At 48.7% G+C, this 71,751-nt stretch overlaps 2 protein-coding genes across 3 annotated transcripts; one reads left to right on the top strand and one right to left on the bottom strand.

Annotated features, from left to right (window-relative positions):
• The first annotated feature begins 33,704 nt into the window (after nucleotides 1-33,704).
• On the top strand, nucleotides 33,705-35,629 carry LOC131208427 (insulin-like growth factor-binding protein complex acid labile subunit). The gene has a single exon (XM_058201178.1). The coding sequence runs from the start codon at nucleotides 33,734-33,736 to the stop codon at nucleotides 35,483-35,485; it is 1,752 nt and encodes a 583-aa protein (XP_058057161.1). The 5' UTR covers nucleotides 33,705-33,733; the 3' UTR covers nucleotides 35,486-35,629.
• Nucleotides 35,630-50,293: 14,664 nt separating this feature from the next.
• LOC131210820 (potassium voltage-gated channel protein Shal) lies at nucleotides 50,294-62,996 on the bottom strand. 2 transcript variants are annotated; one of them, XM_058204123.1, is made up of 5 exons: nucleotides 61,365-62,996; nucleotides 53,695-53,857; nucleotides 53,379-53,567; nucleotides 51,262-51,423; nucleotides 50,294-51,201 (listed from the first exon to the last, which is right to left on the bottom strand). In XM_058204123.1, the coding sequence occupies exons 1-5, from the start codon at nucleotides 62,477-62,479 to the stop codon at nucleotides 51,181-51,183; spliced, it is 1,650 nt and encodes a 549-aa protein (XP_058060106.1). In that variant the 5' UTR covers nucleotides 62,480-62,996; the 3' UTR covers nucleotides 50,294-51,180. The 2 variants fall into 2 exon arrangements, with proteins under 2 accessions (XP_058060106.1, XP_058060098.1); XM_058204115.1 differs by having other exon boundaries at nucleotides 50,294-51,423.
• Nucleotides 62,997-71,751: the final 8,755 nt, after the last annotated feature.

Here is a 71,751-nt window from a genome sequence, read left to right as displayed (position 1 = left end):
CACGCGGAAAGGGAAAAAAGGAAGAAAACACGCGAAAAGCGCAACCCGCGTCCCGGGCGCGGTCCGATGGATGGTGTGGGTGCGCAAAGCCCGGGATACGGAATTTAAATGGATATTTTCGGTACGTGTGGCCGCTTTTTCTGGCCACGTGGAGCCCGATTTTCGATTTGCGATGCCTTCGCAAACCCGCCAAAAGCCCGGCCACCCGTGCACCGACGCGGCTCCGGCACGAACCACTATCGCCGACACTCGTGCCCCCCCTCCGCTGTGTGTGTTTGTTGGTGGTGGTGGCCAGGACTCGCTCATGCACACCAATAAATAGTGCATGATAAATTTGTACATTTTAGATTATTTATTCAAAATATATTACCTCCGGGGGCGGAATCGAATGGTGAATTATGGCTGAAAAATATTTGCGCCGCTTCAAAGGGTGGCCAAGGGGGGAGGGGCGGGGGCACGGGGAGAGGAGGTGGGTTTCGCGTAACATCTCGCCCGCTACTAACACCCCGTCCGAGGTTCGGTTCTGGGGCTTTGGCCCGGGCTCAGTCGGGCGAACAGCGTCGGCTGTAACTCCATCGCAGCGCACCGAGTCCTGGCGACATTCGGACCCGCACCGCGCGAACCGTTGGACCTTTCGGGATTGAATTTCCGGTGCATTCCACCGAGAGAGAGAGAGAGAGAGAGAGAGAGGACGCGCGAGCACGGGGCCAGCCAGTCAGCCGGGGCGCGGAATAATAAATCCTAGCGCAAAACTCACACGTGACCGGAGCGACTTAATTTTTAACGTGTAACTTAATTTATTTTGTACTTTCGATCTGGCCACGGTACCTAACGGGCCAGGCCAAGGTACCAGGATGGCCGTGCGTTGCGAGATTGTCGAGTCGAGGGTTTGCAAACCCGTAAAAAATGCGATATGTGGCAAGAAATTGCGTTACGTGATGCTCCGGTGAGCTTTGGTGCCGTTGTTTTATTTGTGGTTTGGACATATATTTTTTCGGGTAAATTCTGCGGCCGATAGGAGGCCGTGTCTGGTCCAATGGTTGATGGTTTTTTTTACGGAATACCATCTGTGCCTTGGCCCCAGCAGAGTAGCTCTGAGTAAAGCCGAGGAACAGCATACGCAATGGAAGGCACCGGAGAGAACTTTAAACTTGTAAAATGATCGTTTCAATTCGACTCTGTACATTGCGGTGTTTAAACATTTTGACAATGTTGTTAATATGTTTACAAAAATTGATAAGCGAGTGTCACTTGTGGAAGACAGGGAAAACGGGTGCTTTGGAGTTCAAAAGGATGTTTTCCAATAAATGAACCATCGGCAGCCACATTCGTCAAAAAATAATGTACCACGATTTTCGTTACTTTCCATCCATCTAATTGAATTTTGTATTTTCTTAAAGCGCGACAATCGCTTGAACCACCCTGGGTCAGTTTCGGTCAATCAATACGCCTCCTTTATTGGATGTATTGATGATCATCTCTCATTCGAAGCGTGATATGTTGATATTTGATCCACATAACAATCCTTTTATTCGCCATAAAAGTTGCTTTCCTTGTTGCTCCTTACAAGACAAGGGAATTCTATTTATGATGCATTGGTCATCCACGGTTGTCGAGCCAAGTGTCCGTGATGTGTTAGTCATCATAAACCTAAGCAATGTTTAAAGTGTAATGTCCGTGGCAATACTCATCGAATTAATTACAGTTCCATTAGCGCCTGTAGTTTTGACCAGACTAACCAGATGCTTATAATGACCATGTATTTGACGAATCGGTTATTTACTTTGTATTGCTTTGAACGTAGACTTACGTAATTAATTGAAATTTATAATCGGAATGCTCTCTGATTTATTGGACAGTCTATCGGTTAGCCGCCTTGAAGGAAACAACAATATCAAATCTGATGGTCTATTACGTTATGGCTATTGGAAGACGTTCATCATTTATTACAATCTATAGTAGCATTCATGCAACTACCGAACAAACCTAGGATTTAAAAGTGAGAAGTTTTACTAAAATGTCAAGACTCCAGCAAACTTAAAAGGAAGCAACGTTGTACAAGCTCTTCAGTTTCGAAATAAAAATCTTCAGAGCTAAGCTTTGCTGGACGCTGTGCCAGCTACAAGCCTGCCGCCGCAGAAACAATATGTTATCCATGTTAAGCAAATGGTTGACCATTCACTTTTGTCCGTTTTATGCCCACCTTTTCAGCGAGTGCTCACTTTCTACCAAAGGGGCATTCCGACGGAAAGCGATGGGCTTGTTGCGATTGCTCGCCTGACTGCGGCGGACAAACCTCTAAGGACTCATTGAGGCCAGCGAGTCAGTGGCAGGTCAGGTGTGGTCAGGTCAGGGGTTGTAAATCCCTGTTACCTCTGGTTGGTATTGTTTTTTGCACGGGACAACAAAGAAAATATGACCTACCGTTCACATCACGTCAGAAAAGCATCCGAAGGAAACGTTCATACGCGGCAATTGTAGCAGAGCTCCGGACCAGGGTCGTGTGTAAATACGCTGTAAGTGGAACTCGAAAAGGATAGGGCTGAAAGGGCAATCTAAACCCGCGATTTAGGCCGCACGAGGCCTCGCCGGGCTTAAGGCGCTTGAGGCGCTCATCCGCGTGAACCGCGAGGCGGGTGAAATGTTTGCCTTTCCGACCCTAATGGACCGACCGCCAGCCGGGCCAGTGTGTGGTCAAAGGACACCCCGGTCCGGAGCGAGTGCCAAACACGGGGCAGTCATAAAAAGTCGCGGAACACCAAACTGTTGCGCACATCCTGGAAAAAATCCCGCAGTTTTCGTGTGATGATTTAGGCAACGCGGAGCAGAAGCAAAAAATGGCCCCCATTTAGGCAGGATACACGGGACACGCGGGCAAGGTCCTTTGAGCTCGCCGCGTACGCGTTTATTTGAAGTTGGACCGGACCGTCAGAGAAGATCGTCGAAATTTAACCAAAAGTCCGAAGCAAAGGGTCTTCATCCTTTTTCTTCCGTGCCGGAGTGTCCGGCGTAACGGAGCGGCCGGGGAGTTTTGGAATCATTTTCTTCAAACGCCACGGTCCGGCACAGGCCGCGAATTCAGTCCCTCGGTCCCTCGGCCAAAAACAAACATCAAATGCTGCAGAGAGCATCCGGGACGGGTTCGGTCTTTTTTCGGGGTCGCCCGGACGACACCGCGAAAAAGGGACTCAAGGCCGCCGGGAGTGTGGTGCAGGTAAAACATTAAAACGCTCCGAAGGTCCGAAACCCAACACCGGAGGCATATGAGGAGTACACGCTGGGCGTCCTGCGAAAGCGCTCCTTTCCGGGCCTGGGCTGCCATTTGTCGATATTTGCGCGAACCTCCCGGCCGGCGGAGTGGCATGGGCTCTAAAATAAACGTAAAAGCCCCGCCCCAGAGGGCACCCCCAAAAGCGGGCTCCCCTTGGACTCCGTTCGTTGGCGAGTTTTGTTGGGAAATTAGTTTCGCCGGAAGCGGAACTGGGACGTTTCGTAAACGTTCGCCGGGCAAACAGAGAACCGATCGAACTCGGGCCCGGCGCTCGGACCGGGAACTGCATCTCCCGGCTGGTGGCCGGCTCTGGGCACCAATCACCCTCACCCCGTAGGATCGTGGCCCCGCGGGCTCGTTGGCGGTTTGGCGAACGATGTTGCGATAATTTATCATTTCATTCCCAGCTCCAGAGGGCTCGCAGGGCCGATCTCGGGTGGGCTCGGGTTTCGGACCCCGCCAGAAGACGGGGACTTCTTCAAGACGGGGACTTTGGCCGGTGCGAGCGGGCACAGGGCTTGTGAAACATACGCCAGACCCGGAGGCTGCCCGGGCTCCGTCAGAGGCCGGCCGGCGAGTCCCTGGCGAACGGGATGCGGTTTGCAGAATTTATCATGACTTTGTTATCTTCCTTGCCGCCGCCGGAATGGGGTCCTCGGTCCCTGGCCCGGGTGGTCAGGTGGAGTTTTGGGACAGCCGCCGACGGACACGCACCATGTACGCACGCTCCCTTGCCGGCTTATCGGCGGACGGATGGGGTTCTAAGGTTCCGTTCTTCCCGAGGACAACTTGGCCGTGTCGGTTCGGGAAGGCTCACAACGCAGCAGCCAACGTTCACGCTATCGGCCGGCACGGGCCGGCAGTCTATAGATTGGAGTAATTGTTTCCATCTTAAAGACAGTGCTTTAAACAAAACGCAAATTCTTGACATCCGGTCCCAGAGTGATCAGAAGAAGTTTGATCAATGCAAACCAAATGCAAACAGAAGGAAGGGCTCTTGAATTACTTCTACGTGCAAAGTTTCATAAAAATATAATAATATAATAAATAGATACTTAAAATTAATAATAAAAAAGATAGAATAGAGGAGGGATCACTTCGTGTAAAATCCGATCCTCCGATGATCATTCCGGTCCATTGGGATTTAAGTATCTTTTTGTATATTGAAAGTTTCCTCAGACACCAAAATGAAGCATAATTTCAACACTGAAGTCTGAAGTCTATTTTATTAATCATTTATTTTTTATCTATTATCATTATTATATTTTATTGTTTGGTGGAAATATTTCGAATCTAAATGCGGATCATCCTCACCCGAACGATTGCTTAATAGAAAGAAATGAAGCAAACATATAACAGACCACATCGTTGGTTGGCCAAGATCAAAAGCAAATAATTTAAATCCCAACAGAACGACTCCTCCGAAAATGGTGTCCAAAACTCCCGAATGCCTAATGAAGTGCGAATGATCCCGATCGGCCCGTTGGTTTGGCCCTGGCCACATTCACCACTTTCAGCAACATTATGCTCCGAATGTCCGCCCGCTCCAGAGGAGCTCCAGTTTAAAATGGACCGTCGTCGTCGAAATGGATGTGGAACATTTTTGCCGCCGCCGAACCAAGTCACAAACCATTTGCATTCACCATCGATCATCGGGCCGTAAAAGGGAGGGGCGGGGGGCTGCGACGGCGGCCATTACTGCACCAGCAGGCGGCGAGACGCGGCCGGGGTTGCCTTGGTAGCCCTGCGGCTGCTGCGAAGAAAACCCAACCGACGACTTCGGAACGGAACGGAGCCCAATCGCCGCCGGCTCCTGCCAGTGTACCCGTGTATGTGTGGCTGTGTGTCTGTGGGGACGCAGCATGCTTCGCTCGGTCGCTGCGCCTCCGGCAATGTTCACGTGGCTTTGACTTTCCTCTGCCTCTCCCTCTCCCTCTAGAATCTCTCTGCTTGGCCCGGAGGGCTTCGGATACGATCGGTCCGCTTCTATTCTATCAAAGTAGACCGTAAGGCACGACGACGACGACGACGCATTCCTGGCTCTCTTGTCGATAAACGATAAACGGCCAACTGCCGGCCAGCTCCTCCGGGGCCGGAGCCGGGGCCCGGGCACACGGATGCAGCCCGGACCGACTTGCACCGTCGACCGTCGTCTTATCGAACACTCCGATAGCCTGCGAGCGCCAGAAGACTGCGGCCTGTAAGTGGAGTGCTGGCCCGACTGCGCTCGACAACCAATCGGGGCCGCCACCCGCCAGACCCGGCAGCCGGCAGCATCAACAACATAATGTAAAACAAGACAATCAGACATTCTATATCTCACTAGCCGCGGGCGCCCTTTTCGGTTCACGGCCGGCGGGCAAGATTCGAAAATGCCGGCATCGCTCCTTTCGAGCACACAGCCGTCGCCGACGCCGCCGGCGGCGATCCTAGAGACGGTGGGTCGGCGGTTGTGATCCGGGGCCCAGGACCCGGCCCCAACGGTTAGCTGGGCCACAACGGCCTTCGGACCGGTCCCGGCTCGGTCGGTTTGGGATCTCGAAGCCCGGAGGCACTCTCTCTCTCTCTCTCTCTCTCTCTCTCTCTCTGTCGCTCTGTCTAGCCTTCCCTTACGCTCTCTAGGCGAGGTAGGCTCTATCCTGGAATTGGACCCAGCAATGGTGGGCCCGTTTTTTCCCCTCCACGCTGTGTCTACAAAACAATTTTGCGTTCCCTCGTGCGATGTTTTAGTTTCATGTGCGGCCACTCCAACGCATGGAAGTTCGGAGTTGAAGTGGTTGAGTTGTTTCCATTGCTGGCTAACTACTATCGGTTGGTTGGTGGGTTGGTCGCCGCCGGAATTTTCTGTCTTTTTTATCGAATGCTGGTGGCGCTAGTTTTATCTCCGGCGTCGGTGTCGGAACTGTAATTTTGGCTTTTTAAACCCATCGAACGGTCGATTGTTTTTTACATACACGTCGATGAGTGAAAGTGAATCGGTGTCAAAGGCTTTCGGCCGCTGCCAGCAGAAAGAGTGTCTTGCATTTACTTTCAATAATATTAGGTTGTGTAAAAAGAAATACGTTATTTTCTCGTTAGATGGCTTTAGTGATCGATATCTCGTGAAGAATCGATCGTATAGTTTCAAATTAATGCTCGTTTTAAAGCTGACATTTCATACTACTTCATGATTCAAGATCTTCAAAAATTTTTCCAATGTTTTTTGTTTGTTTCATTCGTTTGTGAGTTACAGGATGTTAACAATGGAAGTCAACGTTAACAGTACATCAAACAACGGCCTCAGTGCAATTTTAGTTTCGCCGATTCCATTCAGTTTTTTTTAATGTTAAAGACGCACCTCGCACAGGCAGATCCGTCGTCGAAAATGTACATAAAATAAAAAAAAATATTCAAAGTTGATTGGCATGTTAGTAGTCGCTCAGGAGATAAAATTGGCCATGAATCAATTATAAATTATTATGAGTTGTTTCCGAGTGGCCTAGCACTAAATTAAAATCTCTACTGTCAACAATTGCACCGTTCGAAACTACCAATTGACCAGAAACGGCCCGAATCGGACAACAGAAGAGGTGTTGTGTTCCATCAGGACAACGAAGGGCCACACACGTCTATAGTGACTCACCAAGTTGAGAAGTTTTAATGCATACTCCGTATAATCCAAACCTTGCACCATGCACTTATCACAATTTTAAAACTTTCTAAGCTGTAATAAACTAAAGTCAAGAGAAAATTGTGAAAGGTTGGTTGGTAAAGGTAGGTTACTTAAGTTTTTCGCCAATAACTACCAACACTGCTGTAAGAGAGGCATTATGAAGCTACTTTGAAAAGGGCAACACATTTTCCAACAAAACGGCGCAAATAGGACCATCGAAAGCATCTTAAATAAAGTTTTAAAATTCACCCAAAAATAATGAAATTCTTTTTAGCCAACCTAATATGAAGAATAATTTAACATTAAATTGTTTGAGTTTGAACTAGATCAATGTTGATCCATTTAAAACCTGTGGATCGCAATGAAGGAAAGAAATTTATAAAAAGGTTGTAATTACTGTATTCTAATTATTTGCAATGATTGTGATGCTGGTTTGCAGAAAGAAGAAAAATGATTTACAACTACACCATTTATCGTTTACACTCGTCTGGTTGATAGTAAATAGCTATATTTCGCTTACGAGTCCCGATACAGTGCTAAGAACGGGCCCTTGAAAGTTTCAAAACTTAATATCAATGATAAATGTATTTAAAATACGCCAAACATTAACTATATTCGTCTATAAGAGCAATGAAGTGAAAGCAACAGAACAGAAATGAAGAATTGATAATATGAATGAAAGTAACACTCATTTCTGACTGAAGCAATAGTTTACCTTCCCACCTCGAGCCGCTGCTCAATCAGCCACCCACAGGATTCGAGTGAGTGGGCGCTGGCACGTGGTGGTCCTAGACAAAGGCAATCTACTGCCATTTCAGCTTATAAACCACTCTATTCAATTAGCGAGAAAAACTGTTCCCAAGCGAGTGTTTATGACGTGCGCCTCGAACGAGTTAGGAGTGAAGTTGTGAACCAATTTTTGGAGCACTTTTTCCCATGAAGCGATAATGTACTCCGAAGCACGCCTCACACTTTGACGGGGTTGTCTGCCGCTGACAAGCCCTGGCTACACACGCTTCGGCCGCGTTTTGGGGCCAAAGTTTTGCCCCGGCGACGGAACCAGTTTTCAATAGAATGCTCTCCTGGCCCACTCGGGGCTGATGGGTGCCGACGTTTCAGGTATTTAATTTCAACCTAATTAGTCAAACGTCAGCTCGGTGGCAACGTTCGTGTGGCAACTTTTCGGTTCACCGGCACGCCGGCCCAGAGCGGGCCCAAGTATCAGTGAGCTGTCAAAGTTTGTGGTTTGGCGCACATCCAACTACTCCAACTCATCCCAGTCGGACCCGGGTGCTTGACGTTTGTGGACGAGAAAAAGTGAAACTTTCCGAGCCCCGGATCCGATGTTATGCGTCAACGGGGAAGCCCACTCCGAGGCCATGCCAGAGCGGCCAGTATCGGTTCTCACTAATGGACGTTTTGGGGAATTTTCGGACATTGTCTTGTTGGGGGTGAATCCCGGGCCACATAACCTTCGTCATTGTTAGTGGAACATGACCGTACACGGAACGGCCACTGTACTTTACAGGGCCAGCATCAGGAGCACCAGACAAGCAGTCCCGTAGACTGCTACCTTCAGCGAGGCTCTCAGACTTCGATCGCCGGACAATCGGTCCCAGACTTTCGCAAAGTCTCGCCCTTTGTCCGGTGGGGCGGCCTAGCCGGTGTTGGAACTGGGCGACGCGAGGTACTTGAAGGCCGTACCCTCTCCGCCAGGAGCGTGTTCTCATAAAACACCGCACGATTCGCTCGGGGGACACGGTCCAGTGCCGGTCAGTCCGGCGAGGTGCGGTTTCCAACGCATTCCAACGAATTCCGGCGTTGGCCGGCCAGGGGAACCTCGAGTTATCGACGGCCCTGTCGGGGACCGACTGGAGTTTACTTACCACTCCCTTCCTCGCTCTCTCCCTCTTCATTCAACCATCTCAACCTTAGCGAGGGCCCGCGGCAAATCCTTGGACCCCTACGCCGCCCAGTCTATAGGGCGGCCAGTCCATTCGGTCATTTGACGCATTTCGCCCGTGGCTGCACACCGAGCCTATCGTTGATACGGGATTGGCCTTTTTTCGGTTCATGTTGTTGGCTCATTTCATTCCAACCGCGACTCCGGGCGGTCATTTTCGCATGTCTTGGGCGAGAGGGCCAGCAAACGGGTTGGCACATGATTGAAATATGCCTTTGGGATGCGTGGTTTTTTATTGCAAATTTTTAATCGTTTCGTTACATGATTCCCACACAGCCACACTGGGTTGAGGTTTCGGTTTTTTTTCGTCGGTTGATGATGCGGATAGTAACTTAAATTTGACCGATGGCCCTGCAAGCTACATTTGCCTGTAGCCATGCTAAGCCGTGAGGTTAATGTTAATGTTAAATAATCAGAGAAAAGGTAATCGCGTAACCATTATTTAAAGGGCCCTGGCGAAGGCAGGTTAAAATAAATTTTAATCAGAGAAGATAGAAGACCTATAGCCTTACTGTTCCATTCGACATATTCTCAGAACTATATTGCTCCTTACTACTTACACTAAAGTAATCCAATGTCTGTGCGATGGTTATCGTCATTGTAAATCGCCATCAAAAATGGGATCAATTTTATAACGCCTCCGATTGTGGATCATTGAAATCTTGTTACTCTTGTGAAAAGTAATATCGCCGAGGACGCAAACCAAGCATCAATTCCACCCAGTCTCCCTTGATAATTGACAGGCGTAGCCCCAGAGATCCTGTCCACCGGGCGCAATCTTCGGTGTTGTTATTTTGTAAGACGTTTGGCCCAATTCAGCCGGCCCCGTATATCTCGCCAACTTAACACCTTCGCGATCATACACTCTCGCTGCACGATCATCTACCCGTTGGTACGCCTTCATTCTCTCTCTCTATCTCTCTCTCTCTCGCTGCTCGGAGCACTACTCCTTCATTTAATGATTCCATCCGACACCCAGATTCGCGGGCCTCGCGGGAGATCGAGTTGACCCACGGGGCCGGGCCGGTGAAACGAGGCCCACCGCAACGCGTCCACGGGCTACGCGTGAACTCCTTGGGCGGAAAAGATATAAATTGTCTGGGAAAAAATGAGATTTTCGAGCCGCACCGAACACGTTGCGGGGTGGTCCGAAAACATGGTAACAAGTTATGCTTTACACGCTCGGTAATTGAAATAAACCTTCGCAAAACTGTCAATGAACGCCCCGGCGAGTGGCAGGATTTATGGAGCGCAAAAATGGGTTCGCACCTTCGCCGGCCGCGCGTTCGATGCGTTTCGTAGCCTTCGGGGCTCAAAGGTTCAAACAGGCGACCAGAGTCGGTAGGAAAAGGGCCACTTTCATCGCACACCGATTAAGGTGGACCCCCGGCGGTTGCTGAGTCACCGGAACATGCAATGTGATCGAATCCAAAGTTTGCAAAAAATACACTTTCAATAAAATAGCAAACAATCTTGGTTGAGTACCAAAGTCCTCCATATAATGTATCGATTTTTATTGGTAAATGTCATCTTTATGGGAATTTTATTTTAAAAGTACCGTTAAAAGATCCGGAACGGAACCGATTGATCGATGAAATCCTTGATCCGAACCTTGTTAGCGCATCAATTTGAATAATGGACATAATGGATGCTATTGCGGCAATTACACTAACCTTTTAAATTGTTAAACAATTTATGGCTCGGTGCGCCACGTTTACGGTGGAGTACTCAGTGACGAACCGGATGAGTTTGACGAACCGGATGATGAGGTGGCTCACAAAGTGATCACATATTATTAAAAGTTAACAAGCATTTTCCGGTCTTCATGAATAATCTGCCACCGGTTAAGCAAAGGTGCCAACTATGCTCGATGCTGCACATTTCTACGCGCCAGCATCGATCTTCTAGCAAAAGAGATAATCACAAAAAAGTAAACGAAAAAAGTGTTCAGGAAAATTGAGCCACAAATTGCGTTTCCCGAACGTTTTCCGATCCGCCGGTCTGGCGCATTAGCCTCGTGAGGCGTTTAAAATTGTCTCATTTCAAGTTTGTCCACCAACCAGGGGGCTATGCATTTACTGGCACCCGTCCCGATTCGCACATCATCGAGGCATCGGGAGGCATCGGGGTTGCGAAGGAACAGCAAAAAAAAACGGCGTCGAATGTAGTGAGCCTTTTTAATAATGTAAATAGAGCGCAGCAAAATTTAATACTCGAGTTTCGTGTAAACAACAACCGACAGGATACACATGGCACGGAACTGGGAGGCTGTTGCATGCGGGCCAAACTCCTGTCGTTCCATCGAGACGCCACTCATGGCGCATGAGAGCTGATCCTGCTGAAATGACTCCTTCCGTTTGCGGGGCCCTCACCAGGTCGGAAGCGGAAGCGTGTGTGTTGGGGTGGGGTAAATAAAAAAAGTTTTCAACCCTCGCCGGCCCCGGTCCCGGGACGTCGGCGATCGGAATCGTGGCGGGCGCTCGAAGAAGCAAGCATACTCATAACATGCATGATATGATCGTTAAATAAATATTTTAGGAAAATTTCGCATGAATATTAAAAAGCGAAGTGCAAAGTGAAATTATTTGCCCGACCACGGTGCGGCCGAGGCTGCGAACGAAGCGAACCACCTCATCATCATCATCATCATCAGGCAGCATCACCGCTGGTCGATCCGGATCGTAGCCGGTGGGGGAGGTTAGTTTACCATTTCGGACGGGGAGGTGAGGGCGTGAGAAAAGTTCACCCGGCGTGACCCGACCCGCTGCCGGATATGATGCTCCGGTGCGAAGTCCGATGTCGCCCGTTCTCGATGGTGACAGGAAAAAATGGAATGAAGTCCTCGGCGCAAAAATGTATGACTTACCGCATTTATAACGCACGCCACGCAAGGTGGGTTGTGAGTGGGTTGGTGGTGGGCTGAAAGTATTAATTACCTGGAAGAAAATAAACATAATACGGGGCCAGGGTTTAATGGTGCTTAAAATTGCGGGAGCGACAGTTTTACAGTTCGACGTGCGAGTGAATTTGTTTTAATTGCGTTTTCGGCTCTTTTGGCTAACTTTTTTGAGAATTTGTGGGTTGAAAGAAACCTGGCACGGCCTTTGAGAATTATTTCATTCTTCGTTCCGCTCTCAAGCTGTTGCTATAATTTTTTATTAGTTTTCACTTTCTTTGATTTGTTTAGCTGAGTGACCCATCATTATATGTTTGCTTTAGAGTTTATTCCATTCGTACTTTTGTTTTTTGCTAATTGTTTATCGTACTGTGTTTGTTTCGAGTTCTTTCAATAAAGAAGTTGACTTTTTGCCATTGTTTTTGTATGTGTTCGATGTCTAGTGTTTAGTTTTGCTTTTGGTCACAAATAATTGTGGTAAATTTCCCATTTGTTGCCATTTGGGAGTCACTGTAACACCTTAAATGCTTATGATTATGCGATTTGGAACTAATTCGCAGTCATCGCCGTCCCAAATGGTGGCGTAAGCGTATCGGACAGTTGAATTGAACTGTTTCTATTGTGCAATAAATCATAACACGAGCTAAACACACATACACAGATGGATACCTTGGACACTGTGTGCGGGGGATCGGTTTGTGGGATAATGTTGCGGGCGGTCCGCGAGCAACCGGATTACCACCTACCACCCGCCACTGGCAACGCGAGACGATGACGTATGCCCTACAGACGCCGATGCCGTCACAGCGGCCCCGTCGGGGGCTCTCGAGCGCCCCAGGGGCCAACTCGGTCCCTCACATGACGCCCCCCGCGCCCCCTCACTGTGGCCGGCCATGGGAATGGCGGGGATGACGCCGATGATGATGATGCTGCTGCTGATGATGATGATGATGATATTAGTGCCCGGAGCGTTTTTAATTTTAGTTTCGTTGGGTCACGACGGAGCTGTCGGTGTTTCGAACGAAGACGAACACCACCTCTCCACCGACCGACCCGGCCCTTCCTCCCTCCATTCGTGTGTGCGGTGACGAAGGTATCGGAGATCGGGCCACGAAAATATGGAATGAGTTCTCGCCGATTTCGCCGCGAGCATCATAAGGCGCAGCAGCATAGGCCCCGGCGCGGCCTCCCATCGGATCCGATTCGGGCTCGTCCCACGGACCGTACTTGCCGGTTGTCGCCCGCGGGGCCACGAGTTTTGCTTCCCTTGCCCTTCCCGCTCCGCTCCGCCGGTCGGCTGGCCAACCCAGCACAGCGCTTCTCGCCGCCGGAGGCGATTCGCGCACAGCAAACAAGGTCGTAACCTCTCTCTCTCTCTCTCTCGCTCTCTCTCGGTCACCCATTCGCTTTCGGTCGCAACCTTCTCTCTCTCTCTTTCTCACTCTCTCTCCTTCTCATTCTCGTGCGAATCCCTTCGGGCGATCTCGAGTGAACCTTAACTGAAGAGCGGTCCCCGCAAAGCCCCGGTCTCTGGGACATCGGCGTCGTCGTCGTCGTCAACAAACGGCGGCCACTGAGAATCCTCCCGATCGCCCTGGGGCCCCCAGCGACGGCAGAAACGAGAAGCAGGGAAAAAAAATCGTACGCCGGCCAATCGATCGGCTCTACTTGGGAGCGTCACATTCCGGCACTTCCCAGGACTTGCGTGGCGCGTGAGTCCAGCTACCACCCGTGGCCGGGTGAAAGAAAAACTGGGGCCCGCCAGAGTCCAGAGCGTGGACATTCCACGACACTGCCCACCGCTAACGCGGCTGTCTCCCACGATGAGCGTCGGGCCGGACCCTTTTCGGGGCCGGACTCCCAAACACATTGTTTGCCGGCTGGAATCACATCACAATTAACCCTCGAAATGGACAGGTACCTTGTGGTGGCTCATTGAAGTTCTGCTACTCGATCTGGCTGAAAATTCGTAAAAATTTGCTTCTTTGCGAAAAGACAGATCTCTCCGAGCCAATCGCCGAAGGACATAATTAGTCCTACTAAGGGGGATGTTGGGGAGTACTGTTGGCAATCGTTGTCCTATGTGATAGAAGCTGATGTGCATAAGTCACTTTGAGTATCAGTTGGGAGGCCACCCAATAAAGTACCCAGAAATAGACCAAAAGAGCGATTCAGATCCAAACAACAAGTACAAACATGCGTTTCCATGCACCACGACGAAGAAAGTTTGTAGAGGACAGTTAGTTCTGCCAAGAGCTAGGTTTTGTGGGATCTCGAGCATGTCTTGGTCCGTTCAACGGTAAGGAACTGTTAGATATCCGAAAGTAAACCTGACGTAGTGAGGCGAAGAAAGATTTATTTCTAAGAATTTTAAAAGACACCTGAGTCAAGGCGGATTCCTCTACCAGTCAAAGTCTTCTACCGGTATAGCCTTCAATACGTTTTTCGTTTCGGTGTCTATCCCTTTTCAGGATCGTACGGTGGTTGCAGAACGGTATCGGTCGAGTTTGTAGAGGAATGATCACGAAATGATCACGAAAATGTGATGCAAAAACATCTCGGCACCAATCGCGATTTCACTTTTCTGAGACCCAGATGATCCCTCAAATTGGTTTCCTCTGATCCTGTCCATATTCAAACAAGGTCATCAAGGTCCAGAAGTGTCAATCAACAATAATGGACCTGCAGTTCTATGATTTTATTGACGTATAGCTTTCCCAATCCTCTTTGAAGGTTTTTTACGCCTTATAAACCGTTGTTTGTATAAATTAATTTTTAACTATTTCCAAAAGGACCCGTATCACGAACACAAATTAGCATTTCGACGTATAATTTCAGGCACAGAGGTTGGTGAGAGTGATGCCAACAAAGAAATGAAAGCATTTGTCCCTATCGGATCCTTTCCTTTTGGCCACAGTGTTATACAAAATATATAAACCCTTTGGGTGTTAAACCATCAAGTGGTGCTAAATTTATGGCCGTCAGTGTACAGTGGATTCGACTTGACCGTTGCCTGTTCCGGTATTGGCTCCGTCTATGAGTTTTGGCCGATAATTTATCTTCTTCTACAGCATAATGTTGGGTCATTTCTGGACCCTCACTGGAAGATGGTAAAATGTACCAAACGAAGAAAGGTTAAAAAGTTCTGCTCAATTTTCCCCAATTCCATTTCCACTCAGACCGACTCACAACTGTCGTTAGCAGATCGACCTCTGAGACGGTCCTTTGGCATTCTTCACCCACGAAGCGCTCCGCAATATTGCCCACGGAACCTCGACTCAGGAAGCTCCGGCAGGCAAAACGCCTGATGTTAATGTGACCGAAAGCGAAATGCATGCATCGAATTCGAAATCCGTGTGCCCGAACGGAAGCTAGTTCCGCCGTCCTCGCGCTGGCCGGGCCAATAGCAATTTCCGACCTCACCAAGAGGGCGACCGGGACCTCGGGAGTCACGTGAATTTAAAATTGAAAACTACACGCTCGAATATCGGGCGGTTAGCCGGGAGGGCCGCTGCAGCACTTCCGGCGGCGAGCCCGACGGGTGTCTCGTTTAAAATGAGGCAATCGTACGCGCCGGGATCAATGGCGAGTCGAGCTTCGCCGGGGGGTCAGCTGGACGATTTTGCATCCAACCGTGAGCGGGGCGATCCTTCGGGCGATTCTTCGCCCGACCATTGCCAGGCCAGTAGCCAAACTTCAAAGAGCAAAGAGAGACTACATTACCCTAACCGGATGTGCTTCTCTCCTTGCGCGCTCTCGCTCTCTCTCTCGCTCACTGTAATGGACTGGCCTTGCTGGTAGGGTGGTTGCTTTAAGGACCCCGGGGCTAGTCCCTCGGCGAGGTAGGTATTTTCTTGTGCCCTGCTTCGCTGCCGGCCAGGTTCCTTCTTTCGCAACGAAGCAGGACGAAGTCAGTAAATGATTGTCGCTCTCCCCGTTTCAGCCACCCTCCCCCCGTTCCAGAGGGGGGAGGGTCTACCCAGGGCTGAGGGCTATGCTTGGGCTCCACCGGAACCGTACCCGAAGCTCGCAGAGAAGCTTCGAAGCCGCGGGCCAAACAGGATGCTCTCTCGGAGGACCCGGCACTGGGGCGCAGGACCTAGAGGCAAACGTGAGTGAGGTGTAGAGAGAGAGAGAGAGAGAGAGAGAGAGAGAGAGAGAGAGAGAACGAGGCCGCAGAAACAGAGCCAAGAATCGCTTAGAAATTGTTTAATGTAAAATTCCCTGGGGCCATCTCGGGGCCATGGAGCCGGAATGATGACAAACCGGGCGAGGGCGACCGGCGACGGGATGGGGGTGGTACGCGAAGCGAAAGCCCCTGGGGGGGGTTTTGGGTGGGTTGAAGCGGAGCAACGTTGGCGGCGGTGGCGGCGGTGACGGGCTCGGCGAAATGAGTTTGCCTCCGAGGGTACATTGGGTTTTGTGCTCCGGTACGGCACGAAATACCCTCGCAGCAATCTACCCCCGCCAGCCGACCCACCGGAGACCACCTCCACCAACCCCACCGGGCCATTTTATACCGCCCTCCCGCGCTCGGGCGCGCCCAATTCGAAGGTACCGCAGAAAAAGGCCCCAAGGAAGCTCGAATCGAAGGACACACGGCCGGAGAGTGTTGGCCCCGCTTGCGTCTGTGTGCGAGTGAGTGAGTTAAAGGGCACGGTGCGAGGAAGAAGGAGGCAGAGAGAGACCCGCGGCAGGACCCATACACGGGCGCCCCCGAGAGAGAGAGAGAGAGAGATGGGCGAGATTATATCATTGTTTGAACGACGGAACGCCAAAGCCTTGGGGTCTTTCGGTTTCGGTTTCGAGGATTTTTATTTTTTTCTCTACCCATCCGAAATCCCCCCTCGCACCCTTCGCACGCCGTGGCCGCGCCACCGACGGGCTGACGGGCCCGCGGGCGATAGAGATATAAATTAATCGGTAAACCATCCTTTGCTAAAAAGACGCCATTTTTAACCTGCACTTCGGCATCCTTGCCGGGGTTTCCATTTTTTTGTGCTGTGCTGTGTGCTTGTGTTGGGTTCTGTTTTTAATTTTTTCCCCGCTCCTAGCCAATGCCCATCAGCCTCCAGCAGCAGCAGCAGCAGCGGCAACGGGAGAATCGGGACACTTCGCCATAATGGCGCGTGCAAGGAGCGCGAATCGCGCGTCTCAAGCAGATCGAGGGTGAGATTGATTGAGATTGAGATTTGAATTGGAGGTGTTTTTCGGAAAATATTGCCTTGCTTCCCGAACTTTTCCTCTCAAGATGATTAATGGCCGGCAGGATCCGCCCATGAAAGGATTTTTAACTTTCTTCTGGCAATTTGGTCAGTGTTTAATGTAAATGTGAGCTTGATTGATCTAAATCAAAATTGAAAAAGGGAAAATAAATTATTGAAAAATAAATAAGTAATCGAAGAGCTATCGAAATAAATAAGGATCGCACCGCATTTGGGATTTGTAATAAGTTTGAGTACGCAGTTCCGGGATGTTATGGGCGTAAGAAGAATGTCCTGTTCTCTTTTCCGTTCGATCCTTGACTACGCTTGTGTTGTGTGGCGTCCGCTGTATCAATGTTGGATTGATAGCAAGGACTAGGATCGCTGTTCTTAGCATTAGTTGGTACGCCGCTGATTACCTCATTGTCTCTCAACGGACAAAACGATCCCTTAATAACTATTTAACGATAACCGTATAACGGTTTCTCATGCCTTTTGACTTTAATATGTTAATTTTTAATTTAATGTAAGTTAATTTAGTAACTGTTTGATTGGCTGTTTTATTTAACTCATTCATGTTATTGGTATACCTCTTCACTGTTTGTTCTGTCAGGTGCCAATCAGGCTACGCTGTCCATTTTTTATAATATGTTGGACCGACGGACGGAACCGAATTTTCTTTTTACTATTATAGTTTTGAGTTATTCGTACTTCATTTAGTTAGCCGCGTATCGATCTTTCGCGTTTTCGATTTAATTTCTCTGCTTCTTATGATTCAAAATTTCTTTTAAAATGAACCTTAAGTTTGGTTTCTAACTGACCGATCCGACGTTTTCTATTTCAAACGAGTTTGAACCTTTGTTTTGAATCAAAACTAAGTGTTCCAGGTTTTGTAAATGTCGGAAAGTGTATGATCCATTACGAGTAAATACATAAATTTAAATGGAAAATCCAAAAAAAGAACAAAAAGTTGATTGCTTACACGTCAACTTTCAGCCATCACAACTACTTCAAGCGCCCACTTGTAAGTAACTCCCTTCGCACAATCAACTAAATGCGGCCCATTAAAATGCATAAATGTTACACGTGGCGCACCGCGGCCACGGCGGCGGTTCGATTGTTGCACTTGCGTTCGCTTAAAGTGCCACGTTGCCCTCTACATTTCGCCGCCTTTTTTTTGGTGGAATTCCTTCATTCCGATGGCATTAGGCCTTTTTTGTGGTGGCTCGCAACTGTTTTGTATTATTTTTTGAATTCCGCTCTCCTATTTTGTGGGCCCCGAATGGGCCCCGGATGCCCCACAGCCGAGACCCGCAGGGCACCGAGCTCGAACTCCATCAAAGCTCATACCACTCGTCATCTGCCGGAGTCCGTTTTTCCTGAAGGGTCGTCAAATGGTCTAGCATTCGCGTAGCCCTCGGGGGCCCGACTGTGGAACCGAGAGCTTTTTCGGGCGGTGGCCACCTAGCGGTGTGGGAGGAAAAATAAATTGGGGAAACACGGGGCAGGGAAAAACATAATACCCGTCCAAATGCACCGGCATTTGGGTGGTGTACTGGCCGTCGGTGGAAAAAAAGGGGCCAGAAAAGGATATCACTCTGTTCCGGATCAACAGACCGATGGGGGAGTTGGTCCGGGTAGTGGCCGGTTGGCCAGGTGATGGAGCAGAATCAGATCTGCAAATGGGGCGCACGAGACAGAGAGAGCCAGTGAGAGAGAGAGAGTAAGGCCGCGAGGTTTGGATTGAATAGGAAACCGATCGAGGGTTTATCACCGGCGACGCGGCGCGTTGGTGTCCTGGACGGCCGGGAAAGTGGGGGGTGGGGGGCAGAAAGTTAAATTATCCTCGAGCTATTTTTCATGAACTTCAATATATTTATAAACTTCCCGCTGCTCGGCCCACCGGGCCCCGGCCAGGGAGGTCCACCGTCGCCCGGATACTCCCCGATGCCGGGGGCTATGGTGTCCGGAGCTCGGCTCCGGTGGCTCCGAGCCCCAGTGTATGTGAAGCATGTTCTTCTGACTTCTCTATCTTTCTCGCCGCTCTCTCTCTCTCTCTCTCTCGCTCATTGGAGCGTGTGTACCGGTTTCTGATGCTCCCCTCGGGACATACCGTTCTCGGGTTCCCTGGAGCCGTTCTCTGTGTCTGTGCCGTACACCCGTGGCCACAAATGAAGCACCTTTCGAAATCTCGCAAACAACAGACATTAATCGGTGTTCTCTGTGTTTCGCTGAGGATCTAATATTCTGCACATATCGGTTAAAATGGAAACATACTTAATTGTCTCATTAATGAACATATTTAAAGTGCCACGAAAAGTGCATTTATAACAAGAGGTTATAAAAGTGACTATTGTTTGCAAAGGTATCATGCGTTGAACATTATGTTCCCTCTGATGTAAATTTGTAAATAATTTAATGACCTTAATTTCCATTTACAAAAATGAATTCCTAAACTTTTCGATTATTACTTTATTTCATTCTACAGCATAATATCCTTCTTTTTATGTTAAATTGTTTAATTTATTATCCTTTTCAACTTTGTATATTTAAGTTCTTTTTTTTGTTTATTAGATGGCACTGCAATATATTTTTTCATCGTTTAAATAAAGCGCATTCCAAAACCCCCATTTCAGTGAAGTCAACAAACTAAGGAACGTATTCGTGTTTGTCTCATATTGGATGGGCCTTTTCATTTCATCTCATTTTCACTAAGTTTCTCGGCCCGAAAACATAAACATAAATCAACGGTCCATTCGTGGAGTAGAATGTTTTTCGGTCCATTTTCGGGCGACCGCCAAAACACTGAATATGCGAGGCGCAGATTCGTGCACACCACGCGACGCTCGTACTGCGAGAGCCTCGCCATTCGTCACTTCGGAATGGTGACTTCCGGCACCGGCCGCCAAACGTAAACAGACGACAGCCAGCGCCAGTTCCCTATCCGGCCACCGACAGTCGTGGGCAAAACTTTCGCACCACTGGCCGGGCCGAGCCAGGCGCTTCAACATCAATCGTTTCGACCGGGCCGTGGCGGGCCCGGATGAAAAGCGAGAGTCAGAGAGGGGATGGCGGGGAGGGTCGGTTCCTGGCTGGCACATGTCCCGGGGGCCGTTTGTACACGCAGAGCGTCGAATCTCTGTGCTCGGGCGCAGGTGAGCGCCAGAGCGAGCCTCGTCGTACGTTGCGAAGGCCCGCCGGGCAGGACGGCGAACCGATCCAGGGGCCGGCGGTGGCCCGGGCGGGGGGCTGGACAAAAACCTTCTAACCATAAAATAATAATATATGAAATGAAAAGAGATGCAATTAAACTGGTCCCCACTGGTGGCCGGCGGCCAGGCAGCCTGCATCAGGGCCTCGGGCCGATAAAATGTGAATATACCATACATTATCAGGTTCTGGCATCGACGTGGATTTATATTTACGTATAATTTAACTTCGTGTGTGCCCCGGTACGGACCCTCCGCAACCCGCACGCTTAGCACCGCGCATTACTCGCTCGAATTTGCGGCCATTTCCGTTGCCACGTACTTGTGCCACTTATTTACTCAGGACCTGAAAATGGCTGACTGGCTTTTGACAGCTTACCGATCGTCCACCGAGCCGACGGCGCCGTCCGTCTCTCGAGTGTCAATCTTGTGTCCGGTGAAAAAATGTTTTAAAATGTTCCAACGGAGCGCGGGATTGCCCCTTTTGGGCTCGATTAAGGCTCTCTCGATCTCGGTCACCACGCACAACAGGGAACTTGTGACAGTTCGCACTGTCACGTGGAGGACGTGAAATGTCATACAATAAACGGAGCCCGCCGGGGATTTCGAGATCCGTTTGATTCGAGCAGCAGCGGATTGCGGGTTGGCAACTGCAGCAGAAGCAGCGACTCCTACGGCGATGTTCGTCAATAATATTTCAATCAATCGAAAGCCTTTCACTGGAGGCATTAATCGTCGGGCTGGCGCTGGGGCCATCATGCAGATGATGTTGGCGTCCAGCATGTTCATGATAGCCATTCAAGATCAAAAACCAATTCTTTTTCGGTTCGGCGGAGGAATATTATTGTTTCACAGTGTTGCTCAAACCCCTAGGTATCAATTGAATGTCCTCTAAATGTCTGTCACAGATTAGTGAGCGGTTCTTTGAAAATGTATAGCATATCAAAAAACATAAATTAATTACTATAAATGGTAAAATAGTTATCATTGAAAATAACCCCTAAACGTTTTCATTTGTTGCATTTTAAAATTGTGTTATTCTTGGATCCTTCATACAACAACACTAGTTAATTGTTACCTAAGAACAGTTATATTAGATTTCCATATTCGATTTAAAGTTGTTGAAGCACATTTTTTTGAAAATTGAACGCCATCGTCAGTATTCATGAGCCATTCATGAATCATCCGTAATTGAATGTTATTAAAATATTTCAATTTCAATAAATTTTTCCTGGCAAAATTTTACGATAAGCTTCATAAGAATTTATAAATAATTTATGAAATCAAAATGCATTTTTTGTATTAACCACACGTTGATTGCAAAGGGTCCGCACATTCTGTTTTCCATTTGATTATTCGTTGCCCATAGGAAGTGATGCTTTATCAAACCTCATCCAGGTCGTTCCGTCCTCCAAATGGTCATTTTCAAACGCCCATCACCCACAGTTGTTTATGTGCTTGCCACTCATTTTCCGTTCCGTTTCCAATGGAAATGGAGCGCGGCCCAGTTTAAATAGGAAGATAATCGATTTCGGCTGCATCCTGCATCCTAAAAGGATTTCAGGCTCCCCCTGGAATAGGTGGATCACTGTTCAGCACGTTCTCGGCAATGCTTGGCGCTTTGTAGTATCGTTTTGTCCCCACAAAATATTACATCCAAACCGACCCGACAGCAGCAGCAGCGGGAATTTCTCCAAAATGCCACATAATGGGTGTGCTCATCGCCAGCAAAAACGGCCCCATGAACACGTCCTTTCGGGTGCAGCTTCCGTTGACATTTTCTAGCACCCATTGACCAAACCGAACCCGGCCACGAGGCAACATGTGTTGGCAAACAATCTTGCCACTACACACATACAAACACATGCACGCAGACAGAAGGGGAAGCATAAGAGATCGAAACGGAACCGGCCTCCGTCGTCGTCGTCGTCGTCGTCCTCGACGTTCCGGACACCTGTTGCGTTGGCGTCCGGGGAAATTGATGACTTTCGGAAAAAGGTGTGGCGGGGAAAAAGTGGCCCCTCGCCTCCCCCAAAACTGTCGCCCACCCGTTCGCCGGCGTCTGTGGTGGTTGGTTGGTGGCCATGTTTTTTTTTGTGTTTCATTGTTCGCTGTCCACAGCCTCTTCGCGGAGCGGACACTGGACCTGTTGCTTTTCGCACGCGTCCACAAGAGGGCGTTTGAAGGCGAGCTTTACGTTGGGATAGGTCTGCGCCGGGTCGGACGCGAAGCATAAATTTATGAACTGTTGATAATTAAACATCGGGGCTCGGGTGAATGATGGCCGGATCGATCGGCGGCCGCTTGTGGCACAAAGATGAAGGCGGCGATGATGATGATGCTTTGGGATCATTCTTTTTATTTATTGCATGCCATTTTTTTGACCTAATAAGGACGGGGAGGATTTTCATAGCAAGAAAATGGATTCGTTTTGATGCATCTTTGTTCACCATTCTCTATCGGTCCCTAAAGAAAGCGAACATTTGATTGGAAGAGAATCCGTCGTAAGTTGTCGCTGACCCTATGACTCATTCTCAAATCATTCTGAATCATTACGAAAGAAAATTTGCAAAAAATGGGTTCTCACATAAACTGAATAGAAAAAGGCGAATGTTTGTAAGAATAAATAATGATTGCAATTAAATTTAAATCATTAGTTAGGAGATTAGATTGGTTCTAAAGCATAAAACTAATAACGGTTTGTTTTATGATCATTTCCCTTTTTTTTGAAATCCCTAAAAAGAGGATGATAATTTGTGCGGTTTCTGTGATTTTGATACTATATTTGATTCGAAAATTCGCGAAAATTCATAAAAAATTATTTAAAAGGCACATAAATGAGACCGTTTCGTGGCTCAAGTTGTATATCTTTGTATATCTAGTTGTAGGACAGCCAACTTCAGTAGATTATTGTACCGGTTCAACTACCGGGATAATTTTTTATTTCAAATCGGTTCGGCATGAATCGGTTATGAATGGGTTAAGTAGTTCAGTTGCTGAAGTAGCTCAAATTCAATGAGCCTGCTTCAATTGGGTATCGTACCGGTTCAACCGATTCCGACACGGTTAGGAATCACTAAAGGAGTGAAATAAAATTTTACACACCGTTTTCTGTATTGTTCTCTTTTTGCCACTTTGATGAACCGTACGCTTCCATAGCGGAGGAATGGCACCAAACGGCACCGTCTGGATCACCGACCCGTGGAAAATAGAATCTCTCTCTCCGCCGACAGGCAGGCAGCAAGATGCAGCGAGGAAGATTGTGGAACCGGATTAGGCTGGAATCACCCAGACGGCGCAGTCCGGCGGCGAAAGCATAATGAGGTGGAAAATCATAAGAATTCCTCGATCTGTACCCAACCGGGTATCGGGCCGAGGCGATCAAAAACCTGTCGACCAAATTGCTGTCAGTTAGCCGATGTGCATATGGTTCAGCTAATATTGACTATTAAGCACCAGTCCACTCCGGTTCCCCCGGTCCGATATCGAGCCGCCCGGGAGGGTTGCAGCAATCATAACCGGCCCGCCTCGAGAAGGCGCCTATCGGGGCGCCTATCAACGGGCAGCCATCATCTCCAACGGGGTGTGCAATCACAGCCCGGCCCGGGTCGGCGGCCGTCTTGGTAATCAGAAGCGCTGATGCTGGGTCTGCGGCGGAGTCGCTCATCAAACACGAACGAACGCCCCTTCGAGACCATCGCCGGCGATGATAAGCGATCGGTCGTTTGCGGATCCGCTAGACGGGTCCACTTACGCAGTGCGCTCGGGACCCTTTTTCCTCGGCTAGCTAAGCAGTTGGCGTACTCCTGTTCCTCCGCTTGGGCACCAGAATGCACCGCTTCCGCTCTCGGTGCAGTTGCAGCCACGGCACACCGGAGCTACCGGATCTGGAGCGACGGGCCCGGCGTTTGGCACGCGCAGCCAACACGGACCATCGAAGGGCAAGATTTATGAGCCGTTTTGCGAAAGTTTTTCGATTTATGTCAGCCCGGCTCGGTGGCGGCTGGCGTGTTTATTTACCGCTCCACCGAGGGCGATAGGTGACGGAAGCCGAACGATAAATTGCGCCATGAACGCCGAACTCGGAGGATGCCAATAACAAGCGCAAAAAAAAATCGTGGAAACAATGTGTAAAGTAAACACACAACGGACAAGCAACAAGAAGTTGTGAGATAAATCTCTCAACATTTTAACCAAGGGCCGAAAAAAGGGCTCGAAATTTATGGGTCCTTCCGGAGCAGTTTCCACGAGGGCGCCGATAAGTAGCCATGGCTCGAATCTTGGGGTCTCATGCCGCTTGATGCCTGGAAAAGGAAAGGAAGCCAACCAGACGGGCAGCCCGAAACCAGGTTCAATCGGTTCGATGCACCCCTGATTTTGACTCGTTTGACGTCGGGCTCGACTTCGGCGCCTCGGCCCAGCGCCCATGCCCACGCCCTGCGAAACATCAAACAAACTGCACCACAAACTGCATTCGGCATTCGGGCTGCCCTTTTGCGTGCACAATGAAGTGTGAATTTTAAACGGGGCACAACGCACCGTGTTTTCCACTCGACGGCCTCCGACTGGCCCCGATCGACTGAAGTGGGCTCCGCGCCGGAGCACATTTTATTCGATCTGTGGCCGTGATGCGTGCGCCGGTGTGGAAATAATTATTTGTGCTATCGAAAATGAACTGTGTTTGGTGTATTTTTCTGGTCCGGGGATTTTGGACCCGAGAGCCTTTTGTGAACTCTGGCACGCCATTGATTCTAGTTGGGCAACAAATTTCGGTAATTGAAAACGGGGCTTGGATTTGGGGCTCGGCAAGGACTCGCGCCAGACGATGGGAGAATGTTTCGATCGATCGCATTGGGCGCGAAACGTTGACCGAAAGTTCACAGGACTGTTTAAACCTGCGATGACAGGGGAGGACTTGAAGAAATTTGCGAAGCGCATGTTTCAAATTGATGGATGCATTTTGTCAACATCAATTAAAGTACTTTGTTAAGTTCTCTCGGTAAGATCGGTTTAACCGGTCCAATAGCCGATTTTGGGCAGTCTAATTGGACTTAAGCTACTTAAGCAGCTGACCGATTAGCCTTAACCGATTCATAACCGATTCATACAACACCGATTTCGTTTCAAAATTATCCCAGTAGTAGTATTGGTACAATAATCGATTGAAGTTGATTGCCTTGACAGATACACGATGGACTATGGGTTGTACTCAGGATTAAAAGCCGGATTAAAAAAATAAACGCCATTATTGCCAGCCAAAATCAATTGATCACTCCGATCGATGGCTACCAAGTAAAAAGAAGCAAAATTTGGTAAGTTTTGTTGTTCTAAAGTCTTAGCGAGTTTTAAATCAAACTATCAAAGATCAAACGATGTTCCAACTTAGATAAAAAATTTAAGTGTTAAAGCAGTTGAAACCAATTTCAATCAATCCAAATGACGTGAGTTTGACTGATGTATTGGCGACCTCGACATGAAGATGGTTGCCAGGTAAACGATTTTCCAGATAAAGGAACTCCGAGTGAAATACTCAGATGAGGAAAAAAAAAAGAATCTTTAAAGGCTATCAGCTAAAAAAAAGGGGATAGTGTGACAAACATGTTTTTTGAATGTTCATAAGCGCCCCAAATTAGTTTGGCTGTCCTCTAGCAGCATTTGGTGAACTTTTGCGAAGGTTTCACTGCTAGCTAGGTTTCACTTTCCGAACGCTCATCGTCTTCCTAGCTCTTAAATTTAGCTGCCCCAAATTTTGCACTGATAAAAGCTGGTAGAGTCCCGATACACAGAACTCATCTTTTCTTTGATTTACGTAGAAGTATTGCCTTTGGAAAACATATATTTTGTGACGCTTCGATATTCGAATTTCATTTCCATTGATATGAACTCCTTCAAACTATTTTTGTACGAATAATCCGAGTCAGGAAGAGCTGAAATGGTGAGTAACTGTCTGGCAGTAGCAAGTACGTTCCTTAAAATATTATCAGGAGTGTATTGTAACGTGTTTAAGGCAGTGTGGTTAAAATGCGCTAATTTATGGCATTCGTATTCTTTGAAGAAGAATAATTGTGCTTCCTTGAGCCCCGGCCAATCCAGCCTCTGGAACTCTATTGGTTGGTGAGTGTGAACCTCAAAACAATTGTTACATAATTTATGCACGCGCCGATTGGTCCTTTGCAGCGATTTTCATTTTTCTACCTCGGTTTTGCACTCCGTTACGTCCGTTAATCTTCCGTGTGGCCTGGCCTATCGCGCCAAAGGTAGGCAGGGCCTTCGTAATGGCCCTGTAACCTATCCGCGTGCTGTGCGCGGATGCTGGCCCGACTTGCGGGAACGCGATGTTGCAGAGAGGGGATCATAAATGGATGAATGAATGAATGAGTGCCGCACAACCACAATTCTGTTATCCTGCAAAAGGGGGTCCCGAACGTGGTCAGCGCTAATTAAACCGATTTCCCCGCACCCAGTGGTGCCCGCTCTCTCTCTCTCTCTCTCTCTCATCCGTTGGGTCGGTTTGTTTTTGCATCCCGCTTCGCATCCCGCACGCTAACGAGCTGCAGAGATGCAGCCCGCTGCACGCCGCGGTCTCGAAATAAACCAGTAAAAATGCCATCACTCGATTGTTACAACTTTGTAATTAAGTCAGGAAGATGTCTTAATTACTTTTTAATTGCGATTACTGTTTTCCAGCCCGGGCGCATCGGCCGGGGCTTTCTTGCGCCCTGCCCTTATCGTGCGGGTTCCGACACTCCGGCGCGGGCCGATGAATTATGGGTGCGTGATGCTGGGTGTGCCGAGGTATGTGTGCTTTCGTGACACTCGTTCCACTCGCTGCGGCCGGCGGCTGCCGTTTGCCGGCGAGCATTGCATTAATTGCCATTCCGCGCTTCCGCAGCGTGGAGTCGCGCGGTGCATCATCCGCGAAAGGTGCAACTTGCAGCTGCAGCGGCGCGGCCTCGGGCGCCCTGCTCTAGCCCGGCAAATGATTTGTTTGCTTCTTCGACGCTCTTTTCGACGCTCGCGCACTCCGCGCAAACGGTTCGCACTCGGCCGATCGTAATCGCTTAGCCGCAAAGTCCGGCCGCGGTCATCTGCGCTCCGCATCCGTCCGGGGGCCGCATTATCGTCGGCTCCATCTTCGGCCCGGAGTCGCTCCCAGCTGCCAACCTGATTAGCTTGACGATTTTGTAAGCCAGCAAGAGTCGCGTCGCGTCGCGTTGAGGCGTACGGCCCCGGGGCGATTCCCGGCCGCCGGAACGGAATGGCGTCCGTCGGTCCGCGGCGACGGCGCAACCGGGCGACGGCGCACGTGGCCTCGGGGGCCGATTTTGATATGCAAAACATGCAATCTCTCGCTGCTGACCACCACCGGTATCCACGTGGTGTCATGCTATTCCGCGAAGCGGCGAGCAGTAAAACAAGAAGAAAGAAAAAGGCATTGCCGCAGTTGAGAAAAAGTTGGTCACTTGCTCCGGTCATTAACGGCGGCCGCTCGTCGGCCACACACCACATTGTGCCAAGCGTCGTTAAAAAGGGCTCCTCGCGGGTTCACGAAGTGCTTTAAATGGCCTAATGCCTAGTAAAAGGTGGCCATTTGTTAATGAATGCGCTCGGGTCCAGAGTGGCGAAGAAAACTAACTCAGCGCGCCACAATTGATTTTGTGACCTTTAAGCCTAGTACCTTAATACAGCCAAAATTTGGATCTTTATTGAAAGTTTGATCTCAGTCAATTGTTCGACCTTTTAAACTTGAAACTTATGCACAAATTTTATTTTTAGAGCATGGTGGACTCAATGGGTTACAAATATTTATTCATATAAAATGATCGTTTTAAGCCAAACTTGCTGCCAAACTTGATTTAAATACAAATTGGTTCTACCGGCCAATTCTGCAGACGCGAATTGGGTTGTCGTCGATAAGTAGGTTAAGAATTATAGTGAATAAAGTAGCTTGAGTGAATTGAACTTTTTGGACATTCTGCGCATAACGAAAATGATGAAATGCTAAATTGAAAACACTTAATATTACACCATTTTCAAACAAAGGGCAACAGATTTGTACAAATTTCAATAATCGAACTGAATATGAAAGCCACTACATCAGCTTCATTCAGAACGATCTACATTGGAGAAAGTTTTGGGAATTCCATTGAAACCTCCTTTTTGGCGCCTTTCACATACAGTCAACCACCAACGAGCACCTCTGTCAATTCTGTAGCCTTATGGTTATGTTAATCAGGGACTCAAGAATTTTTAACGGTAAAATGCACCGGGTTTAAAAGAGACGATGTTGATCTTACTTAGAAATTTTTTGTAACGTCTCACAGTAAGTAATGAAATCAGTTTGATCCTTAATGTGATGTGGTAAGCAGTTTGATCAAATGGTTTCAGTTTAGTTTCAATAACTTCAAACGATTTTCAAACCTTTGCTTCCTTTGAAAGGTACTTATTCCCATCAATAGGCGGTGTGAAATTGAAACGTCAAATTGGTTTTGTTTAGAATATCATGAAAATTTATCAGTTTTCCTTTGAAAAGTTAGTAGTAACTGAAAAAACGACTAATACAATACGGAGACATTGCAGCCCGTGTGTTATGCTAGGTTTGTCCGTAGAAACATCGAATCAGTTTCTATGGACAGGACAATCGCCGAAAGAACCCACCAGGTGATCATGCCGAAAGATTCGATCCCCAGACCATTGCCGAAAGTGTGGTTTGTGAAGTTTGAAAACATAAATAACACCGCTGCCTGCAGTAAATAAATCATGCAAAACCCGGGCCGTTGAATGACATGTTAATTTGAGTCATAAAAGAAATTGTGCAAACCCCAAAAACCCTGCCTGCTTCAAAATGGTGATCTCGCACAAAACTCGGCCCGCGGACGCCGCGAGCAAAACCCGGCAAGGAGTACGTATTGCCCGCCCGAGTGGCCCCCTGGAAGAGAGCGGAAAAAAACAACAACAAAATTACAAAATAAAATGGAGCGAAAAAAAGGAGTTTTAGCCATGGGGCCGTCGTGCGCCCCTCCCCCCCCACGGCAGCCATTCCGTCTTTTCCTGCACCGCCCGGTTTATTGCCTTGCGGCCTTGCGAGTCTCTCGCTCCCTTGCTCGGAGCCCGCTTCCTTTCGTCCATCCGGCTGCTGGGCTGGGTGCTCGGGGTAAGGGGCGCGGTGGCCACGAGTTTCGCGGCGAATTCCGAGAGGACTCGGCTCACAATTGCCGGCCGTGTCCTGCGGCGGTTCTCGATCCCAAACATACTGCACCATTTGACAACGACGGAATTCGCCGGGCCGGGCCGGGCTCCAGGCCCTCGGGCGACCACCGGCGACCGGAATCGAAAGCAAAAGAGAGAGAGAGAGAGAGAAGGCGAGAGAGTGAGGGCGAAAGAGAAAACTTTTCCACTTCGCTTCCCGTCTCCTCGCTCGCCGCGTCGCTGCAGCTCTGTGAGGACCCCGTGGGCAGGTTGGCAGGAAACGAACTCCTTGTGCCTTGGCAGTGCCGTGGCCCTCACTGTGTGTATGCGTGTGATTGCTTCGAACCAAAAACGACAGAATCGCGCTCGTCGGGCGCTTCTGGAGGCTTTTTCTTCGCCGCCCGGTCGTAGCCGCCGGGTGTCCTGTTTTCATCCCAGCATCGGGGGCCGGACCGAAACCGCTGGCACGGGGGAGCGCAGGGATGGCAAAAAATGGCCGAACCGTCGAGCGAAAAGGATGTCTTCCCCTGCCCCGCGGTGCCTGCGCCACGGTCCCCGCCGGTCGGTAGAAGTGAAGGGGCCTAACTGGAAGGCCCTCACCGAGAGCCCACCGCGGGCACATGTGGCCCGCGCCCCCGACAGGAGATGCGGGGGTCTCGGTGCGGTGCGGGGTTTGCAAAATTTCACCCGTGGGCGTATTTGGGCGAAAATAAGGAAAATGATGGAGCGACGAACAAAATTCAAAAAACAAAAAACAAAAAGTGGAAAAAATAATAAAGAACTAACCTGAAAACTGAGCGCAGCGCGGCGTAAGACATTCACCCGTCGCCGCCGCCGCCGCCGCCGCCGGCTTGGGACAGGAATTCAAAAAATGGCGAAAAATGCGCCCACCCCATCCGTGGGTACCAGGCCGGAGCGAGCGGCACTTCTCCGGAACGCGCGCCGAGAAAGGTTCTGGCAAGAAGAAAGTACCACACCGCGGAACGAAAGTGACCGAAAGCGATCGGAAAGTGGAGTCCCGGTGGCCGGTGGTCGGAACCGAAACGGAAGCCGGCTTAAAACAAACACCCGAAACGCCGAAAATACCGGCCCGAATCATTAGAGGAACCGTCAAAGCAAAGGGTGCAAGAAACCTTCGCACGGCCACATCGTTAATTAGCGATGGGAAAATGGGGCACTTAAAAAAACGGGTTCGATATGTGTGTTAATCGGCACTTAACACCACCTTAACCCACGGCCCGTAACCATCACCTGGGCAGCATCATCCCAACACCGGGCACCGATTTCCTAACCTAATCGAATGAATTATCGATACGCATCGCGCCGTTGAGGCCGACGTAACAAGGAACTCTAGGGTTCCGGAGAGACCACGAAGGAAGGAGAAAAAGAAGGAAAACAGATGTCTACGAGAGTGTGTTTGTGTGTGTCGCTGGCCCCACCGAGTGTCCCCGGCCCCACCGTCGTCGACGTCGGAATCGCCAAAGGGTCCTCGATTGCGAGAAACGGGAGATCGCGAATACAGCCCCGCCATGTTTGGTGGGGCTCGATTTTTTATTTTCGCTCTGCTCGGGCCCTTTCGTCAGTGGCCGCCTGCGGCGCTCCGGGCGCATTATGCGCTCTCCATCCTTCCTTCCGTTGGTCCGTGCTGATGGCCGAGGACCTCCCGGACCTCGGGGCGACCGATGAAGCAAGCGAAACGAAGGATAAACACCGCGCCCGGTCGATCCGTCCGTCCCGGGCCGTCTTTGTGGACATTCAAATCGAACGCTGCCCAACATTGACCGCTCGTGAGAAGGAGAGAGACAGACGGACGCTGTATGGCGGGGAGGAAGGGGGGCGCTCGAAAGAAGGAAAACAACGACGGTTCGGGTCCGTTTGGCCCCCCTGGAGGCACTTTTCATTTCTGGCGTTTCGAAATTCGTCTCCCCGAAATCGTCCTGAGGGCGTAAAACGCAACGCCTCCTGCACGTGGAAGGACCTCGCGTAGAGAGAAAGAGAGCTAGCGAGCGAAAGAGAGAGAAAGAGAGGTTCGATGCATCGAACTCGAACGCGCGAAGGCGATAAGCGGTCGGAACGTTGACACGGGGCCAACGCCAGGACATTCGGACAGGATGTGGCCACAAGGATCGGTGTTAGGTGCGGCGTGCGCATCGGAGGGCAGCGACGTGGCAAAGGCTCATTATTTCGTACCCAGGCCAGCGTCAGTGAACTTTTCGTTCGGAAAACTCGGATAATAGCCGGTGTAGTGGCCGGTCCACTAAGGCGGAAGTAGTTATAAACGCTACAATGATTTTTGGCGCGGTTCGAACAGTGGGCTAAATGTACCGAAATGGGGTCGAAAGGATCAGTAAGAGTTTGGCTTGCTTGTCGGTTAAGGTAATAGGTTTATTCAATTATTTCAATTAATTGAATAATCATTAAACTAGTTTTATTAAAAAAATGCAGTGCTCCGGAAGCTCTTTCTGCAGATGGGTTGCTCAAAGTGTGATTTAATAAATATTACCAACTAAAAGCCTTCGAGTTGATGTTGAGTTGGTGATGGGCTCAGAACAAAGCGTGTAATTTTCATGAACCGATTTTTAGAATTTACTTGTATCTTGTCGAAAACCTATGCATTTTCGTGTCAATTCAGTTTGGTATCTTGCTTGGTTGTGGAACTTTTGGTAACTTTTTGGTGGCAAACTGTCGCCTGAATGTCCTGAGTGTAAGGTGATAAGGTGTCTTACATTCTTCGTCTTACGGATTCTAAATGCTAAATGATTTTGAACAATCGTGATGTGAAGATTTATAAATTCTTTGGATTCTTCAAGATATAGCGTATTCATTATCTACAAAATAAAAAAAATATTCACGAATTAAGCGACAAATTGATAATTGACGCAGCATAGATCCACCAGAAGATACTTGGGTTCAATATCGTTTGTGGCTCAATAACAGAGGGTACTGCCTATCCTATTTTTTGTTATGTTGGTATACTCTTCTTATGAACTTAAGTGATGTGTCTCTTAATTCTTTGTTTCTGCTATTTAGTATCCTCGTATCACATTATATCGGTAACGGAAAAAAATCAAGTACCGTACAATGATTGAATATTTATTTTTGGAAGGTTTAATAACAAAGGAAACTTATGAACGAATGTTGAAAGTATGTATCAGAACTCATTGCCTTCAATTAGTACTTTAAAAGGAGGATTTCTGCATTGGACGTACAAACCTTCAAGACGATCCAAGTCAAAAATGGCAAAAAACAGACACAACATTAGAAGTAAAAAGTAAAAATACAGGATATCGTATTGGAAAATCGTCGAATGACTGAAAGAGATTTAGTACAAGAGCGAACAATAAAGTGTATTTTAAACCATAAAATTGTGTTTTTTGCTTAATGAACCGCAAAACTGGTTGAACAACCTGGTGGATCACCTCTAACAAATCAACGGAAGATTGTTTCAGTCTCTCAATCTCATTGGATACAGATACGTAAACACTGTTAATGTAACACTTGTTGCTGCTACTAATATTGATGGGAAATATTTTTTTTTATAACTTAATAGAAATATAGCAACAACAATCCAGCCGGCCAATTCTTTTTGGCATGTTAAGGCACAATTATTTCTAAAATGTAACTTTGAATTAACTTGAATAAAACTTAGGCAAACTTTTAGCAACAGAGGCTGAGTGTGGCGGTAAAAAAGCCAGTCCCTTTTCTTCATGTGTGTTAAACTCCCAACACAATTGTGAAAAAACTTCTGCTATGCTCTAATCTAAATAACAAATAATATTGACACAATAGAAAAACTTGCTGTGACGGTTTGCTAAACAGTCGAACCCTTTTCTTATCACGGATGCAGCCCGACGGTGGCGTTTCATTTTCTTCGCTGGGCTCCCTTGGGTTCCCCTGGCTCCCCTATAACAGCAAACAGCGCAGTGCCATTAGCTGCATCGTTGCACAAAATGCCAAACACCCTTATCGCACACCCGTCGCCCGATCCCAGTTCCTTCAGTGTTTCAAGTTCACTCCCTTCTTTGGTGAGACCGTCCGCGTCTTGCGAGTACTGATCGCCGGCGCAGATTGGGCCTCAGCTGATTGGTTACACAACTCCACCCAGGCGATCAACGTGATCGACGTGCCGTGTGTGTGGAGAGGAGGAGTTTGTGGTCCTTCCGCATCGTATGTGGGGCAAGCGCTAGACACAACTCGTAAGGAACACCCGTCGGTTCCGCATTGGCAAAGGCAGACGCGAATTTTGATAAGAAATAGTCGCCCGCTGCTGTCGACGACACTGTCTACTTCCTTCTGCGGCCAGTCACAGTCACAGTGTGGCCGTTGATAGAGTAGCAAGGATCGAAGCAATGCAGTCGCTCAGGTTCTTTTGCACCCCTCTGGTGCTGGTGCTCGTCCTGATCGCGAGGGCAGCCCACGGTATCATCTATCAGTGCGATCACTACGAGAGCGAGAAGTACGAAGTGCGGTACTGTGCCCTGTTCAACGTGACGATCGTGCATTTCGCGGAGGACGTAGACTTCGTGTCGGACTATCCGCGCCCGTACCGTTTCGAGTTCTTCCAGTCGAACCTGACGGAAGTGCCCCGTGCCCTGTTCGTGGCGTTTCCCGAGATGCAGGAGATCAGCTTCGAGGCCACCGGGCTGGAGAACATTAACCGGTACACGTTCGAGCACGCGAAGCAACTGCAGCGGCTGTCGGTCAGTGGCAACGGACTGACGAGCCTCGGCAATCTGGTGTTTATGGGTGCCGAGCGGTTACTGTCCCTAAACGCATCCCACAACCGACTCAAGGAGGTAAAGGAGCAGGCGTTCGGTGGGCTGCCCGGTGTCACGGAGCTGGACCTAAGCCACAACCTGCTGGAGTCGTTGGCCGATGATCTGTTCGCCTCGCTGAAAGCTCTAACGGTGCTGCTCTTACACCACAACCGACTGACGGTCCTGGGGCGTGAAGTGCTGCGCGAGAACTACCTAACCTCGCTCGATCTGAGTCACAACCGCCTGACGGCCTTGGACCCGGGCGCCCTGGGCCTGGGCGTGATCGGGACGCTGAGCGTGCGTGGCAATCAGCTGCGCAGTTTCACACTTCCGGCCGAAACGATGGTCGTGGACGTGTCGGATAACAACCTGACCACGATCGGGCATCCGGCGGGCCATGCGTACACCGTGCGGCATCTCAACATCTCCCACAATCGGCTGGCCAGCATCGTGAATGTGACCGACCTGACGCAGCTCGTGTCACTCGATGCATCCTTCAACGAGCTCGGCGCACTACCGCTGACCACGTTCCTATCGCTGCGGAGTCTCGTGGTGCTCAATCTGGAAGCGACCAACCTGACCCATCTCGAGTATGGGCTGTTCTCGCAACAGACGGCCCTCAGCTGGCTGGACGTTTCGTTTAATCGGCTGCGCACGTTCGACGTCAGTGTGCTGACGGCCGCTCCGGATCTGCAGCAGCTGTTTCTGGACGGGAACCGCCTAACGGATCTCGATTACGCCCAGCTCGGGGATCTGTTTCCGGTGCTCAAGCACCTGGGTCTGTTCGCCAACCACTGGAACTGTTCGTATCTGATCGAGCTAATGCGCTACTGCAAACGGCACGGTATCAGCATCGAGCCGTCGAAAGCGTACGGTACCGTGCTGCATCTCCCGAACGTCCGGGGCATCTACTGCCAGAGTTCGGCCGCCGCCCGGTTGCCTCTGTTCCGGCCCGTGCTCCACTCCGTCAACGAAACCGAGGAACCGCAGGATCCACCCGAGGCACCGACGACGGTGAGGGCTACGGGAATCGCAGACCAGCAGCAGCAGCTACTGGAGATGATCCATCAGCTAAACCGCACGACCTGGGAGCGTATGGACCGGATGGCGGAGGCAAAAGACCGAGAGTCGGGGTCGGCATCCGGATCCGGATCCGAGGCGCTGCACGCGTACAGCTTTCAGGTCTTCATCCTGCTCATCCTCTCCGTCATCCTGATCATCAACGTGGGCTTCCTGCTCTGGGTGCAGCACAACGCGAACGTGCGCCGGGCTGTCGATCGTATGATCATCTTCCGCCGCGAACAGGGTGCCTCGATCCAAACCGAACTCCACGGAGAGTTCTGAGGAAGCTATGTCCCCAACGTGCCAATCCTTTTCGATCCCAACTGTCACTCGGACACCATCCGTTTCCTTGGGTGTTTTCAAACCCCGTTTTATGCTTTAAGAATTTACCAACTATAAATAAATAAAGTCGGAGGCCGGAAAAAAGGACTCGGAAGGACGCTTTCAACATTGAACCACGGGGTGCACGTGTGTATGTGTGACGAATGGACACAAAAGAAGGGACTCCCGGTACGGGCCCCCAGGGAAGGGAAGTTTTCATTAACATTATCAGCATCATTATTTGGCCGCATTGGGGTGGGTTGGGTTGTGTATCATAATTTTCCCAATTATCCGGACCCCCCAGAGTCACAGGAAAACATTAACAAACTTGCGGTGGGGTCAAGCGACGATGCACCAGGATGTGCTGCCACCCGCCGATGCCACCACCCACCGGGCGCCGGGGTTTTCCGAGATTTTCCTTTCCGCACCACGGCCGAAGTCACAATGGCGCTGATAAATAAATGATTTCCGCTCGTAAAATTAATCTGTCGATTGGTTATTATTGGCCGTACACACATTATAATTAACTTCGCGTTCGGTTCGATGTTTGTCCGCTTTTTTTCGCGTTTTTTTCGGGATTCGCGTGTGTGTCCACAGCGGCAAAAAAAATGCCCGGCTTAAAGACACGCGAGACCGGCGCGGGAAGGGGTTCTGCCTACCTTTTCAAGCAGTTGGCCTCCAGGCCGAGCGCACTGCTCCGTTGCTCCAGATCGGCGGAGTAAAGGTGGAAAATGTCGAACGGGAAAATGGTGGCTTCGTTTTGGGGCACTCACTCGCACCGCGCGTTACAGATGTGATGCTAAATCGGGGCCGACTTTCCGTCGGTTCCGGAGGTTCTGGCCGCCTGGTCACTTCGGGTCGCAGTCAAACAAACACAGACACACACAGACGATACAATGGTTTTGTTGACGAAACACGACGGCGGCGACGACGACGACGACGACGAAACACTCTCTAGAGCGGTCCTCGCCCTGATCTGGTGCGCGCGAAGTTTCTGAGACGACTGAAACGGTCACCTCGAAATTCAAATCCAGCCGCCGACACGAACGAACCGGTTCACTCGTCGGGCTTCTCACGCGTGAATGGTGAGAACGCGCTCGCCGGGGTGAGAAGATACGCTCTCACCATCGCATCGCGGTTCGGCTTCGCATCAGCTGTTTTCAGCGTCTCAGGAGCCATTCGCTGGCTCTATCTCTCTTACTCTTGCCCTCTCAACACCTAACAAATGCACTGTCTCTCTCTCCCTCATGAGTGTTGATCCTGCGAGCCAAGTGCAGCATTTGCGTCCCTCTCGGGCGCCCTCGTTCCAGTAGCGCTCTTTCGCTCGCACGCGCCGTTTGGTTTACGAGGTGCTTAGAAAGGGGTAATAAAAGTATCATTAGGGATCATTTTCTCGTGTTCTTTCTCTCTCGCTCTCTCTCTCTCTCGATCGTTTCCTTGATTCTTTTCCCACCGATCGTGACGGTTTGCGAGTGTTTCGTGCTGGGGGTCAATGATTAATTGATTAGTGATAAATTGGTCGCCATTTGGCTCGTTTGGCACGTGGTGGTGGCGAATCATTCGAACAAGGCGCGAATCTTCTGCCGTGGTCATCTGTGACGTGTGTGAACTTCCGTTAGCGCTGGTTTCGGAACATTGGCTCGGTCGGACTCTGGTGTGGACACTAAATGTAACTAATTAACATTCAATTCAATCTAGAATACGATACACTTTTCTCTAGTGAAATAAATAATGTTTTTAAATTATAGATTTTTCTCATAATTGTAATGTTCGATCAGCTGTGAAAGTGTAGAATAGAACAACCATCAGTTGAATTCTCTTATTTTGTTTAAATGATGCTTACGCAGGGTGACCAATTTACGATACATTTTTTCATTTCGTTTTAAAAAACGGCTGAATATTTTTCGATACTTGAGCGGTTCATTCATGACATTTATGTATAAAATACAATTTAAATTGCAGAAAATTGGGAAATATGAAAAACTTATTTTTAAAGGGTTAGGTATTCAATCCAAAGGGTACGATATTGGAAAACCTCATTTCATTGAAGCTTGGTGCGGATTTTGGATGATTAGTTTTTCGGCGAAACTGATGCTGAAAACTTGGACGGCATTTAGTTTCAACAGGATGGCGCTACGTACCATACAGCGATAGCCACAATCGATATTTATGTTATGCAAACCAACCAGCAACTATTGACAACCTCAAGATCCAAATTCAAGTTGCTATTGAGGAAGAGGACCACAGACAGTCGAAAATGTACTCCAAAAGAGGTCGATTGAATGAGCCAATCTTGGTAAACATTTGACTAAAATTGTTTTTCACAAAAAAATGGAAGGAATGAACCTCTCAAATAAAAGTTCAACCGTTTTTTTTGTAATAACCAAATAAAAACATTTATCGTAAATTGCTCACCCTGTATTTGGTTGTTTTACATGCTGGCAATCGAAACGCGTCGTTACACTTGACCCACACTGTGGATTCGACCAACCGAACGCGGGCAACGATGATCGTCCGCCCCGCGGGGGCACCCCTCCGCTCACTCCGCAGCCCGCCCGCGGTGTGCCGTACCGTGGCGGAGCCTCATTTTCGGGACCGAATCCGAAAGGCGATCGGGCGGCGAGAAAAACCGTCCACGAAACCAGTTAGCCGCGGGCTACGCTTTGGCGGAGTGAGGACCGGGCCCGGCAGAGAGCGAGGAGGGCCGCCGCCGGCCATCCAGCCGGCCACTCCGTTCTCCGTTCGCCGTGGTACGAGTTTGTTGGCGCGGCCCAGCCCGACTGTGTTGGCCGCGGGCTGCTCGATGGCCGCAGGGCTCGACCGTATATTATATTCCGCTGCTCTCGCTGCGAACCGATGGCTGACGCCTGTCTGTGTGCACGCGTGTGTGCATGTGTGTGCTTATGCTGCTGGTCGGGTTTGTGGCCGCGGGCCAGCAACAGTCCCCGGTTGTATCGTGCATCCCCTGCCCCGCCACGGCGGCTATCACGTGGCTCGTGGAAATTCATTCGCCCGGTTCGTCCTCGAGGCGCTTATAAAATAAATATATATAAGTATAAAGTGTATATTCTTCTCTCGGTACGGAACGCTGTCTCTCTCTCTCTCTTTCAGGGACACACACCCCGTAGGGGCAGACTTTAGAACCACCACCACCGGGGCGCGCGCGGTTCATCATCATTTTTCCGGCCCTGCCCGAGGCGCTCGGCGTCCATCCGCCGTGCGGCCCGGCCCGGCGTTGTTTGAGTTGTCAAGTCAAGCGGCGGCAGTATCGGCAGTGCGAAAGAGAGGGCACGATAAAACAACAACAAAAAACCGGGCAGAATACTCAAAACCAAAACTCGCCGAGCAACTCGCTCGCTCGGTTCGGTCTCCGTCCGTGGTTGCCCCGGGCAAAAGAACTTCCTCCTCGCTTGCCGTCTTCGGAGACCCCGCGGGCCATTCTAGGCCCGGAGAACGCAGAATGAGGGAATGTGTATGGTAATACTGGTGTGTGTGTGCGACCGCGGTTGCGATCCGTTGCGGCCAACCAAGCCCACCAAGTTGAGACTGCGAACAGTACAGGACCTCCGCCCGAGCCCGAGATTGAAATCTTCCGAACCGAACGCGCACGGGAATGATAGAATGTGGCCCCCGGGGGGACGCATCGTAATGTCTGGGTGATGCAGTTCGTTCGGATTAAACTTCCGGCCAAGGTTGCCCGACGGTCTGACGAACCACAAGAGGTCACAGCAGAAGCCCAAAAGGAGTTGCTGTTATATTTTGGTTGAAATCGCGTTGAATTGTACGCTGGATGGAATTTCAGTTGTGAAGTCGACATATTACCATCTTACAGGCCGGCCATCGGGACGTTAAGGATGGTGTGACCATATTTACGACTAAAATTCACTTCAACTTAATTAAATTCCGGAAAACTCACAGCTTTGAACTAACAGATGCTGAATAATTGAATAAATAATTGAATAAATGTCTCGAACTCTCTTTAATGCAATTTTAAGGATTTTGAGATAATTTCAATATTTTAATAAGCTTCTTCGGTAGAAGGTTCCTCCAATTTGTTTTGAGTTTACCATTATATTGTTCAATACGATTTTTATTCGATTCATATTCCACAAAACTAACAAAGATTGGATCCAAAGGAAAAATTCAAAGTTTCTGGGTCGTCTGGGAATTAAGGGCTCAAACTGAATGACAACATAGAGGAATAAAAAGATTACCCTACAAGCGTTCGTTGTCACTGAGCCACCCGGTGCTGCAAGGGGTGTGCATGTCAAAAGGTGTCGAAAGGACCGAAAAGGACCTTCGTCATCGACCACTTGTTGCTTCCGGTATGGTTCGATGCGGGCCGGTGATGGGACTGTCAGCTCTATTTTCGTACCTCTATCGTTCTCTATCGAGCAAACTATTACCCTTTGCCTTGTCGGACAGCCTAATGTAAAACTGGGGAGCTTAAATATTCACGCTTCACGGTGTTTATGTGATCCTCACCTGAAGCTAATGAAGTACAGCCACGCACATCGCGCTAAAGCCCCCAAAGAGGTGATGTGGGGCATCAAATGTTACCGTCCCTTGCGCCTCAGAGCCTCAGAGTTGGGTTGAGGACGAGCACAAATTATTTGCCCTTTTTCGGTGTTCAGGATTTTTTTGGCCTTTCCAGGAACACCGCCCACCCATCAGAACCCTGCACTCACTCTGGGTATCCTGGTGAACCGCACCGTGCGCCGGCCGCGGGATTTCGAAATTTCATTTTGCAAATCACATAAAACGGTGCGCGTCGTGCGCGATATTATATTATGTGCCGGAGCTGGCCGCGGGCGATGTGAAATTAAATATTTGACGCTAATTCAACAGTGCAGTCGGAACGGTACCCGGAGCAGCAGCGCACGAGGCGGCTTTCGGAGCTGGTTCCAACTGGGAAACCAAACCGCGTATCTGGCCCCAAAAATACCCGGTCCCGGTTTCCCAAAACATGCTGCTCGTAATGTAGCTGTAATAATGTGTATTTCGATGCTGCGAAATAAAAGCTGCACCTCGGGGGGCTGAACGGGGGGTTACTTTGGGAGCTGATTTGCTGTCGGATTGGTTTGAAGCCGCCGGAGCCCAACGAGTGTTAGATTGACTCCGATAAACTTTTCTCGAAATTAATCATGGCCGCGCCGTGGCGTGTGTGCTGTCAAGCATGTAGATTACGCTGTTTGCCGTACAGAGCAATGCTGCTTCATAAATAATTCATTTTCACAAAATTAGCCACCGCCTTTAAGGGAAGGGCGTATTTGGGACGCAAAGTTGCCTTACCAGAAGCTGGAAAAGAATGGAAAAACGGAAAATTTAGGAAAAAAATCCCCGAGCATCCCCGAGCACATTTCAATTGTCACGCAGGGAGATCCTTACATTAAAACTCACAAAACACAGCCCAGCGGGATGGTAAACCTTCACGTATATTAAATGCTTACCAAACGGACCGAGCAAAGTTTTGGGAGAAGAACCAAACAACGGAAACACGCGGCAACGTTCAGAATACAACACTTTATTATCCCTTTTCAACTTCGGTACACATCTCGTTCACTTTATCCTAAGAATCTGTCAATGTATATAATATATATTCATTTTTGGTCTATTCAAAACAGAATATGTACATGAAAGTTTTCAGTAATGGCATGCTTTCGATTCGATAGGAGGAAAGAAGGCGCATTAAAATTACTATTTACAGAAATCGCCCGATCGGCGATGATAACGCAACGAGAAGACGAGGACACCGAAGACTGTGCGCGAACGGATCATACGGACCTAACGGGGACCTCTAGCGGCACAAGCACGTTGCCGTTGTTGGCGAGCTTGTAGGTTGAGACGATCCTTTGGTTCAATTTCTCCAACTATTCGGTGCCTGCGGCCAAGCGGAAAGGACCAAACGAATGCACGTGGGAGCCAGGCGTCAATGAAGGAGTGGCGCAATACGGGAACGAGTGTTCGAGAGCTGCCCATTGGTTTGTGCTGTCAAGCGGCCCCCAAAACGAAGCGATCCAACAGGCGGATTGATTGATGTTTCAAAGGACAGAGACAAAAGCATGTCATTCGGGAAAGGAAGGTAAATTCGTTTTACGCAAGCCCAATCCTCAATCCCCTTGGCTTGGGACCACCGGAGGACGGCTCCTTCCGGCCCAGGGGGGGAGGGCTCTCATAACTGTCGCTCTCTTTTCTCGTGTGTTTTTACAAAAGTTACCGATAAGTAAATGCTAACTGACGTGGGATGGGATTTTGCCAAGATCGCCCGCCCAAGTCGATCCGTTTTCCATTGGTTTCCTCAATTTTCCACTTAAGCCTTCAATCGCGCGGTGTGTGCTTGCGTTCGTTGGCGTGTAACGGGCCGTCTTCTGCGCGGCTACTCCCCTCCGCTTTCGGTGCTCGGTTGTTTCCTATTTTCCGGGTTTTCTGTTACTGTATCGCTTAGCTTAGTTGATCATCTTTTGTGGTATTACAATTTGCCTACCGGTTAAAACATTCTATCTACGCTCGGTTCATTTGTTTTTTTGTTTGTTATTATTTTAATTCTTGTTCTAGTAATATATTCTGCACCGATGGCTTCGGCTGCGCCAAATTGTGGAAACAATCAATCCCAACATGTTGATGATCATGCACTTCCCAGTGACCGTTCATTTCTATTGCTGTGTTTGCGTGTATCGGTATATCGCTGCCTGCGGTCAAATCGAGTGCCAAGGTGCCAAGATGGCGGAACGACTCCACGTGGGAGGCCGACGCCAAAGGATGTGGACAAAGAAACATGCATGATCGATGATGTTGAACGAAGATGATGCTACAGAAGCCACAGAAGAACCAAAAAAGCGACACACTGTTCTAGTGCTAGTGACACATCCCGGAGCCGGAGACCCTGCCTTCGGTTTGCCCCTCGAGATTCGCTCGCTCTATGCTGATCCTCACGTTGACTCGCTAGTGTGTGGGCTCTACGTTTCATTTAATTGTCATGCACAACACCATTTATGTTTGTTTCGTTTGTTTGCTTGCAACGCACTCGTTTCACTAATCCTGCTGCATTCCTCTAGGAGCTACGCTACGTAACGGTGTGACGCTCTAGATTCTGCTCGGTTGGACCTGCTACTGATAGTGGCCCTCGGATGTGGAGAAAATTATCGAACCAAAAACTGAACTTCCAATCACTTAACGATTGAGATCTTTTCCGGGGGGTACTGGTTTAAGGACTTGACTCAGAATGTTGCTAAAAGACTGCTCTACAAACACGCTTATGCTGTGAGCTTGGATTCGTCTCCTCAAAAGGATGCCCCTTGGACAAGCCGTACGCAGCCGTTCCAAATCGAAGCATCGAGAGCGCCTACAAGTTTCCACAGTAAATGTTACTACGATCATATGCGTCGATCTTCGCCCGCCTCCAATGCGCCTAAACCAAGCCCCGGCCACCAAGTGCTGGGGCTAACTCTACCAACTCGTCTTCTAGGTCGGGTTGCTGTACCGGGTTCAAAGTTGAATTTTTATCGCTTTTTATCATAAAACATGTTTTTATTACGAACGACACCCAGTCCCTGTCTTTGCTGTCTTACACACGTTAACACACACAAACACACGCTCCTTGTCGAGTTTTGCTATTAGTTTAGAATTGTGTCAGCAGTTCGCCGCCCGTAACGGAGTCGCTCGAAGCCTTCGGAGCGGAGCCTTATTAATTGATTACTGATTAACGCTAAAACGGCCGCCGTCGCTGCTCAGTAAATCACTTAGAGTTCGCTTACAATTACTTCATAAGTTTGACATTTTACTCGTCATTCGTTTTTCGGTGTGCCACGCTCTCTCTCTCTCTCCCTCTCTCTCGCTCGCTCGGTGTATGTGTGCCTCTCATCCGAGCGAGCGGATGCTTAGAATGGTAGTTTCAGTTTTATGGCTCCGTTTACAATTAATTTGTATTTTACTGCTACACCTACAAGAGACGGTACCTAATGAACATAAAATTCGCTCCACTGCCGGCAGTTGGGTACGGGTTTCCCGGGTGGGGAACGAGAAGTGGAAGAAGTGTCTTAAAACGATGCTCCCTTCATGTGACCCTACGAAGTGGGGGGCCTCAGGAGCGCCAGGTTTGATGGATCCTTCCTTACGCTGTTTTGGTGTGTGTCGTGTGGACCGACTTTTCTAATGTGAGCCATCCGGGTTTTGTCAAGGGGATCAATTGGACCCTCTTCGCAAAGAACACCCGCAAGGTTTGCGGTATTTTTTTTTTTCGCATTCGGCCCGAGTTGGTCCGAGTTTTACCGCAAAAACGTAATTTCACCCTTCTTTACATTCACTGTAACAACGTTAAGATCCATCGAGCGGTTGGTTAGCCGTGGGTAGGGTGTTTACTGGTAAGCTTTACTTCTTTTCGTTGCTACTTTGTAACTTCCACTCAAACGTAGCCGATTCTTTCCGTCCCTCTGTCTATCTGTCTCCATTACACCTAATTATATTATAATTTTCGTTTGATTTTCGTTCTGCTTACTGTGTTGTAATGTTTTTACTCTAAAAGTGTGTTTTTTGGGTTTTCCTTTTTATCAATAAACAACAATCACGTTACGGTACTCGATTAATAGTATTATTAATGTTATTTTAAAGTAGTATTCACAGATCTAGCTGGAAGATTGATTTAATGCCTAGATGATCGAAACGAACGAGAGGATTTTCGATTTTTTGTTTTCTGTGTTTGGTTTGCCTACCAACCGCTTGTGTTAAGAAGAATAGTTCAAGAAGTGAGGAACTCAAACCTTGTTGGAACTCAAAATTTGCCTAATTAATTATTCGAATAGAAAACAACAAAAAAAAACGAGGATCAGTGGTACGATTCACGGGCATACCGCTTCGGCTGGTGCTGGGGACCACACGGTTGTCTACGGTTTCATTGTTAGCTTTGATTGACTGGTGTTCTTATTTACATCGTCCTCGCAACCCTCGCATCTAGCAGACGGCCGGCAGGAAGGTATGTTGAACTACAAACCCCCTTTCTCCACCCGGCAATCGGTCTCGTAATCGGTGTGCCTACACGACTATGCTCAGGAACGACCCTGGTTAGGAACCACGATCAAGATACGATCGTTCCGAAAGCATAAAATAAACCAACCAACACCAGACTCCATTTCTGTCCTTCTGTCTTTCTAGTTTAAAGTTAACCGTTGGCCCTATCGACCTCGACACACTTGATATGTGATCCTAGCGGTCAGTGGTGAGTTTTCGGGACTACGGGGTTTTTGGGGAGGATTTCGGACCGAGGGCCGTCTCAGCGACACCGTACGGATTGCTTCTACTGGTTTTCACTATGGTTTGCGTGTTTTTGCACTTAAAATCCACCCTTCGTGTGGTGTGTTGTGTTGAGCGCCACTTGTGGTTTCTGCACCGTTTTCCCAATCGCCGCGCGATGGGTTTGACTAGTTCACGTGTTACCTTCCATTTTAAAGCTATCAGGATTTCCGTGTCCTTATTTGCTAGTTTCGTCTTCTGCTTCATCTTAATGTTACTTCATGCTGCGCACCATCCTTAGGGCGGCGAACACCTACGAGCTAGCATTAATCTTCTTATTACTTTAGTATTACTTTTGCTTTCATTGTACGCTATCCTATAGGGGGGTTGGGTTTTTTTTGTTACTATTCCTAAGCTCCGTTCCCTCTGACGGACTTCGTAATGTGTTTTTTGTTGTTTGTTTTTTTGTTTTTAAGTTCTCTCTACTGTGGCTCGTTGGGTACATAGAAAGAGAGAGAGAGAGAGATGGGGGAAGATGGTGTTGTGTGATAGAGTGACAACGCCCGCCGATGGGTCTCGCGGAGGGTGGGTTTTAGTTTTGGGACTCTCTGCTCATCCTCGATGCCTTTTTAAACGTAACAAAAACAGTCGCTAACAGTAACGGTCGCAGTCGGCTCCAAAGGGAGTCCGCGCGCCAAAGGATCGCGCAGCGCAACAAGAGGGACATTCTGGCCTTAAACACGATTGTTCGGTTAGAGATATAGATGTAAGAGAGGCGCGCGAGAGGCGAACAAGGGTTTAACACTGTACACTGACGCGCGTTGGACGTTGAGTTAGAATCCTAGCCGCTAGCCCATTCCTAGCATGGGGTTGTCTCAGAGTAGAGAGATTGAAAGTACGGAGAGTAAGAGTTGTCTATTTTGATAGTATGCTGCTTGCTTCACCGATTCGGTGCAAAATCCGGCCTCCGGCTGCTAGTACTACTACTGCTACTACTACTTCGTACGGGTGTGCCGCCCGGCCGTGATGGCTCCATTCCGTTGCGGGGAGCCTGTGGACAGGTTGACGGTGCTCCGCGATCGCCGTCCGGTTGCTGGCGGTGGTGATGGTGGTATCCCGTGTGGTACGTTACGTCTACTAGTGGGGTTCGATTGTTGGCTTCAACAAACACGGGTTCCAGGTCCTCCGAAAATCCGCACACTAAAAGTAAACCCCAAAACACTCCCGACGCCAAGACGCCATCGCGACAAGATGGCGCACTGCTGCTGCTGCTGCCGGTCGGCCATTTCGAGTTGCCAGGCTCACCGATCGCACCTCACTGGACATGGAGGAAGGAATCCGATATGGTCTTTGCTGGTGCAGCTTATTACGACTTTTTTCGTTCCCGCAACGGAATATCGTCCTCCTGGCATCATTGATTCGCTGAGGTGTAGTTCTACGGTGGCGTGCAAAAGAGAGCAAAGGAATGGACATGGCATTAGTAGGCAGCCGTATGGTAGCATTCACTTTCAGCAATCGACACTAGCGGTTGAGAGTAGATAGCTTGGATAAGACAGAGGGCAGTGATAGAGCTAGAGAGAGAAAGAGAGAGAGAGCGACAGGTGAGGAGAGAAAGTGGAGTAGTCAAGAGGGGACTGATCCTGTAACGGGTGGTCAACTGAAAGTAAACGTTCCTTACACATATTTACTGGTTGTCAGAGGTCCAAACAGTGGAAAGATAGAAACCGAGCCGAAATTTTGTTACATTCAGAAAGTTGGATAAAATCAACCATGAAAACCTTGTTCAGGTTTCAATGTTTTGGATTTACGTGAAAAAGTATCTCTACTGTTTACTGTGGTTTCAATCTGCAATGGCTTTACGCTCCAATTTAAAGTGGATTCGGTTGTTTTATTCGGCTTCGCTCAAAAGAAGACTAGCGGTAGATGATAGTAAACAGAGAGAGAGAGAGTGAAAGACAGAAGGAGTAGAACATCTAGAAAGTTAAACAACACGTAAGTAGCTTGACTGGCCGGTTTCAACGGTAGGGAAGTAGTAGCGTAGAACACATAAAGTAAATGGCAACATGGTTTTGTGTTTTGTACACAAACATTTAAACAACCACTTAGCAATCCTTATTGTTCACTACGCCCAAAGGATCATGATGACGAACACGGTAAGAGGCTCGTCGGAAGAAGACCGGACCGATAAATAGTGTGACAGAAGGGAAAGGAGAATGTGAAAAAAGAGACAGAGAAAGAGAGAGAAGGTAAGAGAGAGAAAGAGAGAGTGAATATCCGGTAGAGAAAAAGGGAGCAAGAGTGTCGGTAGAGGTTAGAGTGTCGATAGTGAAGAAATTTTGAAATTTATCAAAAACAACCATCATATTATGTTGTTTAATTTTTTGGAATGAAAGTTGTTGCTGTAAGATTGCTGGAATAGAGCTAACTGTGGTGCAAGCGTTTTTGGCAGTTTTGTTTTGGTTTTCCTCGGATTTATTTTCGTTCATTTGGTTCCCTGTTATCCTTGGCTCCTCTAGGAGGGTGTTTAAACTGGGAGTGAGATTGGTGTAAACATGAGTTCGGTGCACAGAGTTCGATCGCCGCTCGAGCGGGTTAGTGACTGTGGGCAGTGTGATGTGTTATTTTACAAATATTTACACCTCGCGGAAACGCGAATCGCCACTGTGCTCCTTGAAGCCCGCACGGGTCATGCTTTCTGACAGGAGCATAGCGTTGCGACAGCTGCTTGGCCAATATTGCCCTTCAACCATCCTAGGAGAACCACACCCGCACGCTACTCCAATGGCCGAATCGAATAGCAAACCGAATACTGGTCCAGCACAAGAAGAGATCAACGTCAATTCGGATTCCAATTCGGAGACGACGGACACTGAACGGAACCGACACCCGAAACCCGATCGACTACGAGATTGAACCGCAACGGAACCGCAACTATCTAGCAACTACAATTAAGCGTCACCACAGAACGGGAGCAGGACACGAACGGTCTACGGAAGCGAGCAAACAACCCGGGGCTCTGGACGAGGTCTCGGAGAGCCTACGTGTCTAGCACTACTTCTACTGCTACTACTACTACTACTACTGCTGCTCGTGGCGCGGCTAGTCTGGAAGCTTCGCACGGGAACGCAAACGAAAGAAAGAAAAACACTCAAAAACATGGGGATCACGTGGATTGGGGAACTTTTCCACCTCGGGCCGATCCGTGCAGTCGAGTCCGGAGGCAGTGCCGCTCGAAGTAGTAGTGGCCACCGAGTAGAGCAGTAGGAAAGAAAGACCACCAAAAAGGAAGGCACATTGCTGGCTACGTACATAACGAACGGATTACCCTGAAACCCAACACTGAAAGTACACCGACATTACAGCTAGAAGCAAGATTTTCCACCCCGGGTTATGTGGCATGAAGATGAATGACCGTTCCGCAGTTAGCATGGTGAGTAGGTGAGTTGTAACAGTAGTGCCGATTCCCATTCCCGGATCACGATTGTCTCCGCTCCGGACTTCAATATTTCCCGATTTATCGGGAAGACCCGACGCAGCCCTGCGGGTTTATGCTCGCGGATCGTTGGTAGGCGATAAAAATGTAAACCCCGCATGTTACGACCTCGCGTTTCCCGTTTTCTCCCCACACTTTGGTACGGTTTTATTTTTGTCGCAGTCCTGATCCCGATCCATCGCCGGCGTGGTGTGGAGCATAATTCAAAACAACCCGTGAACAGTTTAACCACTTTGTGCAACTTTGAGCGTATCGCTGCGCCAACACTCGCGCCAATCGCTATCGGTGGCCGCGTTATCATCCCAATGTTCACCAGCGTGTATGTGTGCTTGCGAGTGCAGTGGTGTTGGGTTGAAAAATCGGTTCCATTACTTTCCGCAACGAGGCTCGTAACGTTTAAGCATATTTTTGGGGAGGGATTTATAGACGTTACGAGGCCCTTTGCGAGGGTCCCAATATTTTTTCTGCACTCCGCTCCGGTTCTGGCGCGGTGTTGTATTATTCATTCCGAATCATGCACCTCGTCGATCATACGGACACACTGCGAAGCGGAGCGATAGTCGCGGCCACCACGCCAGTGCAATATTTCACTTATGCTTTCCGGGCGGTTCCGATGATGTACTTCCGTCACGGATCCGTGCCGCGGCACAATGGTGATAGCTTCGCGAGCGTTTTTTACGAGAGGATTACTTTTAATTTACACCGTTCGTAGCTTCATAACTTTGCCGGGTGCGGAGTGCATTTGCGAATCGAATCCCTGCTGCTTCACCCGGCACGGACGGAACATATTTACAGCACACCGAAAAACGGAACCCAAAGCGAGGTGAGGCTATGAACAAAGTGTACGTGAGTCTGTACGACAAATCAAAGGCTAATGAACCCGTGGCGTGGTGGAGTGATGGAGTAATGAGACATAGATCAGCAAAAAGGACGAACGAAACAACGAAAGGTGCAAAAACTGTACGCCAAAACATTAGTAAAGAACAACAGTACAGAGAGAGAGAGAGAGTGAATATGAGAGAAAGACAAAGAGAGAGAGAGAGAGAGAAAAGTTTTGAACAACGCCAACAACGAACAACGCAACGTCTAACTCTACCTGTATCTGAAAGTCCAATCACAGATTTGGCTAACATGAGAAACGGGGTTCAGCATGATTAGTTCGGCAGCTCACGGGAAGTCGGAGTGTGTGGTGGCGGTGGCGTTGGTGGTGTACGGTGTCCGGGTGGTTCACCCACACACACACGCACGAACGCACACACACACACATAGTTTGGGAACAAACATTAGACGAAAAAGGATGGGAATTAGTTTCACTTCTTCACGATGCGTTCAGCGAACAACATTCAGTCACAAGCGCGCCGCACACACACATCAATCGATCCCCGGAACTGTGTGTGGGTGGGTGTGTTTTGTTTGTTGGCCTGCCAGCTGACTTCCGGCCACTGTCGGCCACTTTAAGAGCATTTTCAAAGCCAAAACCGAGGGAGATCGAATACCCTTTTTTTACCCTGCCCTCCAATCGAAGGATAAACAAAATAATCATAAAATTATGTTTGCTAATGCACGGAATCAGAAGCAGTCGTTTCGGTTTTATTGCTAGTTTCGGGTAATGGACGAGATTTAACGTGATTTACATCGTGTTGGGCCAGGTGAACGGGTCGTTTGGGGTTTGAAATTAGAACGCAGAAAACGCAACGCAAAAGCTCGCTATTTTGAAGGTGGTTCCGATTTACACTGGTTTGCTAATGCTGCTGCTGCTGAACGCCAAACAACGTGTGGTGCAAAGCTTAATGAGGACTCGATAACTCCCTTTTTGATTAAATTTTGGTTAACACTTAAATCGTTTGACTCTCGCATTTTAAACGGTATGATAAGAGTGCCGAATCATTTTTAATGTTCATCCATCTAAAAACGAAATCAAGGACATTAAGAGTGCCAAACTTTTGAGAAGCAAAATTGAAGAATTAGCTCCACCGAGGATGGTGCAGCATAAACTCGGGACAGCAATAGAAGTTCAATCTCACATTCAATAAACACTTCAAAAACAGAAGCTTTTTTGTGATAAAATTAAGCAAAATCGAATGGTCTGTAGAGCAGCGCCGCAGGTGCGCAGGTCAACGACGGATAGCATCGATTGGTGGCAAAAGCGACGAAAAGAAAGGGCCCCAATGAACACCCAGTTAGGGAGTCGTAACGGGGCCACCCGAAGGACTTTTTGGAGTCGGGCCGATAGTCGGCAGATTGGAACGATGGAAAACTGAGCACAGCTAATCCGACTCGCCATCAGAGATCGTTATTTTATGGCTCATTTCTTGGCGGGTCCTGGGGCTGGATCCCGTTCTGGCACGTGGCACTCGCGTCTGTCGTCGTGTTTTCCACCGTTTGTGCAATGTACCACCGGTTTTATCAGTTTCTTAACAGACCGCGTGTGGCCCCCTGGGGCAAGTGGTTAGCCAATTTTACTCCATCGCTTGACGTGTGTATTCCTACAACGGTTTGTGGCTGTTTTGGCATCGCGTTTGTTCGTTCTATTTCTTGTTATTTCATTCGCCTGTCAGTGATTAACTATTTGGCCTGTGGCTGCGAGTGTTAATCAATCAATAGCCCGAGTAGCCCGAGAGTATCACAATTCGTGTGGTTCATCACAGTTTAAGGCTTAATCCTGACACGCTAGGACGTTGAACCGTTGCTTCAAATTTTGCTGAACGACGACGGACGAAAACCGATGCCCTTGAATTGAGATACGGGTGCCAATGTGCACGCCATATTGGTCTGGCGCTTCCAGCGGGGCTCAGTGCTCACTTCAGTTCGCAAGGAAATCATCAGATGGCCTCCGATTTGAGACCTCCGATTTGAGCCGCTTGCCCATGTGTCTCTGCGTTGATCGTGTTGTGTCTGTCTGTGAGTGTGTGTTTGTGTGTCTGCGTGTGCCCTGCGTTCAGCAGGGCCGGTGTCCTGGCTGTTGGTTGCAGTATGAGGTGGTGGACAGTTCGCAGGCGTCGTCGCGTCGTGGTCTTACCTGATATCGCTGCGAGCAGCACCGTCCGCAGCAGGACTGCAGCAGTCCGGTGGCTCCGGTGGCCGTGTTGGCGGAGTGGGACGGGCTGGCCATCGGCGAGGGCGACCCGGGCCGCTTCGTCTGCCCGTTGTACTGCGTCTCTAGCTCGACAAACTCCCGATCCTGTGGGGTGGCGCGGCCGGGAAGTTAAGAAATCAAACCATTCGTTAGTGGCGCTCACACCGGGCGGTTTACTGGGCCAAGTGTCCTCACTCCCAGGGCGCTACCACTACCACTACTACTACTACACAGGTGACGATGGCGGTGCTGGTGAAGCAATGCATATTGGAAGTGGTGACAGTGGTGGGATCCGGGTCGTGACGCCGTCAAACGCCACCCGGCCGTAAGGGAGTCGATAGGGAGATGAAATGGAAGCGATTGGGAGCCCAGAAGCATGCAAGCAAGCATGGTGTTACGTCGAACGAATGAACAAGAAGAAGTTTGCCCTGCAGTGGCGGTCCCTTTCTGGCCCGCCCGCCTAGAGCGAATGCCCCGCCAGGATCGATGATCGATGCGTACAGGGACATGGTGGAAGGACATGCGGTAGGCGGTAGAAAAGAAAACGCAAAACAACGACACGGCAAGGAGCTTCGTGAGGTAGAGAAATGAGCGAAGAGGAGCGCGATTTGCAATGACCAAATATTCGGGTGTCTTGTGGCTTGTGCCTTAAGAAATGGAAGAGATGCGGGTTCTGGTGAATGTTTTAAATGCGGTCGCGATTGGCAAAACATGTTTTCTCATATTTTTGTGTGCTGACAGCGATAGACAACTTTAAGGGAAAAATAATAACTCAATCAATACGCATGATCAAGGAAGAACTCTAATACGAAGGTCACTATTTATATTTCGGGAATTGGCAACACTGATGTCATGTGAGTCCATCTGATGGTTCCATCGTAAAGTTTGACATTTTTGACGACATACGTACTCAGAACATTTTGTCATACGGACGCTATTTGTTTATTTTATATTTAGTTGAAAGTTTCGTCTCGGCAAAAAAATGGAACTGAATCGTGAACATTTTCGAGCGATGATTTTTTACGACTTTCGACGTGGATTATTACAACAAGAGTGCGTCAATCAACTTAATTTGACTTTTGGCGATGATGCTCCATCAAAAACCACTGTGTATCGCTGGTATAGTGAATTCAATCGTGGTCGTAGTTCGCTGTCCGACGAGTTTCGTGAAGGTCGTCCAAAATCGACTGTAGTGCCAGAAAACATCGATGCTGTGCACGAAATGATTAAGCAAGATCGTCATGTAACCTATTGTGAGATTGAGGCATCCCTAAGCAGGAAAACAAACAAGAGACGTCGGATTGTTCTTCATCATGACAATGCCAGCTCTCACACATCGGCTCAAACAAGAGACTATTTGAGCACTCAAAACATCGAATTGATGGGTCATCCGCCGTACAGCCCTGATTTGGCACCCAATGATTTCTTTTTGTTCCCATCCGTGAAGAATAAACTGCGTGGTCAACGATTTTCATCGCCCGAAGAAGCTCTTGAAGCGTTCAAAAATCATGTTTTGGAGATACCTCATTCGGAATGGAATAAATGCTTTGAAAATTGGTTTAAGCGCATGCAAAAGTGTATCGATCATCGTGGCGAGTACTTTGAAAAACAATAAAAATATATTCGCAGCTTCACTATTTGTTTTTGTTCCTATTCCCGAAATATAAATAGTGACCCTCGTATCAATGTAAACAGAATAAGGTTACGAAATCGATCGATTTTCAAATCAATAATTGAATTAAGACTGAATTGGATGCTAAAAGCGAGCATTAGTAAGTTAGTGGCGGAGTAGAGATGACGACCAAAACAGCACACAAAATAAGAAACTTGCTTCAAAAGAGTAAAACATTAGACGAAACGCGTGAACGAGACAGAGAGACAGAGACAGAGATAGAGAGCGAGATAGAGAAATGGTATGCAAAGATGGTGGGCGGTTGGGCGTAGCGAGCGAGAACAGGTGCAAAGTTCGTCTGGATAGCGAGCAATGGAGTGGAGCCGTCGTGGGGAGGTGGCCGCGACGCAGTCTCGGGTGGGGGGCCGTCGCCGGTGAGTATAGCTACCGTCGTTTTCTCCAAGCACCGCAACAGATGGTGGTGCTGCAGCTCGAAGATGTCCTCGTCGTTGTAGTTGTCGTCCAGCTCGATGCCGGACTCCTGGGCCGCTAGGCGCGACTCGGCCGCCTTCTTCTTGCTCGCGAACGCCGCACTGGCGCCCGCCTTCGCTATTCGTATTCGGGCAAGGCGTGCTTTCTACAAGTAGGGAAAAAGGGGGGGAAGGCACCGTTAACCGGGGTGGCCGGAGAGCCCCCGCTACTTACAGCGACCCGTCGCCGTCGGATCCCCCGCCCGCCGAGGGCCGTCTGCCCGCATAGCCTACCCGCTGTGCTTTCCGCTTGTCCGCCCGCTGGTTCTGGTGGTAGATGCGGCTGAAGTTGGACACGATTACAGGTACGGGTAGCGCGATGACCAGCACTCCGCTCAGCGAGCATACGCCACCGACGATCTTGCCGGCGATCGTCTCCGGTACCATGTCACCGTAGCTGGGCACGGAGAGAGAAATCGATGGAAATTAGTGACGGTAGAAGGGCGTTAGAAAGGCTATAAAATTTAAGGATCACTATACGAAGATAGCCCCTAGAGCATTTGGAATATTAGGTTTTGTTTCACGTATGTCATAGGAGTTCACTGATCACTGATCTCGCCAGAAAACCGTTTTCTCTGCTCTAGTCCATCCAATTTTCGATCATGCTGGGCATGCGATATGGCATCTCCGGTATCAATGTTGGGACGATATGACCAGGGAAGGTTTACCAGGGTCGCTGTCTGTAGGACTGGCTGGTTACAACGTTATAGCCTGGCTTGAAAGAACGCCGTCTGTTGAGTGGAATCTCGTTAACACTCCACTAGTCTCGATCCACTAAGAAATATCGCTAGAACATATAATAGGGCTTCGTCAGCGCTGATCTCCAACATGTCCATAAATCAGTGCAAAAGTGTTATTTATTTCTTTTCCAATTGAAGCTTAGGCCTTTTTTCCTTCGACTGTAGGCTCAAAAATAAGTAAATGAAAATGACTAAACTCTGGAAAGAAAATATTTGTGTGTAACGACATTTTGATCCGAATCTCCCAAAAAGATCCCAATAACCGAAAGCGATGGAAAAAAATTCGTTAAGCAAAATGACCCCGTCTTAAAGCGTAACACTATGCAGAAGAGCATCGGAAAACTCCTATTCTGAAATCTGAAAAAAAACAAAGTGCACTCCCCTGATGAATGAACGTCGAGCAGTCCGAGCCGCTGCCGGCTTTTTGATCCGAAGCCAACATTCGGACCTAATGATGGCTATCGATTCATGCCAATCAAACATTAATGAACCTGCTCCGTGATCTGCGCTCCGGCGAAAAAGTGGGTCACACACCACGCGCACACTTTGTGCAACAATTTCTGGCCACTCGGTCAACGGTCGGGGTGTCGATTTCGCCAAAACCACGCCGATTGACAAATGGTGAGCATTTAGAGTGTGCCACATTCACACCCGTGACATCTAGGGCGCCCGGACGTCATCATCGCCGGCGAGATGCACTTCGCGGATCACGGCCCTGTGACCACGCCGAATTGTGACACGAACAGCGTGAGCCGCCGATGACACGAGTCGCCGACCATTTGGCGTTGGCCGGACGCCAGACAAGTTGCAGATGCGCCTTGCGTGTGCTGTCAGGCGAACGCTCCAAACCGATACTTGTTGGCCGATGTTTGCTTTACAAATGGCGTTCGCAAGGGCCGAGTGCATCGCGGCGTGAGCCGCCACAAATGTTATTGCAAGCCCCCGGCCGGCCGGCCGGCCGGGACTTGATTGGATTGCGATTCGCGATAATCACAACATTATTACGTTCACTTCGGTGGGTCGCTTGTTGCCGTTGGGCCGGGTGTTGCGATTGTTTGCGGTGATGGCGCAGCGATGCACACAAATTGACGCAGTTTGTTTTGCTAATCATGATATTATACGTAGCCATTTGATGCAGCCATTTGTAAAAATATTTAAAATAGAGCACGCCAGGCCAGGCCTCATCCATTTCTCCATCCGCTTAAAGTAACGATCACTCGTCCCAGTCCCGGTCCCAGTCCCGGTCCCGGTGCCGGTCCCGGTGGCCGTAAAGTCTCCACTCGAATTACCTAATGGACGTGGGGCATCAATCAATGGGGCGCCCACTGCCATTTGCAATTCGAACAGGTATTGCCGGGCTCCCGGGTGGGATAAAAATAAAACCAACACCGAAGTCCGAAGTGATTGATGAAAAGTGGTTAAAATCGGAAAATCCCGGGCGGGCCAGTGCCAGTGCTCCCGGGGCCCCATCGATATGTACATTTTCGGTTCACGCTTCGATCGCTTTTCCGAGTTGCTGGAAATCTATTTTCCTTTCGCTCTCGCACCCCATTTTGCCTCGCACCGCAGAAACTCGCCTCGCAGAACCATTAGTCAAAGCACGGGGCCACCCCTCGGACGGCACTAAAGCTCGCCCGGCTAATGACAGTGTCCGAAGGCAGTTAACAACGGGCTTTTATTTACCCTTATCACGCATGAATGGTGCGAGAGGTCCGGTGCCGTTGGTTCGGTGCGACCCTGAAGGTCCCCGAAGGCTGCGTTGCGGTTCCTTTCTAAGCCTCGACGATGACGACGACGACCGGCTGAGTGTCGAGTCACTAACTGGCCGTGGCGGAACTGCCCGTTCCAATGAGGTCCTCATGTCCGGTCCATTTTCCCCGGCGAATGGACAGTCTACGGCACCGAACGGAGACCTGAGCGGAGACTATGCTAAACGGAGTGCCCGCCGGGAAGAACGTGATAAGTTGCAAATAAGAATTAAAGATTGCTATCTCCGGGCTCTAATCGTTGTATTTTCCAAAGCGAGTTGCGCGAAAAAAAACCTCCTCTTCGGACCTTTTCATAAGCCAACGGCATGGTCTCGTCTCGATAGTATTCCGGACCCAACCCCTCGACGTGCAGGCTATTTTTGGGGAACATAATTTCGGGGGACCCAGTTTCGGGCAAAAACTGACATCACGATGAGATTTTATCTCGCCCAAAGTGGTCATTAAGTGAGGTCGCAGCGTTCGCGATGCGCTGGGTGTTTACCACGGGGCCAGAGCCATCCGAAAGTGAATCAAAGATGTAACTTTAATCAAAGCCGTTTCCGCTGCGTGCTTTAAAAGGAATGAAAGGCAAACAAACCGTAAAACTCGACACATTAAATGGTGAAAGTGCCAGTAAGCATCGAGTGATGCAGATTCCGCCAAGTTCGGTAGCTTCGTCGCAAAACTCCATCGTCGGCTTGGGCGATTGGGGTCGGTGGTGAATTTTGCCGGATATCGTCATCACGATTATTATTATCGCCATCATCGTCCTGGGCGGCCATTAGCGTGCAGTGGCAATTGCACTCGCAATGAGTGCAATTTGCTCCAGTCTCGATGACGTCAAGTTCAGTAATTGGGCTATTCTCGGGTCGTTGCAATATAATTGCTAGAAGCCGTGTAGCAAGAACGACCCGAGCAGACACCGACACGAGTTCGCATGAATAAAATCATTCGCGTTGATAGTTAAACGCAACTCGTTTCTTGAAAGGAAGTGAGTCTGAGTGACTTGCGCGCTTGACACACTTTTGTAATGAATGAACTAGAAATATTACTTTCTGACACGGCATCTTGCAAAAATCTCTGTCTTCGAGTGATCGATTGGATGAATTTCATGCTATACCAGCTTTTCGTGCACTTTGACTGTTCGCAGTTGATATGTTAAGAGCGGGAACCAGTGTGCAAGGTTGTACTGAGTTGCCACAAATATGTACGAGAGCTGGTCAAAAATGTCTGAGAATTTTGTATTTTTCTAACTATTGGCTTATTCATGAACATCTACTTTGCCCACTTTAAAGAAATCCACGTAAGATATTATACGCTTGAGCCAAAATTTTTTTCAATCCTCGAAGCACTTAAAAAAACCTTTTTTGTGAACTTGTTCCATTTTTTCCAAGCTCCATTTTTTCGAATCGACAAAAATCGACGAAGAGCCAAAACACGGCCAAGCAAAACAGCAGTCAGAAAATGGACTGATTATTCAAAAAGGACCGAACTTTTCGGCATCGAAGATCGAATATACGAAGCCCGCGTAAATACAAAATAATAATTTTCATTGCACCTGGAATGTAAGTTTTACAAACCATTTTCTAACACCAATTTACACAGGAGTTTTCAAAGCCAACCAATTTTATAATCAAACCTTTTAAATCTAACTGACAATTGTAATGATATTATATAGTTATTACAAATGATTAAACTTATGCTACAAATAAAAATGAAATTGCTAAAATGATTCCTTTTTTAAATTTCAAGAACGGGAAATTGCACAGCATTATTTTGCGGAACATTTTGCGATGTTTAAAGCAAATCGATAAGCTGAAGCGCAAGTTTGGTCCCAGGTGCACCAGAGCTCATTAAACATTGATCGAATCGCTGCGATGTCGAAAAGGTGCTTTCGGTTCGTGTCAATTCAATTAGTTGAAGTCCGCGGCCATTGTACCATTCGTTCGTGCTCTGTCCTTTGTTGTGTGTGTTTTTTGTAAGGAGTACTACCTCGTGATATTATTTGCCCGGAAATTGTGAACCGCGGACGGGAAAAAGAGTCGAATTGCCCCAACAAGACTTATCGGAAGCCCGCCATTTACAATGAACTAATTGGACCGGCTCGATTGTGCCCTGCTCGCTCGCTGGGGAAAGAACGCGGGAGCAGAAAGGATGCCCAACAGGACCGAGTACTGTTGCAGCATCATGTTCGCGCTCACGAATTTCACGTGGACGGTGATGGCACTGCTCGTAAATCATCCATCTTGATTGCTGCAAACCACTGCGCTTACCCATTCGCTGTCACGGCCAGATGGCCATTGTTTGTGAACCCGGGGCCGGCAGAGAACCACACGCGTGACACGAGCCGTCACGGAAATTTATGGAATTCATGAGCCGAAAGACATCCCAAGTATGAGACGCCCGCCACCTGAGAATGTCTTCGGTTGACTATTTCCACCGTGCGCCGACGTGCGCGAGTCTCGTTTTATGCTTCGCGGCCGGGAACGGTGGGCAAAGTGTGGAAGTAATAAAATTTCCACCTCATTCCCGCATTCCCACATTCCTGTGGCGCGGCGCGAGGAAGTTTTGCGGAGCAATATGCTATCGGCGCAATTAAAATTGTCATCCGGACCACCGGAGCCTAGTGCCGAAAGCAGACGCTCGTCGCTAATGACTTACACCGCTCGGAACTAATTTTTGGGCTCTGCACGAACTAACCATAACTCAGGCCACGCCACGTGCAGCGTGGGCCCGCCGATCGTGCCGACCGAGGCCTCGGGGCTGGATTATGGAAAGTTGGGCAAAGTTATGGAAAACTTTTATCCATTTCAATAAATAGTTCTGGCTTGTTGTAGAACGGTCGGATCTGGCATTTTAATCATGGAAGAGTGTTGGCAGTTGCAAATTGAGAGTGTACAGCAGAAATTTATTAAGAATGGGAGGGCACTCATTGAGTTATTATCGCAATTATGTAAATAAAAAGTAGGACAACCTAATGACGGCCTCTTTGTAGTTCGCAAGAGAAACAATCAGTCTTTAAAGGTGTAGAGTGTGCCGAAAAAGTGTGTTCACCATTTACTGATTTATGATGTGCGATTTGTGATTTGGAATCCTGCCCACCGCCGCCAATGGGCACCAGAAACCACTCCGGAACCCGAGTCCACTTGCGGCCATCTGGAGTGGCGGTTTTCGGGGTGGATCAGCTGCTCAATTTCCACCCCGGGGCACGTTGCTTCCGCTTGCTCATGGAGTATTAATAGTTCGCACTTCTTGCCGAACCCATCCGACCCGCTCGACAAGACGCTGGTGAGGAAGAAAAAACAAACACGGCCGCGCCAACTGGAGCAACACCGGCTTGATGGGAATAATTTGCACGCTTTCGCTGCTCGCCACCTTTCGCCGGCCAACCGTGTGGATGCCGGTGGAGTGCCGGTACGGGGACCTTTGATGTGGTCCTGCCTGGCCAAATGTGTAGATGCTTCATTTAGCCGGCACTGGCGGGAGGAGGATAGCTTTCTTTGAGAACCTCGGAAAAACCTGCCGTTACCCACTGCTGCTGCTGCTGCCGCTGCTGTGCCGGAACTTCGGGTTGGCACACGCGAAAAGACGGCCACTCGGCTCACCACATGGCGCGAAGTGGTTTCTTTATTTTTGGGGTAGGTGAGTAAATCAAGCGTCGAAGGAATGTCTCGGCTTAATTTCGTGAGCATTTGCCACGCACACAGCACATTCGTGGCGTTTCCAACTGCATTCTGTATGCGTTTTTTGAATTCTAATCGATATGTTTATGGCAAATACAGATAACAGTTTAAAATTAATTTTTCTAAGGTAACTAATAAATACTAGTAATTAATGCTAAGAATTGCTTTGTTTATGACGAAATAAAAACATCGCCGCGGGAGTGTTGGGCGATGTTTAAAAGGGAAATAAAGCCAGCGAGAAGCGACCACGAGGCTTTTTATTATTTCGAACCAGCAAAGAATAAAGAAAGTATTTTTTTTTGGTCCTACGTACCACTAAATTCGAGCCAAATATAATACGGTACTGAAACGCCGTTAACAGTCATCCTCAACACAACGGCATTAGCGTTACTACCAGGAACGATTAAAATATTCATACTTTAAGTAAACAACTTCATCGTGCCGTAAACTCTCGAACTTTAAAACGGACGGCAGAATGAAGACTTATTTTCAACCTGGAATTTTTAAATATTCGCTGCCAACGTAGTATTTTGCTTCCCGCACAAGCGCTTTCGGAATGATGTTCGGGGCGACACCGGGGTCCCCCAGAAAAGCGGCCTGTCTGGTTGGGACATGAAAAGAAAACTGCCACAGCCATGTCAGAGCCTCGAATGGGCCGGAATCGAAAACGACGCCACCCCGGTGGTGCCGTGCGGAAGTTGGCTGCTGCGTTTATTGCACCATAAACGAGCGTTAGCTCGACCGGAAGGAAGATTGGCCACACCGAAAAGCAGGACGATTCTAACGACGTTTACTCATGAGCCGGATACGGCAAAAAGATACGCTTCCAGCCGCTGGGATGGGTGTTGAAACGATCAAGTTTCGTTATTTGGTCCGTTCATATTGCAGCTGTGGCGAACGGCCCCACTTCCGAAGCGGAAACTTGCGGTCCCGACACTCTGGTGGAGCAAATATATTGACGAAATAATAATAAATACTTTTAATAGCATTACCCAAGAAGAAAAAACTTTTCCTGCCCTATTGCGCCCTACTTTTGATACGAAGCATTTTGGTGGTTGCGCTGAAAATTGCGCTGTGTCCGTTCTATTTTTGTTTACTAAAGTTATTCCGAAAGCCAGCGGCAGAGTTCCTGCTCCGAGAGTGCTTTAAGGTTGGGCCTTTCGGACGGCGAAACTGTCAACGCCCCCAAGAGCTCTTGAGGCCCCGGCAGCCCCCGCGTGATGGCTCGTGAGCCGAAGCTGCTCGGGATGATCGAATCAAGGACGAGAAATCTCATTGCTCCTCGCTACCTGGAGGCGTGCTTAATGGTATGTCGTTACGCTGCGAAAACGTGCCACAAACGGACCCAAATCGAGGGTGCTTGAGTCTCAACGCCGGGGCATGCAGAATATTTGGCAGAAAATTAAATCTCCGCACCCGGAAGCTCCCGGCCGGCCCGAATGGCCTAATGGTCATAATCGTCACATTTTATCGGTTAATTGAGGGGAAATGATTGTCTTGTAATCACGCTCGAGACGCTCGAATAGTTTGGCACGCCAATTCAACTGGTCCTGCGAGAATCAATGGTTCGTTTCATGGGATGGTGCTCACACCCGAGCGACCTTCCCGGAACAGATCAAGCGAAACCAGTAAGAAAAAGGGAATCAAATAAGCAGTGCAAGAACCTAAAAACGAACTGCAAAAACCTAATGGTAAATTCACGGTTGCGTTGGGGCATCGAAGCCCTGACTTACCCGAGCGTGGTCATGGTGACGATCGTGTACCAGAAGGCGGCCGGAATCGAGGTAAAGTTGGTACCGTCGACGTTCTTCTCGGCGTAGAACATGACCGTGGCGAAGATGATGATGGCCATGGCGAGCGAGAAGACGAGAAAGCCGAGCTCGGACGCGCACGACTTGAGCGTGTAGCCGAGGATGCGCAGACCCTGCGAGTGGCGCGAGAACTTGAAGATGCGGAACACGCGGAAGACGCGCAGCGTCACGAACGCCCCGGACACGTCGTCGTTGTCGGTGATCCCGAGCCCGATGTAGTACGGCAGGATGGCGACAACGTCGATGATGCTCATGACGCTCCGGACGAACTTGCAGCGGCACGGGGCGGCGAACAGCCGGAGCAGGTACTCGGCGGTGAAGATCATGACGCAGGCGGTGTCCAGGCAGAAGAACACGATCTTGTAGCGCTCGCCGCACGACAGGGTGCCGGCCCGGCCCGGCCGGACCCCGCACGGGACCGTCTCGACCACGTTCGCCATCACGGAGACGGCGATGAAGAAGCCGGTGACGTAGTAGAAGACGAGCGCCGCGGTCGAGGTGTGCGGGTTCTCGAACGCGCGCCACATCCGCTGCCGGATGTTGGTCAGCTGCTGCAGGTTGTTGTCGCTGTTCTCCGACAGCTTGTCGTCCATCAGGCGCTCCGCGTTCTCGCGCTTCCGGTCGCGGTAGTCCTCGTAGCAGCAGTCCCCGATCACGTCCGGCATGATGCCGAAGAAGGCGAGCTCCTCGTCGTAGCTGAGCAGACACTCGTGGCGCGGGTAGTGCAGCTTGCCGGTCCGGTAGTAGTTGAGGATGTGCCGGAAGATGTCCGGGTCGCGGTCGAAGAAGTACTCCTTGCTGTCCTCATCGTAGAAGAAGTCGCGCTCGTTCGAGCCGAGCAGCGTGTCCGGGTACTTCTCGACCGTCGTGCGCCACGTCTCGAACCGCCGCCCGGACACGTTGATGATCAGCTTCTCGTCCTCCGAGCGCAGCCGGTCCTTGAAGACGGGCGGGGCCGGCAGCGGGTGGGACGCTATCGGCACCCAGCCGATGGCCGCCGCCCGTGCGAATGGCAACCAAGCGGCGACCGAGGCCATGCTGTTTGGTGGAATTTTTCAATGGTCCTCCAGGTGAGGGGGTCCTCCAACAACCGTGCGGCGGGTGGGTGGGGGGGGTGTTGGTGGTCGCGGCGGAGCTCCTCTGCGGAACTGACCAATGGACCACGACGTCACGGGGATCGCTACAAGCTACGCTTCAGCCGGTGTGAGTCCTTCCGAACGGCAACAACAGGGACACCGAATACCAATACGTCACTAGTCCCTGCGAGAGGCGGGCCTTCGGCACAAAACAGCAGCACTTCGGCTCTCGGCCGCTCGGATATCCGGCTCCCGGTCCCCGGAGGTCCCCGGTCCGTCTAGTGGCGTGCGGGGCGGCGATAGGCGATGGCTCCTTGCATCCCAACCTTTCGCTTACAGCCGGTGGCGGTCCGGTGCGCTTCGCTCGCTGGTTGCCGCACGATGTCGCCGAAGGGTTTTGCGTCGGACCTTTTCCCGCATGGTTTGGCGGACCACTCCCTCGCCCAGGGCGGTGGGCTGGCTTAGCGCTGACGCCTTAGCGAAGTTCCGGGGCGCTCCGATCCACGGCACATTCCATAGCGCTGCTGCTGCGGCTGCTGCTGCTGGTCTGTGAAGTATGGAAGGATAGCGGATAGATCGCATCAGTATCAGCATCCCGGCTGGGGCATTGAAATAAGGGCATCTTCGCTGTCGGACGCTGCAACGGACAGCTGCAGCGGACCGGGCCATTAATCCGATGGTGACACGATGAAGTGACAAACTGATACGTGCCACCGATGATGACGCAGTGCTTTCGGGGCCACCACGAGGCCACCAGTGATCATCGTTTTCGTCCGGTTTTTTTTTCTCACCCCCCCCTGGCCCGTGTCGGTCGGTGTCCGTCGAACGCTAATTGATTGATAAGAAAAACGGTCCGCCATCGAACGGATCGCGGATCGCCGGATGATGCTGCGGATCTGCGGTGTTTATGCTAATGGACCGTACCGGAGGGGGGGCTGTCGTGAACAGCACACCACGTGGCACACACAAAAAGGAGCTGAATTCTGTTCAATGCATTAGCGCATCATCAATTTCCAAGCTTCAAGCGCCAGTCCCGGTGGCATGTTTAGTCCTGCGCCCCGGTGACCCGGAGAGAGGGGAAAATATGGTGCCGTTGGCGAAACGTGGTCGATTCAACGAAAAGTCGAACAACGGTCCAGCGTTAGCGTTTTCCATTAGCGGGCCCCACAGTAAAAGCACCGAAAGGTATGTTTCAACGATTGCATGAGGACTCTGGGCTCGATTGGAACTCCGTTTTTATAAAAAAAGGAGTGGAAGCCTTTTGATAAATTATTTGGTGTTTGGTAAAAAAATATATGCTACATTTTAGCCTAAACCTTATGCTTCTTGCTCAATCAGGCGCATCGGAAAGAGAATCCAGAAATCAATCAGTTCGGGAAACAATGGGACACGTTTTAGCACACACAATTTAGTCGGCAACTTTCGTTTGAGTGAAGATGGCAGTGCTTTAATCGGTTTAAAAAAAATGGAATATGGTGATTTTGACTTAACAAACAAAGAGCGTCGGAGGACTCAACAAAGAGTGGAGAACGCTGAACTACAAGACGTTTTGGACGAAAATGACACGCAAACGCCACAACAATTCGCGGATCAGCTAAATGTGTTCCAATGCGCCATATTCCTACGTTTGAAGGCCCTGGGAAAGATTCAGAAGATTGGAAAATGGGTTCCACATGAACTGAACGTAAAACAGCCGGAAAAATGGTAAAAGTCAAAAGCAAAATCGTGCTCGCCAGGGTCAAAAGGACATTATTTCTCCATCACGGCGTGATTGGGCATGAAAAATGGATTCATTTTGAGAATTCTGAAAAGAAAATATTACCATTGGCCAGTCCGGGACACCCATCAACTTCGACTGCAAAACCAGATCGGTTCGGAAAAAAGCCAATGCTGTCCCAACATGGTGGGATCAGAAAGGTGTGGTTTACCACTAGCTCCTAAAACGTGGTGAAACCGTTGATATAGATTTCCACTGACATAAAATGATTACATTTAAACATGCATTAATCGAAAAACGACCAGAAAGTGCCAGAAGACATCGGTAAGTTCAGGAAAAGGATAACAGTTTTGTGTTTGATTTCTATTCATATTCTGTGCTTTGACAGCAAAAACAAATGAGCCATATTAACGTTTTCCCAATAGCCCTCGAAAGTCTCGCTCCGCATAGCGATTCAATGGTGCTTATTATTATTCATGTTTCGTCTTTCATCGCTTTTAAAATTGCGCACTGGAGAAGGGAGAATAATGTTTAAAAAATAACATTCCACTGCAGAATTATTCATCGAGCAGCTTCTAGTGCTTCCGGGGCAACAGTGCCTGCGACGTGACCCTGTTTCCGGAGTGCATCAAATTCTCGTTGCAGCTTATCTGGCCCTCTAGTTCTTGAGTGTTGCAAATATTTTGTCCGAACCGACGGACCGGTGTTGTGCTCCATCATCCTCGTACGCGCAGGCAACACTCTTCAACGGGACGCGGGACAAGTGCTTTAGTGTCACAGTACAACTTTGCAACAATATTTTCAGTCCACTTTTCATGTTCCGAGGTCCTGGCGTTCGGACGACGAACAGCAACAGAGTACGTCGCTGGTGCTTGAGCAGCTGCAGCACCAACTTTTCGGAAGACGGTGCCGCAGGCCGCTGGCTCTGGTCGAGGTCACCCGCGAAACGTTATCAGCGATAACGAGGACCATTCTGGCGACGGTTATGCTGAAACATTTTACAACTTGTTCCAACACCGAAACACTTCGGCAGCGTCCGGTGTATCTTGGTGTCTCCCCCGAAATCGGTGCTGGAAAAATGCGAAATAAAATTTTCTAATTCCGCTCACGGGATGGGTGGGTGGTGGGCGGGTGATAGATGGTTGTGGGCCACCCTGTGCACTGTCGCCACAGCATCCCCGGCATCCGCGGCATAAAACACTCGGCCCGGCGATCGCCCGGCTCCCCGGCACAATTTATGGCTAAATAATCGGAAATAATGGCAATATTTTTTCTTTAATAGCTACACATAAAACAGCCACCCAAAGGCTGGCCAATTCATTGGCCCGATGGCAATAATAATTGTCTTTCGCGGACGCCTTGGGAGCGCACTGGGACCGGGCTCTCATTACCAGTTGCTTCCGGAACAGCCATTTTGTGGCCACTGAGTGTGGTCATTCCTGGGCGCACACCGACCGATGGGAAAGAGTATAATTCCCCAACATACGTCGGGTTGTTCTGTTGGTGACGTAAGAGAGAGAGGCGAAAGAGGACGGAAGAGCCTCTGGCAAGATGGATTTTTCTGTTATGTTGAAGAGAAATAAAATATGTTGGACACATCATCCGCACCCCAAGCATTACCGGTAATTAAGATGCATTCGGAACGAAATTGGTTCCACTGTGGAATTGAAATCATAGTCCCGAGGCGTATGTGGTCTCCTCCAAATATTTCCACTTTTATTTCGTGGTTCGCGATATGATCTATTTATGTAAAAATGAATGTTTGTGTGCTACTTTTTATCCAAAACTACTGAACCAATCCACCTGAAATTTGGCACAGCGTAGTTTTGTGACCTCGGATTGTGCAAAGAAAAGTTTTACACTCCCACAGCTACACCTCCTAAAATTCAGTATAATTCGGGTTGTTGTAGGAGTAACGGGAAATGATGTGATACGTCACCAGGAAGTCCTCTGAAACGTCCCTAATCGAGAAATAAGGATGAAATGAAGCGTGGCGACGCGCGCCGGGAACAGCTTGTTACAGATAATTTTGCTCCTTTTCCATTGAAGACGTAGGGAGAGTCTTAAACAGAGAAGCATAGTTAACCATGGAGCCCAGTAAAATATCGACTCCGCTTCGACTCCAGCGCCATTTGTGGTCCACTGTTGATTGGTCGGGAAGTTATTTCATTAACAACTAAATAATGTTCAAGATGATCGTCACTTTCGAATAGTCGAACGTGATGAGTGGAAAAGTAATTTACTTTAGTACAATCCGAGCTGACCAGCTGGAGTGTGTTAACAAGAGATCAATGTATTTTAATAGAGATAAAATAAACCCTTCGCCATCACATATCCAACTGCTTGGCGATGGCTGTCAGAATCCACTTTCGATTTGAAAAATGAAACTCCTCAAAATGACAACGCGTTTACTGCATTTACATTGCGTTTTAAATTGGACTTTAATGAGTTAGAGCCCAAGATGCGGCATCGCCTGGTTTTTCTAATAAAGATACCGAGGAATCAACTTTCCATTCACGGTGTTCATAAAAGTTACGGCGCAAAAAAACAGAGCAACTATCAAGAAAGTTGTCTTTAAGAAGTATGAAATCAAGATAGAATTGCATGTACAAAGCATGAAGCGAAAGAGGCAAGAAGAGAACGTCGTGGAAGAAGAGCATAACCTTCATTATCAAAGTTCACATCGCACGCGCAGTGAAAGTAATAAATGTGATCGAGTTAATTGTTCTATCGATTCCAAATATCTGGTTCTTGGTCTTGAAGGCTCTCCATAATTTCATCCGCAGTTGCTCCATCGTTTCTTCACTTTACAATTTTGTGCAACGACCCGCCGTATTGTGTGACTATTGCAGTGTTAGAAGAAGTTAGAAGATAAAAGAATTGGAATCCATGATGGCAGATTTACCAGACGAAGTGGGTGATTCAAGTGTTTAACCAAATCGATTCTGTCGAGTAACAAGCGATTTTTTCTTACAGATGTGGTGCTACATATTCGACCAGCTGGATGTGGAAGAATTGAAGGTGGCATCGCTGGTGTGCCGGAGGTGGTCACACCTAACATTTTCTGGACGGCGCATGAAACGAGTATCGTTACGTATCGATACTGATCAAGGTCAATTCCAACTGGGCACCGAAAGAAAATACGAGAATCTAAAACTCTGCTTAAGACAAGCTACGGGCCCGGATTACTCAAAGATTCGGGAGATGTTGCTAGGATTGCGCAATCTTCAAAATTTAACGATTTATGCTGAAGAACTAAAAACTGACGAACAATTCATTCCCGATTCGTCTCCATCATGGCCGGTTTTGGAAAAATTGAAAGAGCTGAAGTTTGGAGCACCCAGAATGGTGTGGCCATTGGAAGCCTTAAATTGGATTGAAATCGCGCCTTATTTACAATGCCTGACGTTGGGCTGTTTTTCAACACTTCAACTATCCATATACCAACACTTCAAAGAACAATTAAGATATATTTAGGTGAAACTTCTTGAAAGTGGCATTACCAACGATTTTTTGAAATTGAATTTCCCTCTTTTAGAAGGTTTGGAATTCTACCAAGCTTACTTTTGGTATGAGGAAGATTACGAACCAACGCGGAATTTTCTACAAAGGCATTCTCAGCTTCGAACACTTGAAATTACCTGCCCTTCAATTGACAAATTACTCATTACAACCATTTCGGGCCATTGTAAGTTGTTGACCGAGTTGATTGTTGATTCGCTGTGTGAGATGCCCGAAGGGTTGTTCGAGTCCTTGGCGCAATTAACTAAATTAAAGGTAAGCAATACTGTATGAAGAATTCTTTTGGGAAAATATAGTATTTGTTTTTGTAGCATCTCAGATTTAGTGCACAAACTGGCGATCTCAATAGAGGCATATTTAATGGATGTGGAGCCATTCCTTCGCTCCAATCTATCGATAATCTCATTTTGGACGTAACTTCTGAGCTGGATTTTTTAAAGAAATTCTTTAAAATTGCTCCACAAATCAGAACATTAGGGATGTTCGTTGATGAAACCACATCTTTACATTTCATCTGCGAAAACTTCAAGAATCTCAGATGTTTGAAAGTGGATTTTTACGACGAAGAACAGGTGAGCTAAAAACTGCATTCTTTTGTTGCTATTGTGGTTACTGTATACGCTGTAATATCCTTTTGCAGAGGGCGACGGCAGATGTCTTGTCCAAAATTGATCAGTTGACTCTTCTCGACGAACTTTATTTACTGAGCTGTCCGTTGCGTAATTTTGTTTGGGCTGCCAGCAATGTTCGTTACTTGACAGTGGATTTATGTGATCATGTAAGTGTGTAAAAATCTATATAATCTGGTTTTATCTAAACAATTTCTTTTCATGTACTCTTCGTGGCGCAAAGTTAACCGACGAAAATCTTCTTAAGATACCAGAGCGATTCCCCTTGCTGAAACGATTGACAATTGTGAACGGTGAATTGATATCTGTGGCTGGCATCAACCTGTTACACAAATTAATCCCAACGTGCAGAATCGACCTAGATGAGCAACGATTCTATCCCCTGGCCTGAAAATACGTTAGAATTGAATGATTGCTCATGAGTGTGTTAAACCAGATTTGTTAATCTCGCTTCAAATAAAAGCATAGATCCATCAAAAAAGCAGCCTAAGCTAGGTTCTTTCTTTCAGGTTCTTTATTGATGTTTTCGTTCCTCCGTTTAATAGCAAAAATGAACAAATTGTTGCGAGAGCCTTGCCTTGAAACATTTGAAAAGTTGACAATTTTTAGACTTTATGTTTTTAGATTTTGTGAAGGCTCAAGCGTTTCCTGGACCAGGTGCTGATTGTAGAGCGACATGCAGAGTTGGTCGGAAATCGGTTGCTATCGTTAGTAGCGCGCTTTGGTGTCGGGCGGAAGTTGATCCGATCCTTTGGTTGCCTGCAATCGCTGTCGGTCCACATGGTAACATCATACAACTTTTCATCTACGTGTCAATCTCTTGTTCCAGTAATGTTTCTGCACATGCGGCTACACCTGTGCCGCTCTGCCATCGATCGTACAGTGACGAATAGAGGAGTGAACGATGTTGAGGTGACCGGTGCATCTGTCGAACCATGAGATCGTTCTTCCTTTATTGCCTCTTTGTTCCGCTCTCTATTGGTCTCACTTGATTTCTTGTCTCACTTTTAGATTGTAGATATTAAGAACTAACTGCCAAGAGCATACAATAATCAAATATCAACATATAAGGGTCTATAATGGTTTAGAGCGGCGCGTGGTTCATGGATTTAGCACGTGGTCCGTTTGGAGCGCCTGTCCAACAAAGTTACGGAATAACTTTCATCAAAACGGATCGACTCAACGTCATCGAGGCAGAAAACTTTTTCCATTAAACCACCCAGCGCTCAGTGTTTGAACATTTTTCGAGTCATGCTTGAAATTTGTGCACAGTTTTTATTCCTCTTCCTTTCGCTTCCTTAGCGATCGTTACATTGTACCTCTTAGCAGCCTGAGTCAGGCCCGCTACAAGCCGACACGATTAACGGTTCCGTGGTTGGCGCACTTGGAAGATTAATTAATTTATCTATGATTGATCGAACCGCTGCCAGCCACCAGATACCCAACCGAGAATCCCGAATGTTCGTGTGACAGTTTTGAGCCAACGGCCGGAGCCATGCACGGGAAGAGCATGGTTTGTGAAGTTGGAAGTTTAAACCGAAAAACCATTCATGGCGTTCATGTCAACCATAAATCCCGTGACGTTGATTGCATGAATAATTTATTCACCGTAGCGCCCATAAATATTTCTCGGGACAATCATAATTTCGCCGACCTTTGACCCCGGCGCACCTCCTGACGCAACCGGCCACCTCCCTCTCAGCATCCATTTTTAAAGTGTAACTAAAACGTGTCAATAAATGTGTACGGCCGAAAGAAAGAATAATTTTAGCACCACCACCTCACTGGAATCCCTATTTTTGAAGACTGAACTCAGGACCCTTGTGCAGACGTCGCTGTTCGCAAAACCTATTGGACTATGACTACGAACGGGTCACCAGGATATCACTTTGCCGGAACCCACCATCAATCCCAAGTGTCGGAGATTGGGCCAGAAACAGCGGAGAGACGGGAAGACCGACGAAACAATATCGGCGATGGTTGGGCTTGGGGCTGGTTCGGAATGTGTGTCCTCCAAAACGAGCAATCGAAACGGAGCGAAACGAACCTAGCGGGGCAAACGAAATGGAGCGCGGCGTCACAAATCAAAGGACACAGAAAGCGGTAGGGAACGCGCCTGCGAAGGTTTAAATCGGTGTAAGATATCGTCCACCATTTGTGGTGTTCCAAAGCGGAACACTAACAAACTTGGAAAAGAGTTGATAGAATTGCGGTGCAATTTGTTAAACAAAATCACCTTAAGAACGTTGACTAACAGTCTGCATGTATTCGGTCTTTCGGCGTTCGTGGTACGAACAGTGGGAAATTTAAAAATAAGTGGCCATTGTATCGTAACCCAACCCGTCAACAGTTTGCTTTTGGAACACATCATAAGAGAATGCGCCACCATGGAATCTATTGCCACCCAGTTGGCACTTTTATGCGCCTTCTTATTTGTTTATTGGATGACTGGTTTAGTAAGAAAGAAATGAAAAGACCTTTCGAAAAGCGTAAAACACTTGCCAAGAGGAATTTCTTAGTAAATTTGTAACGAAAATGATAAATCTTTTGTCTTCCAGAGTGTCACCCTAAGTCGCGAGTTGTATTAATAATTGCCCTTGGACGGCCACTTCAAGTAGGGCTTTCCAATGCCACCGTAAGCAACGAGCACATTGAGTCGACGGGAATAATGTCGATATTCCGCTAGCAACGTGACAGCAGGGCAAGAACTGCGACAGGTGCTGATGACCGGACCGACATCGTTAAGCACAATCATTAAATGCCAACGCCACCAGGACCCTGCCGAATTGTGATGGCTGTATCCTGTCGCAGCACCAATGGCCGGAAGTCTAGCCCCTGGTCCTGGTCCCGGATGAGAGTGCGACGATGTGTTGCTTCTGCTTGGTCCCAGAGTCGCTAGCAATCGTTGAACAAATTGCACCGAACTTTGGCCATCCAGCTTTCATCAGTCCGGTTGCAGGTGCGTTTGCTACGTCACTACCGGGGTGACGTGAAGCAAATCGCAATCGAGGGAATTGTCCTGTGGCTGGTATCTCGTTTATCATCGTGCTCGATGCTCGATATCACTCCTTACTCCTGGGCCTCTGCGTTGGGCTTCCGAAGCAGCTGGGCAGAACTGCTACCGCTGCTACGTACGAATTGGCGACGATACCGTAGCATCATCGCGATTCGAACGTTGGATCGTAACTGGAGTTAGTGTCTCCATTTTGCCCCCTGAACACTTAATCCACAACGCTGAGACAAAACTGATTGTATAATAAAAATCATTTGCCTCTAGGGTGCGAAGTCTGCCGCTGTTGAAAGTTGACGGAAAATTCATTTTCGCTCAAGGCAGATTGGTTGTCGATGGACTCCACAATCCAATA

The sequence above is a fragment of the Anopheles bellator genome, chromosome 1, assembly GCF_943735745.2.
Source record: "Anopheles bellator chromosome 1, idAnoBellAS_SP24_06.2, whole genome shotgun sequence".
Lineage (NCBI taxonomy): Eukaryota > Metazoa > Arthropoda > Insecta > Diptera > Culicidae > Anopheles > Anopheles bellator.
Note: the sequence above shows the minus strand (reverse complement) of the source record. Positions and strands in the feature narration are given on the sequence as shown.

Excerpts from the sequence above, each read along its gene's own strand:
- LOC131210820 (XM_058204115.1), bottom strand. The coding sequence starts at position 62,479 with ATGGCCTCGGTCGCCGCTTGGTTGCCATTCGCACGGGCGGCGGCCATC. Across the intron at positions 53,858-61,364 it reads GTCACCATGACCACGCTCGG|CTACGGTGACATGGTACCGG; the intron begins GTAAGTCAGGGC and ends CTCCGTGCCCAG. Across the intron at positions 51,424-53,378 it reads GGTGCTTGGAGAAAACGACG|GATCGGGAGTTTGTCGAGCT; the intron begins GTAGCTATACTC and ends GCCACCCCACAG.
- LOC131208427 (XM_058201178.1), top strand. The coding sequence starts at position 33,734 with ATGCAGTCGCTCAGGTTCTTTTGCACCCCTCTGGTGCTGGTGCTCGTC.